The sequence below is a fragment of the Marmota marmota genome, unplaced genomic scaffold (genome assembly GCF_001458135.2).
Source record: "Marmota marmota marmota unplaced genomic scaffold, marMar, whole genome shotgun sequence".
NCBI classification, from domain to species: domain Eukaryota; kingdom Metazoa; phylum Chordata; class Mammalia; order Rodentia; family Sciuridae; genus Marmota; species Marmota marmota.
The window spans coordinates 45,609,631-45,678,363 of record NW_025999977.1 but is presented as its reverse complement, the minus strand read 5'-3'; the positions used below and the strand labels follow the sequence as shown (position 1 = coordinate 45,678,363).

The 68,733-nt window shown below is 50.9% G+C and overlaps 2 protein-coding genes across 2 annotated transcripts in view; one reads left to right on the top strand and one right to left on the bottom strand.

Moving 5' to 3' along the window:
• Window positions 1-14,254: 14,254 nt before the first annotated feature.
• Window positions 14,255-50,969, bottom strand: Hs1bp3 (HCLS1 binding protein 3). Its single transcript, XM_015479942.2, has 7 exons — window positions 50,845-50,969; window positions 45,415-45,580; window positions 42,004-42,211; window positions 39,711-39,933; window positions 27,467-27,624; window positions 25,855-25,990; window positions 14,255-21,262 (listed from the first exon to the last, which is right to left on the bottom strand). Exons 1-7 carry the CDS (start codon window positions 50,874-50,876, stop codon window positions 21,001-21,003), a joined length of 1,185 nt encoding a protein of 394 aa, XP_015335428.1. The 5' UTR covers window positions 50,877-50,969; the 3' UTR covers window positions 14,255-21,000.
• A 12,668-nt stretch (window positions 50,970-63,637) lies between these two features.
• The window catches only part of Gdf7 (growth differentiation factor 7), an 11,467-nt gene continuing 6,371 nt past the window's right edge, over window positions 63,638-68,733 (top strand). Inside the window, 6 exon segments of the mRNA XM_048804957.1 lie at window positions 63,638-63,670; window positions 64,822-64,872; window positions 65,311-65,539; window positions 68,230-68,598; window positions 68,601-68,665; window positions 68,668-68,733. The exon segment at window positions 68,668-68,733 is cut by the window's right edge and continues 6,371 nt beyond it. Coding sequence (XP_048660914.1) covers window positions 63,638-63,670; window positions 64,822-64,872; window positions 65,311-65,539; window positions 68,230-68,598; window positions 68,601-68,665; window positions 68,668-68,733 — 813 coding nt within the window.

Genomic DNA, 68,733 nt, shown 5'->3' with positions numbered 1-68,733 from the left:
AAAAAAAAAAACAAAGGAGAGAGAAACTAAACCACATTCTAGTCCATAAGGATAACATGTGGAGATATAGAGAGCTCCTAAAATAACTTTTCAATAAATCCACCAAAACCTTGCTAGAAAACAGATAAGAAAAGCAGATAATTGACCAAAACAAAGACCCTCAAGCCTGAGCATGGTTGCCAGTCCCCAGAGATTCACCCACTGCTCAGAATCTGGGAGCCCAGAGTCGGAAGCTGCCAATGGTACACAGCAGAAGTGACCACACAGGGCTGGAAGGGGTCAGAGGACAGCAGGGCATCAGGCACCTGTGCAGAGCCTTTGCAGCCCTGTGTGATCACTTCTGAGAGTTCTGGGCAGTCAGCACAGCCAGGGGCTCCTCTCCACCTGGATCATTAAACCTAAAGGCCTGGTCCCCAATGCCAGTGTCCCCCACCTACCTCCCTCACCCCTCCCAACTCCTTCCTTCTGCTCTCCAGGACTTTGGGGCTTGTCTTCTTGTTCCCACCAGCTCATTCCAGGTTCGTCATAGCAACTTCCTGGAACTGTATCTGCCTCCAGGCCCCCACTTCTCCAAACAGCAGGAAAAGGAGTCCTTTACCATGGAGTCTGTCCCTCCTCTGCTTAGTCCCGCCATAGGTCCACACCGGAATCAGCTTCCCAGGGTGGCCGATACAAATGACCACCAACCGTGTAACTGAAAACGACAGAAATGTCTTCCTCACAGTTCTGGAGTCTGAATCAGGGCACTGGCAGGACCATGCTCCCTGGGGGCTCTGAGTAGGGTGCTTCCTGCCATGTTGGAGGAGAGTGGCAGGCATGGGGTGAGCTGGGATGGAAACCAGAGGTAGGCCTGGGAGCCCACAGCCTCTGCTCTGTCCCCAGGGTCCCACAGCTTGCTGGAGAGATTGCTAAACCATGGCAATATCTCTATTTGTCTGTTCAGACTCCTGGCATCCAATCCAGGCCAGAAGCAGGGGGCTATTTGGATCCTGGAACAACAATTGGGGCAGGAAGACGGAGGAGCTGTCACAGCCCCAGGTTGAATGAGGACAGCACAGGAGTCAACAAGTCCTACTCACTTCAGGGAAGTATGTCCCTACGAGTGATCCTGCCAGCCGAGGGGCAGCCAAGAGTCACACTTGGCCCCAGTGAGCTGCCTGGGCTCACGCCTGGTTTGGGTACACAGGTCTGCATCACCCCAATTGCCCAGGCCACTCAAGTCAAGCAAATGAGATTTAGATGATTTAAAATCAGATATGGACGTGCACCATACCAGGAGTCCCTGTCTGTCTGGGGAGGTGCTGCTGGGATTGTGGACTGAGGCCAAAGGCATTTGAATCTCATCCATCCGCAATGCTCTGGTGTTTTTGTAGTTGCTGTTGTTGTTTCAAGGAAAACATACTCATGATTTGCTTGTGTAATTAAAACAAAACAAAACAAAAAGGTATGTGTGTGGTCTTTTTTTTTTTTTTTTTAACAGATCAGACTTAAAAAAAAAAAAACTTACTGCAAAAATACCAACTGTTTTTAAAGAGACTCCTTTTCAGAAGTGGGAGTTGGGGAGGAAAAGGGCCTGGTTTAGAATCTCAGGTGCTGAGTGCTCTGGAATCAGAGCCGGCTCTGGTGGGCCTCGGTTTCCCCACCTGCACCACAGGGAGCGGGCCTGAGAGTCTCTGGGGTCAGAGCTTGTTTCAGTGACAGCATTCTCTGAGAGGCCTGCAAGGGCTTGAGCTAAGCATTTGGGAGTGGCTCCAGAGCCTTGGGGCTATAGCAGTCTCACCCTGGGGGCTTTCTGGGCAGGTCAGCTAAGTTTTCTTTTGGGGAAAGTTACCAGGCTCCAGAAGGTTGTGGGGCACCCCAGCCTTAGTACACTCAGACCAAATGCTGGCCGTGTTGCTTGATTAATCACTTCTCTCTCCATCTTTGGGACTGAACAGCCATGATCTGTGGGTTTCATTAAGACAGAGATGGTTTGGTTAGGGTTATTGGCTCAGTGACCCTGCCCCTGGCACCAATCACTATGACAACAGTTCAAAAGGGTCCCAAGGGCCTAAGAATCCTGCTTCCACTGAGGGCGAGGTTCTCTGAGGTCAGACAAAGAGGGATTAATAGAGCCTGTTCTCATTAAGCCACAAGGCGCCATTATTACAAGTGGCAATGGCCCTACCAGGAGATACATCATGCTTTCAAGTCACAGAGAACCCAGCAAACTAAAAGAATGGCCGTAGCATGGTCCAAAAAGTCACCCTGGAGCCCAGAATCAGGAAAGGAGGAGAAAAAGTAGAAAGAACCCAAACGTCCAACCCAAATGCTTCCTCTTAAACTCAGTAAAACCGAGCAGTAACAGTTTCAGTCTTCAAATGATGATGTCAATTATGTTTATTAAATTAAAATCCTTATGGTACATGGCAGTCCGTGTCTGCATTTTTGTAAAAACAACAACAAAAAACCTCACATGTATGTATATACAGGGAAAATTTAGAAGAAAATATTTCAAAAGGTTAGCCATAATTATCTTCACAAAAGGAGATTGTGTAAATTTTTTCTTTTGGTTTATCTGTATTTTCTATAATGAACAAGTATTTCTCTTTAATTTTTTTTATTTTTATTTTTTGGTACCAGAGTTGAACTCAGGGGCACACGACCACTGAGCCACATCCCCAGCCCTATTTTGTGTTTTATTTACAGACAAAGTCTCACTGAGTTGCTTAGCCCCTTGCTATTGCTCAGGCTGGCTTTGAACTCGAGGTCCTCCTGCCTCAGCCTCTCAAGCTGCTGGGATTTCAGGCGTATGTCAGCACTCTCTTGTTATTTCTAAAAACCTTAATTTCTTTAAAAACTGGTGCAGAGCATTAGAGGTCCGACATTCTTTCCCTCTGGAATCAAATTTCGCTTAACAAAACCTATGAGAAGGCACGTAAACCAAGGAACCCCAGGTCTGAGCAAGGGCTTCGGAGCCAAGGCACTGGCAAGCTGAACTCCAGGATGGGGAGGGCTCAAACGCATGGCACCTGTGGGCTGGGGTTCATACTTGATGCTTCCTCCAAGTCACATTAAAGACACATCGATGATGTCGCATTTTATCCTGACAGCAACTGGGAGCCACTGAAGAGCTTCAAGAAAGGAAGTGAGATACTCATATTTGTGTTTTCAGAGCAATTCAATTAATTAATTTTTTAATATTTATTTATTATTATTATTTAATATTTATTTAGTTGTAGTGGGACTCAATAGCTTTATTGATTTATTTTTATGTGGTGCTGAGGATCGAACCCAGGGCCTCGCACGTGCTAGGCGAGTGCTCTACCACTGAGCCACAACCCCAGCCCTAATTAATTAATTTTATTTAAACTTTTGGTGTTGACGATTGAACCCAGGGCCTCACACAGGCTAAGCATGTGCTCTTCCACTGAGCTCCACCTCCACCCCCCTTTTATGTTTTTCAAATGATTATTACAACAAGAACAAGTTCATGTGTGACAAAAACTATTGGCTGGAAGAGAGTTGTGGATCCAGAAAAAAAAAAAAAAAGAGAGAGAGAGAGAAGAAAATTGGGCTGTGAAAAGATTGTGTATCAGGGACAAGATATGTGAGCTGTTTTAACTGATAAATCTAATGCATTTCCATTTAAGAGGAGCCAGGGGAGAAATTTATTTCTGGCCTCTGTGCCGGAGAAAGCCAAGCCTCCTCTAAATTACAGGGTGGTTTCCATGTCATGGTTCTGCGTATATCATAAATAACTGCATTCTCCTCTTTGCCTTGGCCCCTGGGAAACTCAATGTATGCAATTCTACAGATTAATTTACCCTTGGATTTGCCTTCAATGCATACTTCAATTTGTCCAGAATTCCTTACTTATAGTATTTTGCCTTATTTGAATTTTCAAAAGTGGCATCAAATTATTTTTGGAATGAAGTGAAATATAATGAAAGAAATTTTTTTTTTTTAAAGTCTGGGCTTGAAAACACAAAAACTCAACAGTTCTTGAGCAGTTTCTTAAATCCTTATGATTGCTCATTCAGTAGATTTTTAAAAAACCAAATGACTGTTTTGGTGTAGTCATAATTATCCATGTTAAATACTGATTGAAAAAACTGGGAAGTCTATGATACCAGAAGCACAAGCCACAAAAGAAAAACTAGATAAACTTCAGTTAAATTTAAAACTTTAGTGCTTAAATAGACACCATCAAGAATGTGGGAAAAAAAAATGGTCCACACAATGGAAGAAAATATTTGCAAATCATGTATCTGATAAGGGACTTATATCTAGAATACATAAGGAACTCTTACAACTCATTAGTAAAAAGACAACTTCATTTAAAAATGGGCAAAATATCTAAATAGACATTTCTCCAAAGAAGATATGCAAATATCTCATAAGCACAAGAAAAGATGCTGAAGAGTGTCATCAGGGAGATGTCACTCTGATAAACATGGCTCTGATTAAAAAGACAAAGATCTACAGGAGGGGAAGAGATGGCGAGCTCCAGATTCTTCTGATGGGAATGTTCAATGGTGGAAAATGGCCTAGCAGTTCCTCAGAAAGTTAAGCACTCCATTATCACATGACCCAGCGATACTACTAGGTGCACCTAAGAGAAATGAAAACCTATGTCCACACAAAAAATTATACACGAATGTTCATAATAAAAGAGGTGGAATCAACCCAATGTCCATCAACTAATGGATGGATAAACAAAAACATGGTGCGCTCATACAATGGAAAATTTTTTGGCCTCAGAAAGGAATGAAGTACTGAGACACGGTACAACACGGATGAAACCGGGAAGCATTAACAAGGTGAAATAGTCAGAATTGCCCAGAGGCCACTGGTTACATGTTGTGTTTATATGACATGCTCAGAGGGGAAGTAGAGACAGAAGGTCTCTATTTAGGACTGAGGGGTGGGGATGGGAGCGTGATAGCTAAGAAGTGTGGAGTTCCTTTCTGAGATGACGAAAAAGTTCTAACACTGGTTGTGGTGGCGGATGTGTAACAACTCTATGGATATAGTAAAACCCACTGAATCGTACACTTTAAATGGGTGAATTGCAGGGTATGTGGACTTGATCTCAATAAGGCTATTTAAGAAATCAACTGTAAGGTTACCCTGCTGACCTACCTGTAGACTGGGACGGGGACCCCAAGTCTTTGGGTTGTCACGAGGTGGTTCTAACTCCAGCTCAGTGACTTCTCAGTTCTCCTCAGACAAGTCACTGCAACTCCCAGTGAGGGAGACAGTGACACCTGATGCACAGTGGGCTCCATCAGCCTGGAAGGTGCCAGAACTCGGCAGGTACTGGATATGCCACTTCCCAGAGGACCTGCTATGGTTTGAATGTGTCCACAAAAATTCATCTGTTGGAAACTTAATTCCCAAAGTTACACATTAGTTATTTTTGGATGGAGAGCCTTTGGGAGCTAATTAGGATGGGATTAGGTCTTGAGGGTGAGGCCACCATGATCCCATTAGTGGCTTTATAAGAAGAGAAATGACACCCAAGCCAGCACACTTGCTCTGTCTCGTCATGTAAAGCCATGTAGGATGCAGTAAGAGGGCCAGATGACAAGCACATGATAGCACTTGCTCTTGGACTTCCCAGCCTCCAGAACTATGAGCCAAATGAATATCTATTCTTTTTAGATCACCCAGTCTCAGGTGTTTTGTTATAGCAACAGAAAATAGACTAAATGCTTCTAAGACCTTGCCCTCAGAATGTGTGAAACTTCCGAAATAAACAGGGCCTGCAGATTTCCTTTTATAGGGTCTAGTTAATGTTTAAATATTTAAATAAAAATTTGGGCTGGGGATGTGGCTCAAGCGGTAGCGCGCTCGTCTGGCATGCGTGCGGCCCAGGTTCGATCCTCAGCACCACATACAAACAAAGATGTTGTGTCCACTGAAAAAACTAAAAAAATAAATATTATAAAAAATAAAAATATATATAAAAAAATTCATCAGACTTTTCAGGACTGAGAGCTTCAGAAAAGTTTCCAGAAGGCAAGAGATGTAGCATAACTAAGGGCACTTCTGTACTTGTTCCATAGGGAGCCTTGGGGCTGGTCAGAGAGATGGCTGTCCTTGTGTCCATGGTCATTTGAGTCTCAACTGTAGACTCAGTAGCTTTTTTGTCCACACCTGAACCCTGTTTTAAGGACTTCCCAGGGACAGCTCTGTGACTGGAGTTTTGTCATAAAATATCAGCAAGTCAGTGGCAGGTCCCTGATGTTAGAGACAAGATATTTTCCCTTTTCACAGATGAGGCTGTGGAACATGCCCAAGGTCACTCAGAGAGGAAGCATGCTGGGACTCAGGCCTGGCCTATCTGAGTAGAAGCCCATATGTTCTTTCTCCCAGACCAGTTCCCCCAGTTTCCCCACAGCAGAAGCCAAGAAGGTCACAGAGGAGGACAGACGCTGCTCCCAAGTCGGGATTTCCGGGCTGTTCTTGGGCCTCCCCTGGTTGTGCTACCTGCCCGCCAGCGCCCAGCACCCCACATGGTCCTCTCCCCTGAGTGCTGGGTTCTCTGCAGCCCAGCCTCCTGCATGTGACTCTCTCTAAACTTGAGGCCGGAGCGTCTTGTGAAGTCCCACAGGAGAACAGGAGAAAGAAGTACGGATGTTCCCATTTCCAAGCTGCAGTCTCTCTCTCAGGAGGCCTCACGTTGCCAAGAAAGATGAAACAGATGTCTTGGCAGTAGCTTCACATGCTTCCTGCCAAGCCAGGGAGAACTTGTCTTCGGTTTAATGCAGCCAAGACAGACAAGTCCCAGCCCACATTAGTTACAGGAAATGCGCGCGCGCGCACACACACACACACACACACACACACACACACACACACGAGCCTCTTAAACCTGGGAGGCCTGCAGTTCCCAGCAGGCTCTCCACCAGGATTTTGACGTCAACTATAGAAACATGTTGCTTCTGCCTGCTTGCTTCATACCTCCAGGCTCTGTGACCCCCTAATTTCCCAGGTAGGTCACCCCCTGCTCCACATCATGTACCACTCCATGGCCTTCTGGCCTGGCAGCAAGGTCACCTCCCTTTCTGGGCTTATTCTTATCATACCCTGGGTACTCACTTCTTTTTAGGAGGAGGGGTGATAAAATACACAAAATACAAAATGTACCATTTTAAAGTGTACAATTCAGTGGTGCTTAGTACGTTCCCAATGTCGCACAACCGTCACCACTATCTTCTTCCAGAACAACTCGTCACCCCAAGAGGAAAGCTTACACCCACCAAGTGGTCACTTCCCATTCCTCCCTCCCCAGTCCCTGGCAACCACTCAGCTGCTCTCTTTGTCTTTGAATTTGCCTTTCTGGATATTTCATGAGCCTGGGTAATGTATAGTATGTGGTCTTTTGAAACTGACTTTGCTTCTTTTGCTCAATTTCATGTTTTCAAGGTTCATCTATGCATGTACTGATACTTCGTGGGCTGGAATTCAAATACTTTATGGCCGGATAACACTCCACTGTATTCCATTCCACATTTTGTTTGTTCATCCATCAGCTAATAGACATGCGGGTAGTTGCCACCTTTTAGCTATGGTGCATAGTGCCATTATGAACATTTCTGCACAAGTTTTGTTCAAATGCCTGTCTTTAATTATTTTGGTAATATATGCCTAAGAGTAGGATTCCTGGTCATGTGGTAATTCTGATTAACCTTTTGAAGAAATAAAGAAGTATTTGCCGTACTGACTGTATCATTTTACATGCCTACCAGCATTGTATGAGGGTTGTAATTTCTCTAAATCTTCACCAACATTTATTTTACTTTTAATTTTAGCCATCCTGGTAAAATGAGTGGCAGCTCATAAGGGTTTTGATCTGTATTTTCCTGAGACTAATGATATTCATTGAGCATACTTTCATGTTTGTGGTCTCTTTGTGTATCTTCTTTGGAAAAATGTCCAGGTAAGTCCTTTACTCACTTTGTAATTGGATTATTTGTCTTGTTGAATTGTAAGAGACTACTTTGTATACATTGAATGGTCTTGGCGCCCTTGTTCAAAATCAAGTGCCATAGTTGTACCAGTTTGTGTCTGGACTCTCACATCCATTCCACTGACCTATGTGTCTAGTCTTGTGCCAATACCACACTGTTTTCATTACTATAACTTTGTAGTAGTGTTTGAAATTGGGATGTGTGAGTCCCCCAACCCCCCAACTTTGTTCTTTTCAAAGGCTGCTTGGCTATTCAGGGTCTCTTGAAATTCTATATGGATTTTGGCATCAGTTTTTCTGTTTCTGTTTTTTAAAAAAGGTCATTGGGATTTTGATAGAGATGGCACTGATCTATGTATCCATTTGGGGATTATTACCATTATAATAATATGGAGTCTTTTAAAGCATGAACATGGGATGTCTTTTCATCTCCTTAGGTATTTTTTAGTTTCTTTCAATAGTGTTTTATAGTTATCAGTGTACAAGTCTTTTACTTCCTTGGGTAAATTAATTTCTAAGCATTTTAGATTTGGAGGCTATTATAAACGGAATGGCTTTCTTAATTTCCTTTTCCCAATGTGTATAAAAATGCAATTGATTTTTTTCTGTGACTATTGCACCCTTCAGTTTTCTTTTCTTTTCTTTTTTAATTCATGTATTAGCTAGAATAGTTGTGTGTGTGTGTGTGTGTGTGTGTGTTTCTCTAGGATTGTCTACATATGAGCTCTTGTCATCTGTAATTAGAGGGGGTTTTACTGATTCTCTTACTATCTCTCTGGATGCCTGTTTTCTCTTCTTTCTTACTTGCTCTGGCTAGGACTTCGAGTTAATGTCAAGTAGAACTAGGGAGCATAGATAGGCATTTGGATCTTTTGGTCCTAGTGTGGCAGTGCTCTCTTGCCTCTCATTGGCTCATCTCCCATGGTCCCCGAGAGTCCAGGTCTTACCCTTGCCCACTCTTCTGCTCTAGGGAAACTATTCTCCAGCCTTTGCCACACCCACACCCTATAGTCCCCACTTCTGCCTCCTACTTCCCAGTTGAGTTTCCTGTCTTTCTAGTTAAGAGTTTTTTAAGGAGCCCCTGAGTTAATACTAGACAGTCAGCCTGTCTACACCCCCTTAGCCTCCTCTTTCAGCCCTCAGCGCCAAGGGGGCAGGTGTGCCTCTCATAAATTCTAGGGTCCTGAAGTTCTGGGGTTTATGTTTGGAAGCCTAGAAGATCAGGCTTGCTAAGAATAACTATGTCTTGGCCTGCCTGGCACAGGAAAAACAAATCTCCATATATTGTCAGCTGATTGATTGGCAGGACCTCAGGAACACTGATGGCCATCCAAGAAACACAGGTGTCCAGGGCACCTGGCTCCGGGCAGGTGGAGCCTGCTGACAACCCATGGAAACTCTTATTTGTGGGCAGACTTTCCACTCCTCGCCCCACCCTGCTGCACGTGGCTCTGAGGCACCTCTGTGAAGGCAATGACTTGAGACACACAAACATGGGTTTGGAGCACAAGCCCAGAGTCAGAAGCCAGAATGAGCCCAGGAGGTGAGCAGCATCCCCCTGCTCCCTGCTAAGCCAGGCGTACAGTGAGGCTCAAGGCGAGGAGACTTCCCTGGGATCCTGCACCTCTCCGAGGCAAGGCCAGAGTCTGCCAGCACCCTCGGCCAAGACCAGCACCAAGTGACTCCCAGAAGAATTTGACAAAACCCTCCCCACAGCGGGACACTTTAACATCCTCAGAAATGATGTTAGGTGGACCCAAAGGAAGTAAGGAAAGAGAATTCTGAGACACATAATCAATGACTTCGAAACTATATATATTCTCCAAATAAGGTGTATGTATGTAAAATATCCATGGAACATTTCTAACTATTGGTGTGTGTGGGTATGTGTACGTGTGGTTGTAAAGAAAAATTTCAAATTATAGAAAGTAAAAGTTATACATTCCCATCCTCAAACCATATAATTCAGTGAAACTAGAAATGAATTACAAAAAGGTAGCAATAATAGTGGGAAAACTCTGGGAACAAAGATACAAACATACAAACATCAGTTGTACTCTAAACAGATTCTGTTTTGAACAAGAAGTAAAAACTTCAAATTCAGGCTTCTTCTTCTTCTTCTTTTTTTTTTTTTTTAAAGGAAGGAATTTTTTTTTAACACCTTTATTCTCTTTATCATTTGTATGTGGTGCTGAGGATTGAACCCAGGGCCTCACATGTGCTAGGCAAGCGCTCTACTGCTGAGCTATCACCCCAGCCCCAAATTTAAGCTTCTTGAAAATTAATAAACATGAGAACACTACATGATAAAATGTATGGGAGATGGCCCAACTGAGCTCAGGGGAAAATTTGTAGCCCAAAGTGTTTTCTAAAATTAAACAACAACAACAACAACAACAAAAATGGAAAGCAAATAAAAATTTGATATGAGTCTAAAAAAATGACTAAAAACAATTAAAAGGAGAAACAAATTTGATACAGTTCAAAAGAGTAACATATTAAATTAGAAAAAAATAGTAAAATAGATCCTTAAAAACCAAGCTAGCATAGAGAGAAAGGATGGGAGAGGAGGGGAGGAGTAGGAAGGATAGGAAGGGCTGCAGAATAGAATAGACAGTATAATTGATGTATGTACATTCCATGTATGTATTATATGTCAAAATACATTCTGCTGTCATGTATGACTAAATAAATAAATAAAAGTCTAAAACAAACAAACAATCAAACAAAAAAAAACCAAGCTAGCTTTTTACAAAGACCAGCAGCACACATTTCTCATAAATACGAGTAGTAATCAAGAGATGAACAAATAACAACCCTAGAAATGAAAACTGAACTGACACCACGGATATACACAATTTTCAAAGTTATAATAAGATAAATATTTGAAATCTGGATAGGGTGGACAATTTCCTTGAAAAATAAATGACCAAAATTAACTTGAAAAGAGTCAGAAAAACATGAATCTAATACCCATAGGAGAAACAGATAATTATTGATGAACTAGGAAGGGGTACGGCAGAGTGATGGACAGGTGAAGAAGAGGACCAGAGTGAGGCCAGGCCTGGGGAGCTGACAGGGGACCTTGTCCATAGCTTCCCATTTTTGCCAAGGTCCCTCTGTTGCCCTGATCTCCACATGAGCCCAGGTACCCCATTCTGGGATTGGGGCTCCCAGGTCTCCTTCTTAAACTTAGGACCCTGGAGCCTCAGGTCTAGGTCCTCCAAAGCTGAGCTCCAAACCATCAATGCCAGGAGAGGGGCGGGGGAATGATACCAGGAACAGGCGGAGGCAACAGCAGGTACGGAGTAGGGGGACAGGATATGACCTGTGCAAAGTTCCTAGCCTGTAGCTGGCAGCATAGTCACAGTCCTTATGTAACCATGGGACAAAACAAAACAAAGCCAAACAAAACACTTTCCCCTTCTTGGGCCACTGCCAGCAGCAAGAGGGTCACTGTCCTGCGAGACAGAGCCAGGGGACCTTTACACCAGGACCCTGCCCACTGCTCTAGCACCCTGTGAGAGTCCCAGGGCCTCAGGGACATGACCCTCACTCCCTCACTCTGCCTCCTGAGAGCCATGCAGCAGCACTTCTCCTGTCCCAACAAGCCAAGGACTGGCACTTTCTGATTCATGGGGGCCTGAGGGGAACCTCAGCAGGACTGTGACTTTAAAGCCCACTGCAGGGGCCCAGGTGGACCAGGGGGTCTCCTCCCTGGAAGGCCCTGGAGCTTCCTGAGGGCTTTGGGGAGCACCCTGGATGTGCTCAAGGACGCTCTCATCTTCATCCCAAATAGGGAGAGAAGGAGGGTGGCCTGCCAATGGCTGGCTTTGCTCAGCTGCATGTCACCCACCTCTGAGAGGCCCTACCACCCTGCCACGCGTCCTCCCCACCTGCCGCCCAGGACAACTTCAGGGAGATCACACGGGAATCACACGGAGGAGAGAGGTGCTTTCAAGGAAACAAGGCCTTGAAAGGAACCTCCCTTCTGGGGACCTCCTTTCCTTCAAGGGTGCCCCCAACTCCTTTCTCCATTTTGCCCATCTTCAGGTGAGGTTTAGCTTTCCAGGTGGGGAACACCATGGAAGGTGGCGCAGGGCCAACATCTCAGAGAGTCTTCCAGGTTAGGGAGCATCCTCCATGACTTATTTTAAGTAGATTTTTTAAGAGCGATTTTAGAGTGATTTCCTCAGGAAAATTTAACACAAAGTGGAGAGTTCCTGTATCCTCCTGTTCCCCACACAGGTCTAGCCTCCTGACCACTGACACCCTACACCAGAGAAGTACAGACATTACTGCCAATGAACCTACGTGGCACCTCACTATCATCCAGCCCAGTCCACACCAGAGTACACACCAGTGTACACTCTAGGGTTTGTACCAATGCAATGACACATATCCACAGAGAATTAAACAGGCAGTTTCTCTGACCTAAAAATCGCGTCCTCTGCCTGCTCATCCCTCCCTCCGTCTCACACTTGGCTACCATTCATCTTTCTACTGTCTCTGTGGTTTTACCTTTTCCATGGAGTCATACCATCCGGGGCCTTTCAGACTGGATCTTTTGCCGCAGTCTGGCTGGGCACAAAATCACGAGCCACTCAAGCAGGAACAAAGTTTATTTTTTGAAACTGCCACCAATGTCCGGTACGCGCCCGGGAAGATTTTTCCACCCACGCGGCCTCCTCTCGGACCGCGGAGAGAGCTCCTCCCCCGGAACTCCCTCCTACTGTACTTCCCCAACCAATGGGAACTCTCCAGGAGTCCCGTAGCCGGCCTAGGTGAACAGCAGGAGTCCAATATCCATATGAATGCAAATCTTAACATAATCATATCATCTCAATGGCTAGCTGGCGTCACCTTTCGACCAAAAATGCCATGCATCATATACTTGGCTCTTAGCAATCTTTCACTGACTAATGTGCACTCAAGGGCCCTCAATAACGTTTCATGACCTCATAGCTCATTTCTGTAAGGTGCTTCATAGTGTCCCACTGTCCAGCTGTGTGACAGCTCATCCAGCCATTCCCCTCCTGATGGATATCCTAGTTGCTTCCAAGTGTGGGCAATTATGAAGAGATCTGCTGTGAACATCCACGTGTGGAAGACTTACGTCCACAACTCCTTTGGGTAAACACCAAGGGGCATGATTTCTGGATCTTCTGATAAATGTTCAGTTTTGGACTGAGCTTCCTTTTTCAATGGCTTTATTGAGTTGTAATGTAAATGCAATAAAGTCCCCCATTTTCAGTGTCCAGGTGGTGAGTTTGGGTGAGTACCTGTGGTCACGTTCACGTCATGCTCTATGGGTCTAAAGGTTTCCTGCTGCTGTCAGTCCCCTCTGATTGTCCCCTTGAAGTGCCTGCTCTTTGTCACTACAGCTTTGCTTCTTCCCGAATTCCATATAAATGGGAGCCTACAGTCATGGCTTGGGGTCTGGCTTCTTTCACCCCACATGCTTTTCAGATCCGCTCATGCTGGAGCCACCGGAAGTCTCCCCTTTCCTTGCTGAAGAGCACAGCACCATACATGGAGACTCGGTCTGTCTGCTGACCCACTAAAGGCTGTTCGGGTGGCTTCCTCTGGACAGAGGGAATTGCTGTGGACATTGTGCGTAAGTCTTTGTGGGCGGTTCTCCTGGGAGGAAGGGGTGAGGGCTCACTCGGGCCCACAGAGAGTGAGGAGTGGATGGGGAGCTCCACAGAAGGGGCAGCTCCTGCCTTCTCAGCCAGCCGCCTCCCTCCCCGCCTCCCTCCCCGCCTGGCCAGTTGCTCTGAACAAAAGGTCAGGGGCCCTGAGAGGGAGGGCAGTGTGTTTATTTCCGCATCTCCATGGTGCAGGGAAAACTGCAGTGTGGGGTGTACTGGGGGAGCGCCTGCGCCACAGCCCGCTGCTGACTTACCAGGGACCCTCACCACAATGGCGGCTTCCAGCACGTTCCAGCTGCCTCCTCCCGGCCCTCCAGGGCCCACCCAGATCTGGCCCCTCTTCACTTCTCAGGCCCCCCGGGCTCCAGGCTCCTCATGCTGGGCCTCTTGTGGGTCTCAAATGGTTTTTTGGCATGTGCCATCTCCCATGTCCCCACCCCACCATGAGGCAGCAGAAGCAGGGCCTGTTACCCTCCCTGGCAGATGGACTCAGAGAAACTGAGTGACTGGCAGAAAATGACCTCTCATGGGGGGTGACCCTCCTCTCACCTACATCCGCCCTCCATGGCAACCCCCATTGGTTTCCCTCCCCACCCCAAAGTCCGGCCCTCCCTCCAGAATTTCTCAGGCACCACAGACAACGGAGTGACAACTAAACATTATTTTAATTATTCACATGTAATGTACACAATGCACCAGGTACTGATCAAAGAACTTTCCAAATATTAGCTTGCCTAATAGGCAAATACAATCATCATTCCCATTTTACAGGAATACCAAGGCACAGAGAGGTTAAGGAACTGGCCCAGGGTCACACTGCTAGGAGGCCAGAGAGACAAGAGTTGACTCACACTTTTAGCCACTGCATTCTACTGCCCATGAATTTGTTTGGTTGTTTCTTTTCTAGTCACTATTTTTTTTCTAATGGTTTTATTGAGGTATAATTTATATACCGTAAGATTAACTTTTTTAAGTGTACAATTAAATCATGTCAGTAAACTTACAGAATTGTTTAACTCTCACAACTATCCAATTTGAGAACATTTCCATCGCTCCAGGAAAGATCCTCTGTGGCCATCTGCAATCACTGTTGGTCCTGACCCTCAGTCTGAGGCATCCACTAATCTATGTTCTGCCTTGAGATTTGCCATGGACATTCGTGGACGTGGAAACAATAAGTGGTCTCCGAGTCCGGCTTATTTATTTAGCATGATGCTTTGCTGCTCATTCACGCTGTAGGAGGTGTCACCTCTTCAGTCCTTTTTAATGGCCAAATGACATTACGCTGTATGGACAGACTGCATGGTGTCCCCATTCCCCTGCTGACGGACCTTTTCCATTATTTCCACTTTGGGGCGTGGTAGGTAATGCTGCCGTGTGAACATCTCTGTACAAGCCTCGTGTGGGCACATACTTCCCTTTCTTTCTGGGCACATGCCTACGAGGGGAGTTGCTGGGTTGTATGATAAATTTTTATCCGGCTTTTATGATAAACTGCCCGACTTCTTTCCAAGGTGCTGCAGCGTTTTCTATTCCCACACTCAGGAGCTTTGCAGCCTGGGAGGTACAGATTCAAATTCAGAGGGGACCTCGTGAGAGTCCTAGAACCAGCCTGGGGAGTGTAGCACGGCTGTCATGGGGCGGGGTGGGGCAGTGCATCAAACTCAGATTCTGCTCATGGATGTCTGAGAAACAGGTGGACAAGGAATCTACTGTCTACTTTCTGACCTACAAAACTGCCCTCTGGGACCAGAGAATTCAGGGGAAGTCCACAAAGTGCCATTAAGGCAAAAGAAAAACAGAAGTGCACAGTGGAGATGTCAAGGGTCTGCTCTCCAGAGGCAGGAAACCAGCTGAGCATGCGGGGCATAGGAGTTGTCCGAGGCCCTCAGGCGCTGGAAGCTCTGGGTTCCTGCCTCAAGAAACTTCTCTGATCTCCTTGGAGGGCGGTGAGAGATGAGGAGATGCAGAGGGGAAGCCCCAGGAGCCAGCTGCCTGGAACAGCCATCAGGCCACGTGAGACCAAGTCTCTGGGTGGCAGATGCTACCTGCCAGGGAAGACCCTCCCTGAGCTGTGTTGCCCTCCAGAAAGGGAGGAACACTGCTGCCCACTGTTAGCATGACAGCCCCAAGTGAGTCACTGATGCCCCAGGGGGCGGGAGGTCTGAAGAACAGGGCCAGGACAAGGGGCTTCCTACAGGCACCAGCATGGAGGCCATGGCTTTGCAGGATAGAAGGGGCAGCTGCCTTCCTTGCCTTAATGCCAAGCACTCAGGGCAGGAGGTGAATGTCCACCTGGAACCTGTGAAGGTCTTGTACGGAAACAGGTCTCTCAGATGTGAATAAGGTAGAAAGCTCTGGATTAGGACGGGTCCTGATCCAATGAGGGGAATTTGGACACAGAGGCCATGGAGAGCTCTGTGTGAAGACAGAGACACACAGGGAGTCTGTCACACAAAGATGGAGGTAGAGACTGGAGTGATGTAGCTATAAGCCAAGGAATGCAAGGGTTGCCAGCAGCCACCAGAAGCCAGAAAGACACTCTGGAGACCGTGGCCCTGAGAACACCTTGATCTGAGAGGTCTAAACTCCACAACTGTGAAAGAACATTTCTGTTGTTTACAGCCACTCTGTTATGGCAGCCCTTGGACACTGGTGCAGGGACCAAAAGCTGGGCTCAGGCTGCTACAACAAACCATACCTGCTGCAGGCAGCAAAGAGGGAAGAACGGGGGCAGAGAGGGTGCATGGAGGACAAGGTGCCTCTTTTACTTGTCTCCGGGCAGGAGGCCTGAAGAACAGGACTGAGACAAGAGCTCTGCATGGCTCCTGGCAGGACCAGCTGTAACGGTGGAGCTTCTGTCTCTGTGTCCTCTGCCACACCAGGAACAGGCACTGCAGACAGCAGCTCCACGGCAGTGCCAGCTGTCTGCACAGGCCTAGTCCCTCTTTGGCCACAGCTGCAGCTGCCAGGCCCCTCACCACCCCCACCCTGCTTGTGCGGTATGGTTTGTACCCTCATCCTTCTTCTCCCAGCAGCTGATATGCACACCAACTGTGACTGCCACCATGATGAGGCACTTTTTGTTTTTTTTTTTTTGTACCAGGGATTGAACCCAGGGGCATTTACCTACTGAGCCACACCCCTAGCCCTTTTTATGTTTTATTTTAAGACAGAGTCTTGCTAAGTTGCTTGGGACCTCAGGACTTCACTAATTTGCTGAGGCTGGCTTTGAACTTGTGATCCTCCTGCCTTAGTTTCCTGAGTCACTGGGATTACAGATATGCACCACCACACCTGGCAACATGGTGCTTCTTGACCAGGAGGGCTGTCATGCTTTTCTCTGCCTTCCTAGGCCTCTTCCTTCCTGATTCCCTGCTTGATGGACACAGTTCCTGCACACAGTTGATGCCCACTGAATACGGTTTGAGAATGAGGAACCATAACACAACTGGCCAGCAAGGCTGGAGAGAGTTACCCCAGCTTTATTAACAATCTGTTCACAGGCCATTCTCTTTGCTGAGTCGGCAGAGATGCATCAGGCCTCTAAATTGCCTTTAGAGTCCGCTTACCAAGCCTCATGCCGAGCCCATAATCCCCAAGCCAGAAGCTGCAGCTTTATCCTGAGAATGATCTCAGTTCTCACCAGTGGCCAGAGCATGGACAACAGGAGCCAGAGGCCAGCACACTGGGCAGGTGGAGGTCTGCACACTCTGTTTTCACCATGTCATAGCACAACATCCAGCATAGAGATCAGGGGCACCCGGCTGGAGGTTGAGCTAAAGCTGACCTGTTTCTGGTCACCCACCCTGCAGCCAGCTTGTCCTGGGCAGAGGGTCCCTCTGTGAGGAGGGACCAGCCACTAAAACATTTTTTAGGCACGGATGGGATTTTACATTCACATAAGTCTGGGTAAAGGTCCTTGCTTGGCACTGGGGAGTGAGGGGACTTCACAGAGCCCAGCTGGGCTGGAACCCAGATAGCTCCATGGTGACTCAGCCTGACTGCTGCTTCACCAGGATGCTGTGGGCTCCAGGAGAACCAACAGCCACTTATGACCACTCATGTGCCCCTTGGGCAGCTTCCCCTAGCCACAACGGCACAAAGCAGAGGATGGTTTGAACCCGGGGAGTTTGCAGTGAACAGGACCATTTAAAGGGGTCTGTGCCTTAACTGTGCCTGCTCTGGGTGGCCAGCAGTCTACACACACACACCCCCACAGCACGGGAAAGTGACTGCTGTCCAGCCAAAGCCACTATTCAGGGACATATTGGTAGCTCTGTGGCCCTCTTTCTCAGGATGTGTTCGGCTGGGTAGCTGGTGAGCTAGAGAACTGACCATGACCTTCCATGCCAGTTAAGTCCACAAAACTCAGCTGTCAGCTGGGCATGGAGGAACAGGGTCCCCAAGAGTGACGTGGCTATCTTGCCTCACCTGGCATGAGGGCTCCAGCGGTAGGACAGCCCTCGGGGTACAATGGGTGAGCTGAGGTCTGGTCACATCAAATCGACATGGTCATGAGATTGGAGCTTAATGGGTGGGCATCTCCAGCAGAGCCCAGGACACTGGCCTGGCTAGGTCCAGCCTGAAGACTGGGACTTTCCAGAACTGGCCTGAACTCATGGCTTCCTGAGAGAAACAATGCAGGGGAAAGGGAGCAGCAGGCCCAGCCACAGATGGCACATCCTGTACACGGGCTTGCAATGGCCTTCCAAGTAAACAAATGACACTGTCCCCAGTTCAGCCTCTCAGTTTCTCTTCCACGGTGAATTCAGCTGCATGCTCTGGGGCTGAGCAGTCCTCCTCAGAATGGCCTGATGGTCTGTGGGAACCCAGACTCCCAACTCAATCTCGGCTGCAAGAGCCAAGCTCAAGGTGTGGGGGGAGGGAGGCGGCGATGTCAGCCCACAGACTGTCCTGTGTGTGGAGTCCCTGGCTCCCCGGGAACCTGTTCTCCGGTATCCAGTGGGTGTCACCCTGCAGCATCTGCTGTTGAACCTCTGGGTCTCAGGGATGAAGCAGCAGCCTAGAACCTGAGCTCTAGCAGGAGAGCAGAGGCCAGGAGGGCTGTGTGACATTAGATGGTCCCAGCTTAGAGCTCTGCAGTGTGGGGGTGGGAGGTGAGGCCTGGAGAAGGAAGGGCTCCTCTTTCTACACAGGTCTTGGATGATCAGTTACTGGCCTAATGTCCTCACTGGGCTTGCGCCTCTGGGTCCTTTGCCTCAGTTTACACAATGGGAAAGAACAGAATCTTCCTCTTCCTTTTGCCCTACCTTAATAAGAGGCAGCTGGGAGGATGAGGCAGAGCAACAGAAGATGTGGGGTCCCACGAGGGAAGCTCGTCTGGTTGTCTCTTGCTATGAGTAACCCCCTACATGCATCTCCTGCACCCTGACACCCCCCGCCACCTCCCATCAGTCCAGGGATGGAAAAGGACATCACTGGCACATTCCAGAATGAGGCACGCACACAGACTTTACTGGATGACTGGGTGTCACCCACTGGCTTTAGGTCTTAGATGTATGGTGAGAACAAGCCACAGCTGGAACAGCCATGTCTCAGGGACACAGACCTCTGTAGAAGATATCTAGAAAATTCCAGGCCACCGAGGAGGCAGGGCGTGCAGTGGGCAAACCCACACTAAAGTGTCTGGCCAGATTCTGTCAGAGGCCCAAGCCAGGGGACTGGTCCAATGGCCACTTTGCCAGCTACATCCTCTGCTCCTACATTACTAGTCACCCAGAAAAGGGGGGCGGGGAGGTGGGGAAGGATAAGGAGTTGATAGCCAGGATGCAGAGGAGAGGGCAGGGGTTGCGAAGAGCCCAAAGGAGGGCTGGGGCCAGTACTGACTGGGCAGACTCTCAGAGGAAGACCTGGCTACATGGTCTCAGGTCCTCAGAGGCCTTCCTTCACAGCCAGCAGAGACTGTGGGGTGCAGGGCTGGGCACGAACAGGTGAAGGGTGGAGGGTTTGAATGCCAGGGTGGAAGCTGTTCTACAGCCAGCTCCCAGTCCCTGAGGAGAGATGCCCCTCTGACCAGGCAAGGCAGAACTCTGCCCAGTACCACCTACATCTTCTCACTGGGTGTTGACCTGCTCAAGGGCAGGCAGCTGATGAGGGCTGTGGTAAGACAGATGACAGACCAGGCCCAGGGCTCCCAACCCAGCCCTGCGGTTCCTGCACAGGGCAGAAGCTGTGGATACTGGTCACACAGTGGCAAACAACTGGCCCACGTCACCTGGGGCTTCCCCTGGGCTGGCTCTTGGGCCTGATCAGGAAAGGGTCACAGGCCTAGGTCCTGACCCCTTCCAATGCCTCTGCCAGGCAGGACAGCACCAAGAAACAACAGTGGTTGCATTTTGTTAAAAACTATTTTGTTTCATTAAAAACTAGCTCTGAATATGGAGAATATACATCCAAGAAAGACAATCTAATATTATTTGCTCCATGAAGCAACATTCGCTGAGTCTCCTGGGTGCTGCATCTTACCCAGCACTGTGTGCCCCACTGTGGGTTCTGCGGGGCTGGGAGAACTCTGAGGCACTGGCCTGCCCTGGAACAAGGCTCCTCCCTAGGTTGGTGATTCTACTGGTGAAAGGCCACTGAACAAGTCCAGATCCTGAGGATAGGCAAGGCCTTGGAGCAGAAGCCTGAGAGCATCATGTTCCTTGGAGAGCAGGAGACGGCACTGGGAAGAAAGCCAACTCAAGTCCCAAGATCATGCAGAGGTCTAGGGGGTGCTGGCTCTGTGCCCAGAGGCCCAAGGAGGTCACTGCTGGCTAGACCCTTCCTGGGAAAGGAAGTAGAAGGAAAACTTGGGATCCAGCAGTCTTCTATATCCCAGAGAAGCAGGCTGGGCCCAGCTGCTCCCCTTAGGGCTGGTAACTATGAGGCTCATGAGAGACTCATCAGGGCACTCTGGACAGCAGGGCTCTTCTGCTCAGTGTCCCTCTCCAGGCCCTGGCATGCTAAGCAGAGACTCTTGGGTGGCCTGGCATGGGTGCTCCCTCATCTCAGCCTGGGCCCAGTCAGGCCAGGTCTTCCTTTTGAGGCTGGGCTGGCAGAGCCAGTGGGCACAGGTGGGTAGGAGGTTTCCCTGTCCCATGGAACACCTCCCGGGGTCCCCTCACCTCTCACCTTGTCCTTGGTGAGCCAAGCAGCTCCATGTTTAGTCTCCCCTCCACACCCAGCTAGACGGACACTGTGGGATTCAATTCCCATGGTCACTTCCAGCCTGTATTCTGCAGGGATTCCACATCAAGCCCACAGCCCAGGAGAAAAAAGAATTATGTGCTCCTGGGGCCCAGGCTTGCACCTGTCCCAAGGGTGTCCTGGCTCCACACACATACGCCTCCACAGAGGGTGTGCAGGGCCAGGCAGCATGGAGTGGGGTCAGAAGAGGCTGGGAGAGGTCTGGGAAGGTGTGTCATGGTCCCGAATGTACTGCAAGATGTCCATCTCATCCATGGCTTGGATCTGCTGCTGCTGCTGCTTCTGCTGCCCCGCCATGCTCTCAGTTGCACCTGCTCTGAGGGGCATAGGTGGCTTGCTGGGCAGTGCCGGTTTTGCTGCCACTGGTGGCTTGGGCTTAAGCTGGGGCTTGGGTTTGGGCTCAGCCCCCAGCTTCAGAATCTGGTCCAAGTCCTCTTCAACTCTAGGGAACCAAAGGAGCAGCCCTGAGCATAACGACCCCCTGTGAAGGCGCCAAGACCCCCAGGCAGCACCTCTCCACACAAGGGCACTGGGCAGCTGCCCAGACCAGCCCATGACAGGCCTGGCTCCCCATCCCACCCAACCCCAGGGAGAAGCCAAAGGGCAGTGCTCTTCCCTCCACCCCATGGCACAGGGAGCAGAGCCAGTCCCCCAGACACTCCTGAGAATGCTCTTCAGGTGACCTCTCTCTAAGCCTGCTGGCCTATTCAGGGGACTTTCCCTCCAGTCCTTTAGAAATAACCGTCCACTGGCAAGCCCTGCTCTGGGACAAGCACTTCAGACACATTATCCCTTTTGTCCTCAAAACACCACTCCAGGGAGGTGCACCCATGTGTCCACCTTGTAGAGGGGAAGCTGGAACCCAGGGGGCTGAAGGCCCAGCTAAGAGGATGTGTATCCTCACCCGGATTTGTGTAAGGATCAAACAAGACCTTAGAGACCAGCATGCAGCCAAACCAAGTTCACCCAGAGAAAGAGTAACTGAGGGGCCTGAAGTTGTGGTGATGTGGGGTCTGCCTGCCTCTCTCTGTGGGCCACACAGGTGCTGAACAGGCCCAGTGAGGGCCCACCAAGACTCACTCATGGCTCACACCTCTGACTGTCCACGGTAAAGTGACAGTCATGGAGGACCATCTCTAGGTATGAATGGCAGGGAAAAAGGCCATTGCCCACCTCTGCTCTGGGCCTGGTGCAGGCTCCTGCTGCTGGCTCTTGGGAAAGGAACTCGATTCCCAGAGGCCAGATATACACTGGAGGACTCACTCGACCTGCCACCCACCCAGCACCATGCTGGGTGCCTGTTATGGCCAGGCAATTCCACATGTATTCAATTGTTTAATAATGTCAAAACAGTGTCTGGTGGCAGATATTGGCCTTATTTTATAGACATGAAAACGTAGGTGCAGAGAAGTACAGGGCCCTGCCTTGGTCTGCACAGCTATCCTGAGGACAGAGAATACTTGGCCCACATGTGGCTGGCTCTCTTGGGGGCATTCACCTTCCTGGGGCACCTCTACATGGAAGCCCCTTCTCCAGTCCCAGAAAGAAGCTGCTCCTGTGCCCGACAGTTATCTCCATAGGCATCCTCGGCCATGTTGGCTTGGGTGAGGGGGACATAGGCACGGAAGAAAAAGGACCTGGGGAGCAGGTGCAACTGGCCTCTCCAAGCTTTGGTTCTCTATCTATAAAACTGGATCAGCAGCACCGCCCGGCAGGGTTGCCAGCACTATGCACAGAGGTGCTGGCTCTGCAGCGGCTGCTATTCTTTGTCCTGTGGCTCCTTTGGCTGGTAGCCTCAGGCCACTCCACCTTCCTGGTCTTTGGTGGCCCCATCTGTAAAGTAGGAATGCTCTCACTCTGCCAGCCTTGCCAGGATTTGTGTAAGGATCAAACAAAATCCAGATGGAAAGTGCTTTATAAATCTAAAAAATACTGCAGGTGCCAGTCGACATTCACTGGGCACTGAAGAGAGCAAGCACAAAGCACAAAGGAGCAATGCCTAGGTTCCTTCCCCAGGGCACCCTGAAAGCCAGTCCAACAGGATTCACCAATTGCAAACATCCTGATGTCACTGAAGGCTGGGAAGCGCATGGCCAGAGCAGGTGAGGAAAGCTTCCCAGGAAAGGGAGCAGGGCAGGCCCAGCATGAGGGGAGTTAGGGAGGGGAATCCTGGAGAAGGGCGTAGCAGAGAGCAAAGGTCTGGAGGTGGGAACGAACTGGCAGAGGAGCCAAGCAGGACGACAGCGGAGGTTTCTTGCCCTGAGCAGCATATCCCAACCGCAGAACCAAGAGTATCATCTGCTCAGACACCGGCTGGGTTGGGTAGGGGCAGAACAGAGCAGAGGTGCCTTGATCAGAACTCTCTGGCTCTGCATGGCCTGGCAGAGCCTGTGTGAGGGTGGAGGTGGCTGGCACAGCATCCCCAGAGGGGCTGCCGGCCAGGAACCTGCCATCCACAGAGCTTCTGGGGGAGAACTCCTGCAATGGGCAGAGACCCCTGGGAGGTAATTCTGAGCTTGCTCCAGATGAACAAAAAGTATCCTTCTGGTCCAAACCCAGATGGACCCACTAATGCCTCTCTATAGAGAGCAGCTGCACAGGGTTCAGGGAGATTTTGGGAGGTGTCACTGTCTGGCTGCTTCTGGAAGTTTAGCTCAGTTGTGCCCCAGCTCCCTCCAAGCCAAAGCACCTCCTCGGCTCCCCAGCATCAGCCACTGGTTCCTTTACATTCTCCAGTGGAGGCCAAGGGTAACCAGGGAAAGCTGAGAGTGACTGAATTATCTTAAAACAGGGGTCTTTAGGAAAACGAAGCAGCAGTTAAAAGCCCGTGTCACATTTCAGGCGAAGCAGCTGCTATAGAACTAGTCTGAAGCTGGATTTGCTATGCGGTGGGAGGCTGTGGGTGGGAGGCCATACAAAGGTACTGTAGTCATTCTTGGGATACAAGTGGCTGCTTAGGCTCCCTCTTTCCAAGCACCCTATTTCCATGGGGGCTCCCCGAGACACACTTAGGAACAGGTCTCACTAACACGAGGTTCAGTCCCACTCTCTTCGAGACCCAGCTTTGGTGGGGTCTTCTAGTGTGGGGTGAGGAAGTCCTAAAGTCCCTGTAGAGGACAGAACTTGGCTAAAGATCAAAACCAGAGGCCAGCCCTGATGTGTCTGCAGAACCGGAGGAACATAGGCTCCTCAGTGCCAAACCCTGCTCGTGTCCCACCCTGTGCTGCCTGGGGATGGCTGAAGCTCAGGCTGCTGACGAAATGAATGGAGGGGTAAGAGCATCAAAGAAGGGATGAAGTGGGGAGGGAATGGCTGCTGGAGAGCTTTGTTCTATAAGAAAGTCTAATTACTCCTGAGTAGGAACACAGCAGACACAAGAAGAATGAAATATGGCTCTTGCTCTCAAGAAGCGAATTCTTCATTACCAGATGTTGTTAGAGTGAAGGGAGGATGCAGGGCTCACATGCTGTGAGCAGGGATTCCCAAGGTGCTCTGCAGGCTGCTAAGAGACATGAAGGAAGGGTTCCAGGGACCAATGAGAAACATGACATGTCTGCCCAGATGACAGGCCTGCAGGAGTCCTGCCTAGCATTGACATTTCCCCAAATCACGTGGCCACAGAACCCTCTGAAGGTAGCCTAATAACACTCCACTCTACCATGCTTTGCCAAAATTAGACTGGTAAATATGGATTTATTTATTATTTATTTAGGTACAGGGGATTAAACTCAGGGGCACTCAACCACTGAGCCACATCCCCAGCCCCATTTTGTATTTTATTTAGAGACAGGGTCTTGCTGAGTTGCTTAGCACCTCACTTTTTGCTAAGGTTAGCTTTGAATTCATAATCCTCCTGTCTCAGCCTCCCGAGCTACTGGGATTACAGGTATGTGCCACCATACCTGGCTAATAATGGATTTAGAATAAATACACTGGAGAGGTCCCATAAGAACTGCCCCTCTAGGATATACTCAGCCTGGCCCTGCTGCTCCCTAGGATGATCCAGTATTGGCTTTCCTGCTGCCTCAGTTTCCTCCCTGATGAAATAACAGTTATCCTGGTTCCTTTCACCCTGCTGGAATGTTAGAAGCGAGGACACAGGATGAAAGTGAACAGATGTCAGGGGCCTTGGGGAAATGTAAACACAGAAGCCATCGCAGTGACTCAGGCTTGGTGGGCACTTACAGGGCTATCTAATAGCCTGGGGCTCCTAACAAGGGGTGCAGATGACAGCCTCCTGGGACTACATGCCTCGGTGCCACATAAACTGTTCCTAGAAAGAGGCATCTCAGCTTCCTGTAAATGGCCAAGCACACCCTATATTCTGGGGTGCAGATGAGGACACTCGCTCAAGTCTGAGCATGCTGAGAACATGGTTGCAGAGGCCCAGGGAGAACTCACAGCTCCTGCAGGGAGGTGAGCACCCAGCCTCCAAGTGCTCAGAGTTCCAGATGGAGTGCAGGCCAGGACAGAGGCAGGAGAAGCTGCAGCTTCAGACAAGTGACCTCTCCCATGCTTGATTTTGTGTAAAATGCAAAGAACAGTAGCTGCTTTGGGGGCTGTTGTGAAGATTAAATAAGTTGTAGAGTCTCCTACACTGCCGGACACACAACAAGTGCTCAGGAAACAGCAGCCATCATCCCTCTGATGGGACCCTCCCAGGGGATGGGCCATTGTAGGTACATCTGAGCTCTTCTCCCTCTGGGAGAGACACATGCTATGAATTATCAATTTTATTTGTTCCCAAACACATCTATGCCAGTTACACTTGCTCTTGAGTTATGTAATTTAATTATCATTCTTTACACATAATGGAATGTATGTGAGAAAGGAAACTGACTGGCTGAACACTGAAGTTCCCTCACCAGCTGAGCTGCCCTGGATGCAAATCCCATCCCTGCCTCTTGGTTATTCCCAGCCGAAGGCCTTGAGTAGGCCAGGATCCCTCCCCTTGGAGGCCAAGGCTGGTGAACTTTCCCATCCTGGGAGGGGTCGCTGGCTCAGAGCTGAGAAAACCCCCTGGGACAATGGTACCTGAACAGCTCTTCAGATGCAGATCTGAGGCCCCGGCCTGATGTGGGCCCTCCATTTTCACAGGCGGCTGGCAGCAGTAAGGGGTCACCCAGGGGGACGGCCCCACCAAGGTCAGGGTCATCAAACAGCTTCAGGGCTGTGGGGAAGGCAGCAGCAGAGTGGTCAGAGCAGCTCTGGCTCATCTTTAGCTGCTGGGGACAGAGCAGAGACACTGCTCCAGCCTCCTAGCCACCCAGGTGAGTGACAAAGGAAACTAGAGAAAAGGGAGCAGGTGCATGCAAAAGGGTGAGGACAGCAGCCCCTGTGGGCCTAGGACACCCATCTGTCTCTGCCCCACTCCAGTTTCTAGTCCTGACTGGCTTCCCGCTGCTCTAGGTGAAACTTCCTCTTGACTCACCAGTCACGGTCCCAGGTCCAATACAGCTAGACCCCTCAGCTCACCCCAAAGTCACAGTGTCTTCCAATGAGCTAGGACTGAGTGGCACTGCCAGCCAGGGGTGCTTGCTGCCATGGGGTCCCTGAAAGTCACTGTCCTGCTGAAGTCCCTGTCTACAGGAAGCCTGCCTCCCCGTCTGGGCTGCTCTCAGCTGCCCTTTGGGAGTGTCAACCGTGGCTTCTACTTGGAATGCCTTTCCTTGGCAGTCTGGCTAACTCCAGCCAACATTCACGACCCAGCCCGGCTACAGGCCAGGCTGGTTACACTGCCACCCAGGAAGTCTTGCCTGCTGTTCCATGGGAACCAGTGTTTCTGCTCAGCCCTGGTACAGGCTCATGCTACTCTGCAATAGTCAGGTAATGTCCTGTCTCCCTGTGGGACCCTGAGAATGCGGGGACCGGTCTTATTCCTCAGTGTGTTTGGGGTTTGGACATCAGTGGGTGCTCACCAAGTACTGTCTGAATCAATGGGTGACATCCACTCCCTCCCCCTGGAGGAGAATTTGGGGAATCAGAAGGAAAGGTCAGACAGGGACAGGCAAAGTCCCTAGGCTGCCAGCTCTGCATCGACCCTTCCAGTGGGGTCTATGCAGGTGACACAAAATGTTAAAATTAAAATCATGGGCTGGGGATGTGGCTCAAGCGGTAGCGCGCTCGCCTGGCATGCGTGCGGCCTGGGTTCGATCCTCAGCACCACATACAAACAAAGATGTTGTGTCCGCTGAGAACTAAAAAATAAATATTAAAAAAATTTCTCTCTCTCTCTCTCTCTCTCTCTCAAAAATAAAAAATAAAAAAATAAAATAAAATCATACAGCGTCGCACACACGTCCAAGGTGGGCCAGCAACCACCATCCATCCTAAGGGTGCCTAGAGGCCCAGTGCCCACATCTGTCTGCAGAGACAATGAAGGCACTTTTTCTCCAAGCAACAAAGAAACCTCTTCCTCTGTAGAATGTTTAGAATAATGTACAGCCCAAGAGTGTTCTGGATTGTAGGGACACCAGGTATGAGGGTGGATTTCTCAAGCAGAAAATCTCCATGAGCTGATCCTGTATTCCGTTGGAACAGGATAAAAGAGAGACTTACATCCCACTCACAAAGGATATTTGGGATAGAGGTCAGCCATCAAGCAGATACCGAGAGCAAAGGGAACTCATGCTAGGGTTTTACTTACAGTCCTGGGGTGTGTTCTTCAAGGGGCTCCGAGGGGACAGTTTCCTGCTTGGGCCAAAGAGTTCCTCATCAGGGTCCACCTCCTCGTCAAAGATGGTGAGCCGGGGTGAGGGCTTGGGCTTCACCGTCACCTGGGGGCCTTTCTTGGACTTCTTGGAGCTGGAGAATTGCAGACAATACACAAGGTAAGGACTAACTTGTGAGAGCCCCAGTGGCCTCCTAGTTGCACCTAGGCACTGGGCCCACAGTCTGAGACACACTGAGACACACCAGGCACTGGGCTTGCTGGAAGCTGAGGCCAGAAAAGACCAGGCCAAAAGGAAACCATGGGAATGCCAAAGCAGCCACGTCGAGCAATCCTGGCAGGCAGAGCAACTGAAGTGGCCCTTAAGTCAACAGACAGGTCCTCCTTCCCCAGGAGGGAGAAGTAGGCAGGCAGAGGGAGCTGGGAGGAGGCAGGTTTGCTTTACCATGATTGGACAACAAGTGGTGAGGCTCCTGCTACTGAAGCAGCCACACTCTGTGTTTGGTGTTGGGGACGGCAGGGAGAAACCAAGTGGCCATCTCAAGTAGATCCTGATGGTCAGATAGCTCCCAACTCTGAAGGCCCACTTGGGCCTCAGGCTGCTGCCTGCTCACAGGTCAGAGAACACGCTTTTGTTTCTGAGGTGGAGGCACCACTTGGGGACAGGCCTAGAGAGTCATCCTCTATAGCCACCTGGAGATGGGTAAACATAGTATGAGATAGGGACCTGGGAGAGCAAAAAGCACCCTTAGAAAGCCTTTGTACCCCCCGCCTCCATAAATGGGGTACCAGCCACTATTCTAATGAATGCTGTGGTCCCACTGGACAGTCTTCTTCAGGAAGCATCTGGGACTCAGGGTCCCACGTGGCTCTGCCCCACTCAGGTCTGATTAAGCCTGGTTACTGACTGGCTGAGAAGGTCCCTCTAGGCCAGCTTGTGGCAGGAGAGGCCCAGGATTTTCTGGGACATGGTAGTGGTTTATTTCTTGGTAAGAGGGATGGGCAGACATTCATGTGCTGCATGCTTACAACTTATGCACGTCACCCTAAGTGACACTAACAGTAAATAAACAAACTTGGTTCCATTTTAATGTTGACCCAAGCCCTTCGGCTGCTGCCCAACATAAGCCATTTTAAGATTTCGCAAACGAGAATGCACTTTTTACTGGAAACTGAAATCGTATGCGGCTATCTGCCTGGCGGGCAGTCCCACTGGACTGAGGTCACCCTCTGAGCTCAGGTTGGCAACACTATGTGGCAAAACTGTGCAGAGAGGCTGGCACTGCCCTAAACAGTGATGCAGACTAAACAGTGGCAGACAAAAATAACAGAATGCTACAGTGGCCAGGCACCGAGGTGACCATTCCCACGGTCGGTTAGATAGTGATGGAGTGCAGGGACTCAGCCCAGGGTCTGTTTCAGAAAACCCCATCCTAGTCCCTGACTTTCTCATCCAGTATACAGGCCACTGGGGCATGCCTCCACTCTGCGCCATCCCGAGGCCCTGTGGGGCTGGCACTGGGGGTGGGGTGAGGGACTCTCCATCCCAACAGCAAGTACTTTCCAGAAACTTGTGCTTTGGCTCCTCTTAAAACATGCAGCAGGAGGGCTCAGCTGCCCTTCATTCTCACCCATCAGGCACAGTCAGCGCAGTCTCATGACCCCTCAAAGTGGGTACCAATAGGGGCCAGGGACTCAAGGGAGATGGTCCCATCCCAGCCAAGACTCTGTGGGCAGAAATCCCAGGTGGAATCTGGAAATCGGGTTCAAATTTCCTGTGGAATGAAATGGCTCTGCCCTGTCACCTCTGTCCCTTGATCACTCATTGCAACCATCCTTTGCTTGGTCTCTGTCCCTGGATCTGGTAGGGACTGCAGCAGTGAAACCCCCAGCCCAGCACACCTGCACCTGGTCAGGCAGTTCCAGAAGTGCAGCCTGAGGCTGCGCTGTGGCTGCAGCAGCAGCAGCTTCATGTTCCATGTTCCCCATGGCCCCTTCCCTGCTTCCTGGGATCAAACCTGCATCCTATGCAGCTAATGGCCCCATGGGGCAGGAACAGTAGTTTCCATCAACCAGCAGTAGGAGAAAGCTCAGGGGTGTGTGTGTGTGTGTGTGTGTGTGTGTGTGTGTGTGTGCGCGCGCGCGCGCGCCTGTCAGCATGAATGAGACGGACTTTCCTTCTAGGGGGTTTCCCTCTCAAACTGTTCACACCTGCGTCTTTCTCCCTAGAGACGTTTGTGAACTTTTGTTAACTAAGATAAGGCAAACAAACGGCGTGGGGGGCTGCTCAGTCAGGCACTCTGCCCCACCCCACCCATTGGGCTTCCTGTCCCCCAATACTTCAGACCCCACCAAGGGGAGACAAAGGGTATCAGGAAACATGAAGCTTTGGAGCCTAAAAGCCTCATGGTTCTGATTGGCTCTGGGGATGTAGCAGTGGGCCTGGTCCAGAGAGATGCTTAATGAATACTAGATGGAAGGGTGGATAGGTGGAAGGGAAGAAAGAAGGGAGGGAGGAGGAGGCAGCTACTATCTGGGTGGTTGGACAGTTGATGGATGCAAGGAAGGAGGAGAGGAAAACAGGCAGGCAGACAGCACATCTCTAATTCAAACTTGTTTCTGCTTATTCCCCAGGGATGAGGGGAAAGCAAGTGAGGAGAGATGAGTTCCCAGCATCCATCTTAGCACTCATGTTTGGAAGGCGCCCCACTCCATTGCTCCCCTGAAGATCTCTTAGTCAACCAATGGGTCTCCCCGCCAGCCCGTCAGTCACCCTACCCATCAGCAACCTACCCCTTCCCTTGGAGAGCCTCCTATGACTAGCACTCATGCAGCACCTCCCTCATGCAGCCACCTGTGCTAGGTGATGTGGACAGACATGAATAAGACTTGCCACTGTGCCCAGAGGCACAGGGATGAGCACAGATACCCTGATCACTACCAAACAGGGGATACAGTATGTCACAGCCAGAGCAGAGGGAGGAGGGGTTCTTGGAGGAAGCGGTAGAGAGGTGGGCAGTGACCTCAGAGCCAACTGCAAGAAACCCTGTGTCTGCAGGAGCCCAACTTGGGCATGACCAGGAACCCAGGTCTCTAAGTGACAAGGAACCCCTCAGGTTTGCAGCACAGCGAGGGGAAGGGCAGCAAGCCTGGTTCTTCATGGAGCCTTTGCTCATGATCCTCAGAGAAAACAACCAGCCCCAGGTTGCAGAGCAGTGCGGGAGGCAGGCGAGGCCAGAGAGCTCCAGAGGCCAAACATGACCACAGAGCGGATGGTGAACGTGAGCCCTGTGCAGAGGGAGCTGTCTGTGCAGTTGCTGGGCCTTGCCCTCACTGACGGATGGCTGGGTCGGTAATTCCATCAGTCTCTGAGCCCTTCCTTCTCTCACTCCCTGGTGATCTTCCCCCCTCCTCTTCCTCCTCCTCCTCCACTCCTATATCAGTGTCCACCTAGCTGTTGGCAGACGCACCTCCCAGTGCTGCAACACCACCCGGCAGCCCACCTGGCACTGACGGGCGACAAATCCCTCACTGACGTGACAAAGGATGCCCTCTTCTCTTCCTCGACAGATTAGATTCTTGTCACCAGGGATGGGGCCCAGAGGCATCAAACAGAGAGGTCTTCAGAGAATGGGAGGGAAGCTCCTGGCATCCTGGTGAACATTCCCAGGTCACAGGGACCACTGGAAAGACAGTCTGGCTGCGTACAAGGCACACGAGGCAGGCAGGTCTAATGCCTAAGCACCCGCGTGTTGCACGCGCAGACGCCAGCTTTCCTGCTGCGTGCCTGACGGCAGACAGATGCACAGCCCAGGCCGCAACCTGCAGGCAGGCGTGCAGTGCAGTACCCAGGAGTGAGGGGCAGCAGCTGCTGTGGCTGACAGCTCCAAAGCTCTGACTGGCCAAGAAGCGTCCTACTCCCTGTGGCTCAGGCACTTCTGTGATAGTGATTGACACATAAGAATGTCCTCCCCTCCGGTTACCCAGGGGGCCAGTGGCGCCATTCCAGATTCAGCCTCCTTACTTTGATGGACCAGTGCTGGGTACCAGCTGCCCAGGCCCCTGTACCAGGGAGTGGTAGAGGATCTTCCAGACAAAGCCAGCGCAACTGGGTCCGAACAGAAGGAGGCGAGTCCCTTCCACCGCCAGACCCACCACAAGGCCCTTACCTTCAAAGCCAGGATGATGCCTAACCAAACAGGCAAATCAACCTCCTTTCCAATGATGCAAATTTTCTGCTTTAAAATAAAGAACTTCTCATATTTTCATCTTACACTCTGTTTTTGGCTTCATCGTGCTGGTGAAATGAGCTTCTGAAATTCATTCTAGCCCAGCGCTATCTGCTGTGGCACCAGCACAAGGCCTCCCTGGAGAGCAGTGTCAGGGAGCATCTCCCCGTCCCCCCCCCACACACACACCTGATGGCCAGGACACCTCCCTGGGCTTTCTCAGGACTGGATGGGAGGGTGAGCAGAGGTGAAAACATTGTGCCTCTGGCAGGGGACAGCTCTGTGCAAATGCCATGGTGGGCAGTGCCTGGCAGGGTGGCAGTGCCCAACAGCTGGGCAGCAGGTGCACAGGGAGAGGAGGGGCTGAGGGGAGTCGGCATATCCTGAGGGGCCTGGGGGTTTCTGGCCTTTGCTGTGGGAGAAGCAGCCGAAGGGCTTGCAGGAGAACCTGTGTGTGACCCAGACCGGCACATAATGTGCTTTTTCATTTGTTAATGGGAGCAACTGACACAGAAACACTTTGGAGTTCATGTGCAGGTGAGCAGAGGGCTAGGCCAGAGGCCCCAGATCGCAGTCTCTGCTTGATAATGTCCAGGTTCACTTACATTCTCCACCCAGCAGACTATGGCCTGGGCCATAACAGGGAAAAGGATCCACTGTGGGGAGCCACCCTGGACACTATCATTGCTATGGTACCCAGGGTCATCCTTTCAATAACTAAAGTCTGACTTTCCAGATCCCTCCAGGGCTAATCCCGACTCTGGGGTACAGGGCCCCAGCAACAAGTCCCCCTTCTTGGGTTGTGGGTGATACCATTTCACCTTCTCTGCATAAGGACCAGCACTGTCCCTCACCCATCATACACCACCAGAAAACCAGAGTGTTTCTGCTGTGGGGGCTCTGCAACCCTCTGCCCTAAGGCAAGCACTCAAATCATCCACAGAGATTGAGTTTACAAAGGGACAAAGGCCAAGCCACATGTAAAAGTAGAACTCAGATTCACAGCCTGCAGCAGCCAGCCCAGGATGCCAAACCACGGCTTCTGCAAGAGTCAAGTCTTGACCAATAATCGTCCACGTCCCTAACTGTCACCTCCATTTCTAGTTCAGTAGGACAAGCCAGAGAAAGCGAAACATGCTCCCCTAATTGATCAGGTAGGATGTAGGATATCCTGCTTCTACTTCCTTATGTCAATAACCCCCAGTGAGGGCACACAAAGCCTTCTTGTGTCCATGGTGAAGCTGGCCACTCCCCTGCCAGCTTAAAGAGTCTTTGGTAAATGCAGGTGATGGTGGCCAACTCCTCCCTGGCTACCATAAATTGAGCAAATACCCTGTGCTGGCTCTCATTTGGGGGGCTCTTCATTTCTATCTGATGATAACCCTCCCCCAGCACCCCAAATGTGACATAATGTGGGCAGGGAGCTGGCTGCCCTGCTGTGCAGGATACCAATCACCCACATCATCAAAGTGCAGAGTGAACAGATGAGGGCTGAGAACTCGGTACCTGGCACAGATGGGGGTCTCAGTAAGGGATGAAGGAAAAAGTCCTGGGCCCACAGTCAGGGGACCCCCATCCTGCTCTCAGCCTGCTCCTGTGTGATGTTGGGAACCTCAGGTTTAACGACTCTGCCATGCTAAGAATGTTTCAACTTGGGTAGAGCCTCAGACAGGAGGATGGCAGACATGAATTCCAAGATCCCATCCCGAAGGAGTAAAACACCAATAATGCCAGCAAGGCCCTTCCTCTCAGGCACAGAGGCTAGGATCCTGGCAAGGCTGCCACCTCCAGGTGTATGATGCACCTGGCAGTGGGCAAAGCCATGGTGAGTCACACAGTGCTGATAGGAAATGAGAAAGCTGCCTCCTGCACTGTACTGTTGTGAACACACACGCAGATCCCTTCAGAGTGAACCTGAGTAGTGATACCATTTTACAAAGAACTTCCCTTCCATCCTTTAACCCCTGGCTTGGACTTCAGCCCAACTTTATAAAGATGAACCTGCAGTTCTGAGAAGGTCAGCCACCTGCCCAGTGCCTCCATCCAGCTGGGATTTGAACTTAGGACTGTCTGCTTCTAACCTGGCTTGGGGTTCACACATCCTGGGTCCCAGTTTTCCCAGTGGCTTACAAACCATGCTCTAAGGAGCCCTGGCTTCTGCGAAGCTGTCTAGGGCCACCTCTGAATGTGGGGCTGAGGCCCAAAGATCCAGCCCCCACTCCTGTCTGAACTGAAGCAATCCTACTTTGGTCTGTTTTATACATCAGGAGATTTCAGTAGGAGGCTTTCCTTGAACCATAGATTTTGCTACTGAAGCAAAAAAGGCAGAAACCACTGTTCCATCTGTGGTCCCCATGAGTCCCTTCATGCAGGCCAGACTGGGAGCAGTACTTGGACGGGAAATACAGTTCTGCAGTGGGGTCAGGCCAAAGAGGGCTGCATCTCCTATCACCATCTATCCTAGCTGGCGACCTAATTCTGGGTTCACAAAATCTGACTATTCCAATAACTTAAGAAAATGGCAAAGAAAGCACACAAACACACAGAAGTAGCTTTTCGAAATACGGGGACTACTCTGTGACCTTAGGGGTCTGTGGAAATAGAACCACTGGAATTCTTTATTCTTATATAGGGACACACAAGAGAAGGTTCCATGGAACATTCTATCCCCAAAAGGGCAAAGGGGTAGGATTACAAAGAAACAGATGAGTGTAATCAACCCACCAGGTAACACCTACTCCTGGAGCCACGCCTCATTATCTGAGGGGAGGTAAAGCCCAAGTTATTTCGGGGAACAATAATTGTTCAGTATCTCTTGCTCAGGACTTAAGGGCGTGTATTTCCAGAGCGGCTCCCGACAATCTCTTGCCTCCTGCATTCCTCACCTGCATGGGGTCTGGCCAGGGTACTTCCAGGTGCCATGGGGGCACAGTGCAAGCTAAGGCCCCACCAGCCCTGGCTCATGCCTCCCCTGCCCTGATAATCAAGGAAGAGCACAGGCAGAAGGGAAAATCCAAGAGGAGCACAAGGAGGTGAGGAGCAGAGTCAAGGAGGGGCTGCCCTGAACGTGGAACCCCTCCTAGGTACCCTGGGGGCTGCAGGCACTCAATGGGGTTGATTTCTGGGCTTCTGTAACATGAGCTCACAGAGGACTCATCTCAAGGGCTGTTCTGCCCAGATCCCAGGGGGCTGAGAATCTGCATCTCTAAGCAGCTCTAGGTTGGACATAGTCCCCAGCTGGCTATCTCTAGAAGACCTGGATACCTGGGCTCAAGGCCCTAGTCCAGGAGAGATGGTAGCTATTTAGAAAGAGGCCCTCAAGGGAGACAGGTCCAGGGCCCCTCAGGGGGTAGGCTAAGGCCATGTTGTCCTTAAAGTGGGGACACGGGAATCATGGCTCACTTTGGGGGTCCGCTTAAGTTCTGAATGCAGGGTCAGGAAATCTGTGACACTTACAGTATGCCAGGGGCATTCTAAACCAAATAGTCTTCCCAGAGCAGTGATTTCATCCTAATACAAGAAGTAAAATATTATTTTTATATTGAAACACCTGTAGTTATTTTATGAAAAATAAAACAAAATCTCTATAAAAATTATGATGGAAAAGCACTCCAAAGAAACACGCAGCTTCACCACTGGAGGCCTTAGCACGGGACCCGCACCTTGAGAGTCTTGGATGGACTGGGGTTAGCTTGGTGGTATAGTGCTTGCCTAGCTAGCAAGCTCAAGCACCTGGGTTCCAGCCTTGCACCATAAAAAAAAAAAAAAAAGTCTGGGAGGATATTTGCCTCTCAGGGTGTACAGAGGCAGCCTGACCCAAGAGCACCTGAATCCTCAGGGACCTAGGACCTGTAGCAGGCTCCCTGTGACTGGGCACTGGGCTAGGAGAGATGGGAGGAAGCAGTCTTGCAGTGGGAGGGGTTTGTAAAAGCAGAGCCCCCCCACCAACCACAGAGGGAACTTAACTGTCAAAGAGCCCTTTGCTGCAGCCTCTTTGCTACAGCTTTGGGGACCTTGCGCCGGACTCTGGACCTAGGGGAAATGCTTGAGCAGACATAGCTCTGTACATGCAAAACTTCCTCAAGCTACTACCTATCACAGCAAAAGCCCAGGAAGAGACCACAGCTTCTACCTGCAGGGTCTGGCAGTGTTCTACAGCACATGGCCTGAGGGACAAGCAGTGCACAACTGGAAATGTGGATTCACTGACCTGGAAAGATCTATACACACTGAAAAACCAAACTATGGAACAGCACAGGTACCACCCCTCTGCTGGGTAACAAGATGTGAATGCTCAGAAGTGTACACCTCCACAGGGAAGGACTTCTTCCTGTGTTCTCCATTTTTCTCTACTAGTTGCATCTTATTTGAGTCACAGTGAAAAATGTCCCTAGCAAGTTTTTCTAGTAGAATGCAGACCATAATGGCATAACTTCATTTTTCCTAGAACCATGAAGAAGCTAAACAGAGTGTTAAATATGAAAACTATGTTCGACATGGAGAAGCAATCAAAACAGACACCGAGTGCAAAAACAGAGTATAAAACGGCACGTGCTCCCTGTCTGTGGTTATGTGGATGCACAGGGTCAGGGACAGAGAACTGTCCCAGCAAGAAAGGGCAGTGGTAGCGTCAGATGGGCCAGGGTGAGGGCTTTTTCTGTCCTACTGTCTCTCTAAAGGCACAATAACGCCCTTCTTCCTAATCAGAGGCAGGCTGAAAAGACAAAGAAAAGCGTCAGACCCCAGCTTTGTGCTGGCAACTCCCACCCTCCCAGGCGGCTCTAGGTGGAGCCACAGCGCCCCACCGCGGCCTTGGCAGGGAAGGACCGAGGCCGGTGCATGGAAACGTGGCTGCTTCAGGAAGGCAGAGCCAGGCCCAGATGGGAGCTTGGTTTGGGGTGTGGGCACAGCCTGGAGGCCAGGGCTGCTATGTGTGCAAAGGAACTGAGGGCACAGCATAGAGAAAGATGCTGTAGAACATAAGTTGCCTGCAAAGGACAGATTGTTCTCCACCAAAGGTGAGACTGGTAGCTCTCTAAGACCACCCACAGGAACCCCTGGGTGTCCACAAGAGGCACAGTGGGAAACCTGATCTTAAGGCTCAGTTCTGCCACATACCAGGCTCTTGTCAAATCCCTGATTAGCTCTGACCTCAATTTCCCTATTTGTGAAAGGGGACAATCCTAGGGCCCTACCTTCTAAGCACACCAACTAAAGACAAGAAAGACTATAGGTGGCCTCTTGTCCTGGCTCTACCATTTGCAGGCCTTATGAGTGTGGATGAGCAACTTGACTTTGAATTTCAGTTTCCTAATATGCAAAATGAAGTCAATGCCAGTATCAGCCTCCCAGAGCTCCACTTCCTGCACTGTGCCCAAGGCAGATCCTGACAGCAGTTTGATGCATCATGACCTTTTCAAAAACTGAAACAGAATAGGAACCATCAGAGCACAATACCCTTAGTAAGGTTTCATATGAATTCTTCAAACTTTTGTTTCCATTTTATAAGAAATATGTATGTCCTGAGTTATGACATACAACATCATTTTTTACTGGGGGCAAAAAGATTCAGAAAAGCTGACTCTAAGACAGGATGAGCTAATGCAAGCAAATGCTAACTAGCTCAGCTCTCAGCATTTAATAAGCTCCAAAAAATGTTACTTATTCTTGACAGAGGTGATAACACCAATTAGTGTCACATGGTTCTTAAAGGAAAAACTGGCAGGAGAGGGGATTCCTCTTAGGTGCTAAGCTTTCCTAGGGTTTCAGAGCCAGGACCCTGGAATGCAGAGCTGGGTACAGGGGATTCTAGGCCTGCTGACCCATCCCCATCGTGAGCTGTTAATGGAGCAAGTAGGAAGTTCAAGGCAGCATTTACTAATCCCAAAGAGCATTTTCCTACCCAAAAAAGGAGCCTCTTTTCTAAGTGTGTCCTCCAGCCAAAGGCTGGCACAAACCACAGAAGTCTATCTCAGTTTGGCACTACATGTAGTTACTCAGAACAACAGAGAGTGAGTTCAAACAACGCCTTATCCATACCAAAATAGAGCCTAAGAAGGGCTTCTGGCTGGGCCAGGCTGATAAGCAGTGGCTATTATAGACTTCTGGCATCATCCACACTGCCCTGAACTTCCAGGACAAGGCTGGCTGGAGGGTCGCTAAGGAGAGAGACCCCTGCTTCTGCTGTGGCTTCCTGAGCACAGGGCGCTTTTCTAAGTGTGCATCCTCATGCTCCAGCAGCCCACTGCTCACACATCCCACTGGGGCAGAGGGGCAGAGCTATTAGGGCCTCATTCTCCATGCTGAGGTTGGATTTGCCTCTGTCTGATTTCTCCCTGGCTCTAGTTCCTTTCTGGAGCAGGTCCTAGAAGACAGGGCTCCCTCCTCTCCAGACTGAGGTCTTAGTAAATCCCTAAGACATGCTCATCATGGAAGGCAGAAGGGCACCCTGGTCTTGGATCTGATTCCACAGAAAGCGGGCGATGATGACAGCGAAGGCTAACGTCTACATGACTCATTTAATCTTCTTGAGAGCCCTGAGAGGTAGGGACTATCATGAGCCCATTTTCACTGGGGAGAACTGAAGAGAAGAGGTAAATGGTCAGGGGCACATGTCTGGTAAGTGGCAAAGGCAGGATTTCAAGCCCTCCAGAGACCAGGACTTCAAACTCGGCTCCAACTCTGGTACCAGTCTTTGCCAGCTGTCTGACCTCAGGCAGGGCACTTGGCCAATGCAGGCTCAGTTTCTTTAATCTCTATAATAGGATACTGCCAGCTGCTCGCAAGGCAGGGAGACAATGAGACAAAGTACGTGAAGTACAAAGTACAATGTCCAGCACATAGTAGGTCCTCAGAAAATGTGAATTTCACTTTGCTTGGACCAAAGAGAAAAAGCAAGAGCCATGGGGTAGCTGAGTGTCCTAGCTCCCAAGCCCCAGGAAGCCACTGCCCTCTGGTTGGGATGACCTGTGTCACCAGACAGGGCCTGGGAGCAGATATCTGAACAGTGTTCCCTGCCCCCACTCCCAGCATAGGACGATACATGTACTAGGGGCTCAGGAGCAGCTCGCTGATTGGCTGAAGGTAGTCAGAGGGCCAGGAAAGAAAAAGGGTCGCCTGGCTGGCCTGCCTCTTCATCTCCAGCCAGAGTGTGTGCACATGTGTGCGTGTGTATGCTGGGGAAAAGGACACTGTCCACTGGCTGAGGCACCCATGTGCGCTCTACCTCCCGCATCACATACAGCATTTGTGGTCACAAGTCCCCTCCAACCACATGATTCATAGGAACCTCCAACTAACCACGGGAGCAGAGCCAAGGGCAATCCTCTGACTTCACAGATGGTGAGGAAGGCCCAGGGAGGTACAGTCACAGCACCAGGCACTTGGCTAGAAGGAGAGCCCAGGCCCTGGTGGCAGGAGGCTGGGTCCAGCAGCCTGGGCTACCAAGCTGTCCTGGGGGCAGCTCGCCAGGCCTTGGTATAAAGGCAGGGGTAGGGGGCACCCAGTGACAAGTGGGGTAGGGAAGGGTACCTGAGCCTAGCCCCAAAGATGTGGGTGCATGAAGAGTGAGCAGAGAGTTCAGTGGACTAAACAAAGGGGAATGAAAGGAATGGAAGGGGACAGGAACAGCAAACAGTGGAATGAACCTGACATGACTTCCCTGTGTTCATATATGAATCCACCACAGTGAATGACCATCATGTACACCCACAAGACTGGGGCCCTAATTAGAATAAGATATACTCCATGTTTGTATAAATATGTCAAAGTTGACTCAACTGCCATGTATAAATAAAAAGAAAGAAAAAAGGTGAACAGGGAGCCAGATCCCTTGAACATATTGGGCTAAGGCCCTGTGGCTCCCCATGCCTGTGAGTGAGTGACCTGGGAAGCTCAGGGTCTTCTCAGACTCCAGAAAAGAGGGAGGGAAGGGCTGTCTCCACCAAGCCTAGAACGAGCCAAGGGGGTCCCTCTGACAAAAGGAGACTTACCGCATAATGCCCAACGGATCCAATGCCTCCTCCTCTTCCTCCTCCTCTTCCAAGGACTTTTCTGCATCCTTATGGGCCAGGATGGGTGGGCCCTCACCTGCCACTAGGTCCTGCTGCTTGAAGAAATCAAAAGCTTCCTCATCGTCCCCTGGCTGACTGGCTGTGTCATCTAGAACAGAGGAATCTCTGCTGGCGAGACCTCCAGTCCCTGGGGATCTGGTGCCTGTGGGAGAAAGCAGAACAGGAGCTTGAAGCCCACCCCAGAGCTAGAGATCACTGCACTCCCTCATGCCAGGATCTGAGGCCTGGGGCATCCCACAGCTCCCTGGGACCAAGTTCCTTCTGAACAGAATGACAGGTCTATGTGGATGGGAGGCAGCAATCATCCGGGGGGCAATCAGGGGCCTGCTGCAGCTCTCCAGGGATGCCTGGCATGGTACAGTCACAGGGGGAGCTTCAGAGCAAGACCAAGGTGGTGGTTCCTGAATAGCCCAAAGCCTGTCGGCAGGGCAGGACTGGCTGAGTCCACATCCCCTGGGCTGGGGTGCGTTCCACCAACCAGTGTACAGCATAGTTCTAGAACCATCTTGCAGTGTGGGACATGGCAAGGGACTCTGCCAATCCAACCAGAGAGGCTTCACAGAGCTGGAGCAATCAGACTACGACCTCGATGAGCACAAAGAGTGAGCATGTAGAAGATTCCAGAACAAACAATATCACTCCATTACAATCTGATTTAGATCTCAAAGTGTGGCCCACAGACAGGTGTCCAGGATGACGGACATTCAGAAAGGGAGAGCAAACATCCTGAAACATCCACAGCAGCTTGGCACCCCGCAGCATCTGTGGGTGGCATTTGTGAAAGTACACGTCTGCGAAGGCTGGGAATAAAAAAGCTAGTCCTCCCCTGCGGAGAGTCTGAGAAGCGTGGGTCCGACTACTTGTTTATCTCTATCTAAATAGTGACTGAGTAGTTTATCTTTCAGAGCCTTCACTTTTTAAAATATCTCCCTGTAGGTTAAAAAAAAAACAAAACTTAAAGAGTATTTTTTAATGCCTATACAGGATGTACTTAGCAAGTGGTGATGATCATATTGTATATTCTGCTCTTTTCTTTTAGACATCCAAAAGCCCATGTCCCTTCAATTTCATGTAACAAGCATCTGACATGTGAATACACAAACCCCGTGAGACATTATTTTACAGAAGAGGAACCAGGCACGGCAGCAAGGGAAGTTGGACCACCTATCTCTCCATAAGAGAGGGGTGGGGACACCTGAACCTCTCCTCCAGCTGCAGTCACCCCTCATCACAGGCCAGGCGAGAAGAAAGGATTTTGGCTTTGGAGCAAATGGAGCAGGCAAAACCCCAGACCCTTGCACAGGGCACAGAAATAGAGTAGAAACCTGGGTTCTGCGACCCTGTCTTATCTGAGTCCTTCTGTGCACTTGCTGGTTTTGCTTCTGTCCCTGACCCTTATTTTTTTTAAATTGGTTTATCTGCTGTCAACCTTTTTTTTGAAAAATTCCCTTGTGTCCTATGGAATTAAGAGATGCACAGTGGTTAAGTCACTGACCTGAAGAGGGATAGTCAGGTAAGAGGCCAGCCCTCCCAGTGGGCCTGCCCTGTCCTCAGGGCTCAGGGAACAATTCCTGCCTTCAGGCCATGGGGCAGGAGCTGACAAGAGTGTGCTGGGGTGGGGTATCATCTTAGCTACCACTTCCTGTGTGGTAGGTAGGCTCTGTTCTAAGTGCTTAACACATGACCACTTGTCAGCTGGTCACCTCCCCACCTTACAGATGAGAAAACTAAAGGGAGAGCAAAGGGCTGGGGCGCAGACTGACAGTGCTCAAGGTCTCCTTGCTGAAGGCAGGGGTGCTGGGTCACAAGCCTCTCTGTGGGGACAGAGGCAGAGAGGTAGTGTCCCAAGGGTCCTGCTCACCAGCCTAGCTGTGGAAGCAGAGTTTACCCTCTATGTCACAGTCCCTAGGCCTGGCTGGCAGGAGGTGGAGGGTGTATGTATAGGGGTGTTCAGGGAGGAGCTGGCCAGGAAGCCTTGGGGGGCGCACTAGGGAGAACACACAGTGTGAGCCCATCCGGCACCCTGGCAGTCAGTCCTTCAAGAGCTCACCATTCAGCTCAAGATGTCAGTGAGGTCTACCCGCCTCAACAGCCTGGTCAAAGCTTCCAGGCTGGGGAGGGCAGCTGGGGACTGGTTCCTGCTCCGCCCTGGCAGCAAGGCCAGGTTCTGGGCCAGGGGGACTTCAGGAATGTTGGACAGAGCCTTAGGTACCTAAGAACTCTAGCAGCTCTGGGCTGCCTGCCAGCTGGGCATCCTTCGAGACGCAGCGCAGAATGTCATTGAACATGGCTGTCCTTTCCCGGATGTCAGATTCCCCAACAAAGAGCACCTTTCTGGGCAGTGGTGGCAGGTTAGCCGCTGGATAACAACTGCTCAGTTTCTGGTAAAACTCCTCGATCTCGCTGTACTTTTTGGAGACCTGGAATGAGAAGAGCACGAGGTTTCGTGAGTGAAGAGCAGGAGGGGAGAGGTCTTCTTGCCCCCAAACCAGAATCCCAACAGGAGTGCGCCTGGAGCAGGCCTGCCTATTGCTCTTCCACAGCTTCCCCACCTCAGGCTCTGGTCCCTTAGGAAAATCCTAGAGGCCCAAAGGAAAGCTGCAGCCATGGTGGGATTCCAGGTACTGCTGCAGGTCCAGGTGAAGACAATTGATACAGGGACCCTTCCCCGGCCTGCAAGAGACCACTGCCTCCGCCTCATCCTGGGCTTTCTGTTGCATCAGCTGGTGATCTCAGTAGCTGGAAGACTGTCCGGTAATCTTCCAGCAACGCCATGAGTCACCTTTTCTCAGCACAGAAATCTTGTTGGCTGTCTCATGTACGTCAGCAGCAGCCTTCCCTTCCAGCAGGGCCAATCCTAAGCCACAGTGGAATCAGGCACTGCTGAAACAGGTTCTCGGCACTGCCATCAGGACCTCTCAGCTTGCCAGGACCTGAGTGAAACTCCTGCTGAAGGTGGTCCCAAGTGCCATCTGAGTCCCTGAGGGTGGTGTTCAGCGTCCTGCTGGGCTCCAGGTTGACCACCTCTTCTTCCTCCTCAGCCTCTCCCTATTACTCCCAGGCAGCTTAATCATCTACTCATTCAATTATCAAGCTCTTGCTGTGTGTTTGCTCCACATGGAATATTCCAGCTGGCTCAGGTCTCATACGGGTGAGCGGGTGAAGCACAGAGGGTGTGGTGCCATTGTTGTAGTCTGTACAATCAGGTGTGGGCTACGAGAAAAGTCACCTGTCCTATGCCACAGCCTCTACCAACAGCCCCCACATTGCTGGATTCCTCAGTGCTTCCCCAGAGGCTGGGGCTGTCTCCCTGATGAGCCTGTAGCAGTGTGGAGGGGAAAGGCACGGGTGACTAACACGTGCACCCTTAGCCTTGGCCTGTCCCCTTAGCACTCTCTAGAACACGCTGGCAAGCAGGAGACAGGGACAATCCCATTCACTTGGGCTCAGGAGGTCTGGTGGTCCCCTGTACTGGATATGTCTGGGTCACTCAGCACCCCAGTTTTAAGGTTCTAAATACCAGAGATGGCTGGGGGTTTCAGAACCTCCCAAGTGGGGAGTCACCTGGGATAGGTGTCAGCAGCTGTCAGTACAAAAATCTGGTTCTCGAGCTTTCCTAAGAATATCCCTTCAGGAAAGGCAGGGGGATCCTCTCAAAGAGTGACTGGTAACACTGGCCCTGACCCACATTGTTTGGAGGACTGGTGACTCCAGCCAAGAAGGCAGAGCAGGCAGCAGTGGGGGCCGAGCGCCCCCTGCTGGCCTGAGTCCTCCATGTGGGCTGGGCCCACAGACCCACCAATCTAGAGAGCATGAGAGGACAGGAGTTCTAAGGCTGAGCTCCCAGACCATCAAAGGCCCATAGCCATCAGTGACCTGCCCCAACCACAAAAGGAGAACAAGGGAGAGGAACTGAGGGCAGAGGGAGCTGAGACGAGAACTCATGTACGTGATGCACCCCGTGCACAGGCCATCACTGGGCAGACGGTAACAGAGCCCACGGCCCCCGAACCTGTGCACATGCCTGCACCATGCTTACACACAGGGGTTTGCCAAGCCTTGAACATACTACCAGTCCTGAAGGCTAGTTTTACTTCATGGTTAGCAATTAAACATATCTATACTTTTTTTTAAAAATGTGTCTTTTTAGGGAGTAGATGCTGAATGCTCATTAATTCTTTTATCTAAATCATGTAGCTCCAGAGAGATTTCAGGTTTGGGGCATGCAATTTTGGGCTACACCCCACCCCAGATCATCCCACAGGGAGGAAAGGAGTTCTGCTTTGCTTCTGCAGGTACTTCAAAATGTCTGAGAAGTACCTTCCAGTGTGCTCTGGGACCACACAGGGTATGAGCATCACTGGTGAGGACAAAGTAGCACTGGTGTGGCATGTGGAATTGTTACAGACATCTTCACATACGCCCTGCATGTGAGGTGGGCCCGCAGCACAGGACAGAGCACAATGACCTGGTGCCTCTCAAGGGTTCCCACAGTGCAGCTGCTCCCTCCTGTCCAGCAACACAATCTCAAAATGTTCTCTCTTTCTGCTTTTGTCCCTGAAGATATGGGTGTGTTGAACCCCATCTTGAATAAAGCGTGATTACCAGGAGCTGAAAACAGCCCTCCAGAGCAGAGTCACTCTTGGAACAATGCAGACATAACCAGCAGTTCACATTCTACCTGGGTTCTCACCAAGAGTGGGTCTAAGCAGCAGTCACACGAAAAACAGCACTGCTATTTTAGGCTCTTCTCATGATGTTACTGAATGTCCCTTGAAGAAAGATTGTGCCATATATTTCTCTTAGAATTTGGTCTTTATAAATAGGTCTTCAAAGCTATAAAATTCATTGTTTCCCTTTTTTCCTTGGCTGCCAGAAGATTCAGAACCAACTTGTGAGCAAGTCTGCAGCAGGTTGCTTCCCTCTGGACTGCAGGGCTCTAGCTCATTTTACCCTGTCCTAAAATCCTGTAGCCTATCTTTCCTGGTTGCCAGGTCCAGACCCTTTTTATAAGAGACCAAAGGGTAAAGAATAAATAAATGAACATGTGAATTCACCCCTTCTTGAAACTTTCTTCCCTTAGCTCTGATGACCCCACCAGAGTCTTTCAGTTTTGACTGCAGACTTTTCCCTCTCCTTGACTCTCCCTGACCTGTGGGGGTCCCCAGGATCCCTTCCTCAGCCTTTCTCTGCACCTTCCACTTCTCCTGTTCTCCATGCAACTTCATCTACTCCCAGACTTTTAACCTCACCTCCCAGTGGATGAATCTAAAACCTGCATCTTAGGCCCAACGATGGCCCAAGCTTGCGCTTCCTGTACCATCCAGGGAAGGAGCCTGGGTCTATGCAGACAAAGCAGGACTGAAACCCTCCCCACCCCACTCCCCACTCTCACAGCCCCCCATGTCTCCCACCACTCTGTCCTCACAGTGATGCCCACACACGTGCAAGTTTGTCTCCCTAGACTGTGCACTTTTGATTCACCCTTGTGCCCACCTGTGACATAGCCTGGCACTCCAGCCCCTGAGCAAGAACTGGATGGAGAAGTGCCCACACCCTGGTGTTTCTGCCCATCTTGACTCTAGGTACCCTTGGAACATTCTGGCTATGGTCCCCTGCTTACCAAGAACTGGACAACATCCTCAGGCCTGTGCTTGGCTGATTTGAATGCAGCCAGACGAGTCACCACCAAGATCTGGTACTCCACATGGCCGGACATCATCTTGCCCCGCACCTCCTGGTGCTGGGGCACGGTCAGGTCAAGGCCCGTGTGGACATTCTGAACTTGCCTACCAAAGGAAAAGAAGGCAAGCCAAGTTCAGTTTAAGTTAGCCACTTCTTCACCAGTGAAATGCAGGCAGACCTGGCAATGCCCGGGGGGCCTGGGGGCCCAGCTGCTCCGCTGGCCACCCTCTGCAGTCACTGCTCCAGGCCACCTGCCATGCCACATACCAACTCCTCACAAAGCCTGCTTCCCAGGACCAGGCCTGGTCCTGCCTCTGGTATAGACATCTGTTCCTAGCAGGAAACGGGGAAGGATTAGGCCCACATAAAATCATGAAGAGTTAAGCATCTGACACACTCAGCATGTGCTGAACCTGAACAGACGGCATCCTGGAGCTCTGTGCAGGCCAGGGAAGGAGCCTGGGTCTGTGAACCCGGACAGACTCACACCTCTTCCATCAGTGAGAAGGCAGGGGGGGTGGCTATCGTGCCTGCCCAGCTGGGGAATGAGAGTGATGCTGAAGGTGGCCAGTGAGGCACTGACCAGGCCAACCTCCACAGCTGGACAGCCAGGATCTCCCAATGGAGGCTGAGAAGGTACTAGCTAAACTATAGCTCTTGGAGAGTTTTTAATGGTATTGAGACACCAGGGTCTGTTTGGGAGCAAAGAAACCACGAGGGGTTCTCTCAAAGGGAGAACAGACATGAGGACATTCCTCATCCTGCAGACCTGTGTCACAGACCTGTGTAGACAAACGCACCCCACACGAACACCTCTGGCAGGTACACTCTTGCTGTGCACCAGGCAGGCCCTTCAGAATGCAGGCTGCGGCTCCAGGCCTGGACGGGCTTCTGGAGCTTAAACTGCTTGGTCTTGCCCTTCACTTCTGGAATTACTCCCCAGTCCATCAAACATCCATCCCCTGGGACTTGCTCCAAATGGATTCCTTGCGTCCCCACAGGGTAAACATGTTGGCCCTGTCACCAACACCAGGCAGCCGTCAAAAACTGGGAGACCAACTGTGATATGCTGCTCATGGTGTGTGCATACCCAGTGACCATACCGATGGGCACACATGAAGAACACGCTCGTGTGCTGTGCACACGGATAAGCACAAGTCCCTCCTGAAGGCCCAGCTGACCTGACTCCTGGGAGGTGTCAAAGTGCAGTGAAGGCAGAGGGATGCTCTGAGAAAAACTGGCCACCGATCAGCCCTCTCCTTCTTTTGCCAGTGGTCAAATCACAGTGTCCTCTGCCTGACTCTGAGCAGACTATGTGTGCTCGGCATCTCTCTGCTGTCACAGGACAGGAGGGAAAGGAGACTGGCGGCTAAGGTGAGTGGGACAACAACAGCGAGACCCCCAGCAGGTGGACTGTGCTAAGTCACTTCCACCTCCCATGGCCCCACAGTAGTGTGACTGCTCAAATACACCTTCAAGACAGGGAAACGGGCACCAAGGGAGGGGCGTGTGAACTCTCGATGGGTCCAGGCAGGGCCAGGGTTCAATCCTGAGAGTCGTACTAGAGCCTCCGTGGCCCCTTGGGGCATGATGAAGAAATGAGGCACCATTTCTTTAGGATCATGATGAATAGGAAGCACAGATGAATGGGAGGGACAAAGGGGAGGGTCTCACGGCTAGAAAGAAGACTGGAGGGGACCTCAGGACAAATCTCATCTCCCCTCCCGGCCCTCTAGTCCCTCAAATGCCAGAATCTCCAGTGGGCTGGGCACCCTGGAAGTGTCCCAGGTCTGAGAGCACCAGGATGCCTGTGCCTCACTGGCTGAGCTTCGCACTCCACTGCTGGAATCCCTTCGCCCCAGGCCTCGGCTCCCCTGCCTTCTCACCTAGGGCTGACCTGGCCTAGAAAAAGACCATGTTTCCAGTTTTCTAGTTGTCTGACTCCTTTGCCCCTGTGCCCTGGAAGCTCAACATACATAGGCACAAACATACTGCCTAGTCCTGCCTGAAACTCATGGCCACTAACTTCAAGCTGCAGCAGTGGCTCTGGTAATCCTACCTCTCCTTATATGTAAGTTCTCAAAGTGTGGTTCCTGGACCAGCATCGGCATCATCTGAGAACTCGCGACATAGGCATGTGCAGGTTGCTGACTCAGGAGCCTGGGATGGGCTGGAGATCTTCTCTTGTTGAGAGCCTGATACACCTGGGCCTAATTCACTCACTCTCCATTCCTATGCCCCAAGGAAAACTTTCTTTATATAGACCAGGCAGGAAATATTTCAGGCTTTTTAGGCCCTTTGATCTCAGCTGTAGTTGTTCAACTCTGCCTTTGGAGCATGAAAGTAGCTATAGACCACACCTTCACAAAGAGGATGTGTTCTCATAGAACCCTAAGTCATAAAAGCAAGTGGTGGGCAGGACATGGCCCACAGACATAATGTACTCCCCTGCGTCCTAGACCAAGCTGCTCAAATTGGAATGTGCCTACAAGGCCTCTGGTGATGATCTTAACATGCCAATTCTGCGTCCAAGCCCCGAGGGTGAACTCCAGCTGATGCTAAGGCTGCTCTGTGCGCTGCTCCAGGGACCAGCCCTTGAATAGCAAGACATTACAACTAAATCCACCCACTATCCCCTGATAATGCTGTTTCCTACTACATTGAGAAAATGAAGCAATCAGAAGACCCACCACTGGGCTTGCTCCCTCTTGGGGCAGTGGCCAAACTGGCAGCTCCTCCTATGACAGGCCTCTCCACGGGCCGTGGACCTGGCATACATTCTCAGGAATGCAGCTTCTGCACTTAGCCCTCTTTTCTGCACCACAATGCTCTCTCCTTATGGGATCATCTGCTTGGCAGGCAGCCATCCTCTTGCTTCCCCTTTAACAAAAGTTGTCCTTTGACCCCGCTTTATTCTCCCTCCAGCTCTCTCTCCCCTTTCCAGCCAAACTCAAGAGAGTGACCTATATTCCCTCTCCTGTTTACCTTGAACCAATTCCAACAGAAAAGTTGTCCTCATGATGTCCACCTGAACTGCCCTTGCCCACATCACTTGTGACCTCTGTGCTGTTATATTTGAAGGTGAATTCTCACTTCAACTGGATGGTCCACAGTGCCCTCCTTAGACCTCCTTCTTTCCGAAGTACCCTCCCAAGGCGATCTGACTAGGTTCAAGGCTTTAAATACCATTCAGAACCAATGACACCCAATTCCTTTCTGCAATCCAAACTCTCCTTTCAAGGCCATCCTCCTTCCTACCACCTTCCTGACATCTTCACTTGACTGTCAACAAGCTCCTCAAAATTAACCTGCCAGGCAAGTGCTGATTCCCTCTACCCCTAAACCTGCCCCTGAGGTCTTCCCATCCAGTAAACAGCAACCTCATTCTCTCGGCATCTGAGGACAAAAGGTTTGCAGCTGGTCTTTCCTCCTCATTCTTGTCCTCACACCCCACACTGAATCATCAGCAAACCTGAAACAATCTCCTCAACACATCCAGAATCTACACGTCTCCACCCCAACATGCTGGACCAACCCAGCACCTGCTCTCCATTGCATTCTTGGGGAAACTGCAGCGGATGCTAATGGCTGTTCTGCAGCTGCCCACTGAAGGCTCTGCTCAGATGCAGACCACATCAGCACAGCAGCCATGGGATCCCTGTGAACCAGGTCAGCTCACACTGGCATCCTATCAAGCTCAGAGTGAAGTCCCTGGCCTTTCCACCCACCTCTTCATCACATCACCTGACATTTTCCCCTGCTCCCTGCACTCCAGCCACACTGGCCTCACAAGACTGGCTCCTCCGTCCTCTCTGCGTGAGTACCCACTTTGTCAAGATTTCTTTCCCATAGCTCTTTCCCTCAGAGAGCCTAGCTGAGACCTACCCAGCTGTCAGTCTATCAGAAAGATGGCATTTGACCACACCAAATAAAACAGCATTCATTCCTATCGCTGTCTACCCCATCATTTAATTTCCCTTCCCAGGCACGTCTCATCGCTGCCATATTCTGTATCTGCCTGTGGTTCACCTGCCCCCACTAAAGAACCATGGGCAGGACCTTGTTCTGTTCACCACTGTATCCTAGAATCTGGACAGATCCCTGGCACAGGGCAGGCCCTCAGCACCTACTGGCTGAATTAATGCAGGTATGCACGTGAAGATGGGTGGTGGGGGGGAAGCTGGGCTGGGAACATGAGCTGCCCCCAAGGGAAAGGCCACCTTCACTGCTGGACTAAGGCATTTGAACATATTCTGCAGGCAAGTTCTTTGGGTCTGCCGGTACCTGCTGGAAGGAGGGAATGAGCAGGATTCCCCATCAGCAGCACCTCATGCCTGTTAACACACCATGTATGTGGGGAGTGGGGGGTAGGCAGTGAGGAAAGCTCCCTTCCCAAGTACCCAGCCCCAAAGTCACACTCTATAAGTCTACACAGTGCAACTCAAGGAATCTGCTGATGTGCTCTTACCTGTTTCTCCAATTTGCAGAAAAGGAAACTGAGACTTAGAAAGAGGAGACTTTCTAGGCAATAGGGTAACCTCTTCTGCCAACCTAGATGCAACCTGCAGCCTCACTACCAAGCAGAGACCAACAGGTTCCAACCCCAAGGCTCACAGAAAGAATTCTATTCTTTTTAGACTTGAAGTCACAGGTAGCTTAGGTTACAGCTGGAATGTTAACGTTTGGATTGGGCCACACATTCATGTACATGACAAACTGCTCTCCTAGCCCAAGATTTTGTGTTACAGCACAGGTGAGGCATATATGAAAATACCCCAAGTGCATCACTGCGGCCGTTTAAAAGGGGGAAAGAGTAAAACCACGTTCCTCCCAGTCTTTCCAGGATCTATCCTGGCGGGTCCTCTAGGTCTGACCCACGGTGGACTCATCAGGGGCCTCTGCTGCAACTTCACCCTGAGCTCCCTCCTTGGCAGCTGCCCCTAGTCTCTTCCACCGGGTTAGAGCGTCCCAGCACCTGCCACCTGGTGCGGGTCTGTCCAGTAGGGCCCGGTGTCCACGCCCAACCTGGCCCACAGTGAGCGCCGGAAAGGTGGGGAACTCGATCTTCAGGCCCCAAAGAAAAGAACCCAAGTGGGAAGAAAAGGGGAGCAGTGGCTCCTCTGGGGCGCCTGCACGGACCGGCCGGGCGCCGGCCTTCCTCTGGGTCTTGGGTGAATTCTTTACCCTCTGGGTGCCTCAGTTTCCTCATCTGCAAAAAGGAGAAACTCGATCGCACGCCACCTCTCACGCGGGGCGGCTGGGCCTGCAGGAACCGCCCGGGGGCGCCGCGGTGGCGGCCTGCGCCTGCCCCTCCACCCCGCGCACCCGGCTCGGCTCTGCGGGAGGCGCGGGACGGAGTCTGGCTCACCTGGAGGTGACGAGCACCGCCGGGGACTGCATGACTGCGGCGGCTGCGGGCGGGCGGACGGGCGCGCGATCACGCGATCCGGCGGCGCCGACGTCGCTGCGTCCCCGCTCCGCGCTCCTGGAGCCGCGCCGCCTCTCCGCTGCCCCCTGGCGGCCGTAGCCGAGTTCAGTGGAGCCTCCGTGGCCCGGGGCCCGCAGCGACCTACGCTGCGACTCCCGGGTCCTGCAACCACCTAGAAAACACTTATCCCAGGGCCTGGCGTGGTGACATTTGATCGGTGCATTGTGTGGCGCTAATGCTTAGCCCCTGAAGAGACAGGACTGCTGTTTCTACTGCTGGTCCCTCTCTTTCCCTCCTGGTGTTAGGTAGCATTGAACCTGTCAGTCAACAGAAGTCTACTGGGCTGGGACGTCCCGCTGTGGAGACTGGGGACTGCAGAGCCAACACCACGGTGTGTCACAGGCCTGCTGCCTCTTCCCTTTCCCGCCCTGTCCTGGAGGCGCTCTTCCTCCTACTGCTGGCTCACACTCTGTCGCACTGAGGAGCTTCAGAGAGCCACTGACTGGGGGTTAGCAGAGCCGGGGAACCCCTGGCCTGCCTCTGATGGCTGCCTTTAGGTCCCCAGCTGGGGGCCAGGGCAATGGGGTCCCAGGAACAGTTTTCCTCAGAAGGTGGCTTTGGTGGCCTGCAGAAGGGAACAGACATGCTCGGGGTAGATTCACCTCTCCTGAGAAGCAGAAGTCTGTTACCTGCCAAAGTGGCCCAGGAAGAGAATGGCTAATTCTGGAAGCAGGGTCAGGGGACGGGTGCAAACTGTGGCCCTTATCCTGTTGTAGGTACAAAAGCCACAGAAGCTGGGGTTTAGCCATCCCAGAAGGCAACATTGGGTGTCCTTGACTTCGCTGACAAACCACTACCATCATCCTCAACATCATTGTTACCTTGTACTTTAGTGAAGAAATCCCACAGTAAAAAATTTTGAAAAAAATGACTTTTCCCGCTGTGTCTTTTGAATAAGGTTTCATATGCCTTACTGTTTTTTTTTTTTTTTTCCTTTTTCTTTTTTCCAGATTTGTTAACAGACAAGATAGCAATAATGGAGAGAAGGGTGGCCAAGTAAATGAGAGTTCTGAGGGGGACCCATGAGGCTGCAGGGGAGAGGCTAGAGGCTGGGGAGCCACAGCCTGCTGTCTGCTCATTGGCTTGTCTGTAAGGTAGGCTTGTGGCAGCGAATTGTCTCCGTGTCTTATTTAAAATGACACACCCTTTTTTAGAGGAAGGGAGCTTGGGGCTTGGTAGAAAACAGCCTGGGCTTAGCATTCTGGGAATCTGGGTGTGGTGCCCACAGTGCAGCAATCACCACTGCATGTTTACCCAAGACACATGATGTGCTGGGGACTGAGAATCTGCAGTGAATAAGACACATTTTCTGGCTTCACAGGGCTTCTTTGCCTTCTTTCCTTGGGAAGGAAAAGGATCAGAAAAGGCTTTCTAAAGGAGCAAAATCCAAGGTAAACCCTGAAGAAATAAAAATGGCAGGGCTTGTGTAGGGTTATCTACAAAGCCCTAGAGATAAGAAAGAATGTGTTAGGGAATAAGCAGAGGCAGCAAGAAGAGGCTGGGGCCTGGAGAGCCTGGTGCATCAGGTTTGAAGCTCTGCATGGATCCCGAGGCCAACACAAGGCCATCTGAGGGTTGCAGACATAGGAGTAGTCTGGCCAGCTAAGCTAAGGGCGGTGACTTGGAGCATGTTATGCTCAAGGTGAGAAGATAAGAAGAGTTGTGGAACAATTCAGACTGAAGATAGTGATGGCATGAGCTAGGGTGAGGGCTATCCAGGAGGAGAAGAGGGGACAGGTTCCGGAGAAACCTAGAAGATGGAGTTGGTCAAGGCCGGAAAATTAAGTGGATAGGAGCCAGAGGAGCAGAGATGCACTATGGTTTGCTTCCTGGGAATGGCTGGACAGTGGTGTTATTCTCTGGGCAGGGCACTTGCCCAAGGAACATAATTATGGTAGATGATGAGTCTGTTTTGGACAAGTGGTGCTTGAGGGTCTGGCGATATGGAAGTGATTGAGTTTATGGGTATAGGCCTCAGGAGGCAGAGCAGGGCTGGAGGTACTGATGTGGGGGTCCTGGGTAGAAAGGAGGCTGGGGTTGGGATGAGCCCACCTGGTGAGAATCCATAAAGAGACAGTTCAGAAGGGTCTAGGAAAGCAGAGGTAGAGGCTGCAAAGGAGGGGACTCCCCATGGATGTGCAGCTGGTAGCATGTCTATCATCAATGCCTTGTGAATAAAGGAGGAGACTCACCCCTGGTCTGGTCTGGGTTTGCCAAGTGTGCAGGACAGGGGGCCTACGCACACCTGGTGCCTGCTAAGAATGCAAGTCTTCCCATGAAAGTGACCCCATCCCTGATAGCAATCCCATTTTCTGCCTCCGTGGGTCCTGCCTGTCCCTGAGTGGCTCCAGTCCATAATTGTCTACAATGCATGGAATGTGGGCTCTAAATCTGATATTTTCTGCTTCCTGCTTGACTCGAGGAGGCCCTTCCATGGCTGCAGTTGTGATAACACAAACCACATTGCAAAAGATTTCCTCTTCCTCTCTTTCCCACTGCCCTGGGAGGAATGCTCCCCGCTTGTCTCCACCAGGGGAAGTCCCTGGCCTCAGGGGCAGTGTGGTCAGAGGAGATATCCACGGTAGTGGTGATCTGAACTCTGGCCATGCCAAGCACTGAGATTGTCCTGTTTCTCGTGTGGTGGGTCTTCTTGGAATCTGCTGATTTATTTCTGTCCCCTAATGTGATGCTTGAGAGGTTCTAGGGGTATGAGCACCTCCACATGGAGCAGGGCCACCACCTTGCCTGTCACTCAGCCATTACTCATGCCAGGCCTGGGGGCTGCAGAAAGAGTTAGAGGCTTGTCTAGGGGCGCTCTTAGATGACTCAGGGACAGTTGGAGATTTCAACAGGGAAGCTGACCCAGGGGACTGTGGGTGCCCTATGGAGATGGAGGGCACATAGTAGCCTAGGTTTGGAGTACACGTGGAATTCTTCCAGCAGGAGGTAGTGTTAAATGCCAGTCATGAAAAGTGGGTGTTCTCTCTTTGAACCTTGGTTTTCTCCTTAAAGATATGGGTACAACAGAAACTTTTAATTCATATCATTGCTGCAAATTAAGTGAGATCCAATGTGATTGAAATGAGGTGAAGTACGTGGCAGGCAGTGTCGATCAGATATGCAAAAGCTACCTATAGTTGGCCTCCTTCCTCTTGCTTTTATAGCCGTACAGGCTGGAAAGATAAAACACTCACTACGTTCCCTTTGTGATTAGAAAAGGCCATCTGATACATCTCCGGTATGTACGTAGAAGTCCCTGTGGAAGGTTTATCTTGCTAGGAGAAAACTCTTCGTCCCTTCCCTCTCTTCTCCCTGGAAAGAGGATTAAAGCTGGATACAAAGCAGCCATCTTGGGAGCATGAGGCACAAACATGAGTTTGGAGTTTACACATTGAGGATAGAAGAGCCTAGGACCTGATGGCATATGAACTAGCATATCAGACCTGGACTCTTTCTCTAGACTTCTTACATGAGTATCTAAACACTCCAAGCGGGATTTCCTGTAGTGGATTCCTTGTTGATACAGTTGTGGAGTACTTACATAACACCTGGCATAAAAACTGCCTCCTGTGGGGTAGGGATGATTGAGGAGGAGGAAGAGAAGAGATAAAGTGTGTTCTGGGCAGTGGTACAAAACCAGGTGTCTTGAGAGAGACAGAACATTTTGGGGAGCTGGGGAGGAGGGCTACAGGGGGTCACTGGGAGAGCAAGTGGCAGAGGCCATCAGAAGCCTGTGATGGAAGGGCCTTCTGTGCTATGCAGAAATTTAATGGGCTCACAGAACAAAGGGAAAAGCATGTTTCAGGAGGCGGACCGGGGCGTGATTAGCAACGGCAAATGCTCAGTCCATCAAGGAAGGTAAGAAGGTACCAAAGGAAATGCAGTTGGGTCGTAGTTAGAGTGGTCAGACAGACTTTATTCTGGACTATTGCATGAGAGAAGGGGACCATAATACAGAACTGAACTCAACTCCTCATACAGCATGGGGGAAGAGTTATAGCCAAGTAACAGGGTGGGAGCAGTGGACGGAAAATACCAAGAAACATCAGAAGTTCAGGGGATCCTGATTAAACCAAATTGACAGGATTCTTGCTGAAGACCAGCTGGGTGACGAGGCATGACTTAGCAGGAACCTGGTCAGATGTGGAAAGTAGAGGTTCTTGCTAAACTCTCTTAACAGGGATCTTGCTAAAACTGGGTGTTATGGTTTGGACGGGAGGTGCTCCCCCCACCCCCAATCTCCTGTGCTAATGCAGGAATGTTCAGGGTGAAATGACTAGATCATGAGAGCTGTGACCTAATCAGTGGACTATCCATTGGTGGATTAATAATTTGAAAAGACTGCTGTAGAGGAGGGAAAGGGTCGGCAGATGGGCTGTGCCTAGAGGATGTGGGTCACTGGAGCCATGTCCCCTCCCTTCCCCTCTACTTCCTGGCCATCTTGAGCAGAGCAGCTTCCCTCTGCCAGGGCCTTCCACCATGATATCTGCCTCAGATCGGCTCCAGAGCCATGGAGTCAGCAGACCATGGAACAAAACTCTGAAATTGTGAGCCCAAATAAACTCTCCTCTACGTTGTTCTTGTCAGGTATTTTGGTCAAAGTGACAAAAACCTAACACGCACATTAGGTTTTACAAAGGAGTAAACAGATGGGCATAGGAGGTGGTTCTGGGTGCTAACTAAAGGCTGGTTAAGCTAAGAACCTTTATCAGAGAGAAGAGTCTTCTCTGGCCTGGAGGAGGTTGGAGTCCCTGTGGGTCAGGAGGAGACTGGAAAGGAGAGGGGAACACGGGAGCGAGGCACCCACTTCCACAAGCTGCACTTGGAGCCCAGGAGATAAACAGAGGCTTTAAAATGATAGAGGAAGAATCCATGCTCATGGTCGAAAAACTAGAAACTAGTTAGAGAGATAGATCACCTCTCAATGGCCGTTAACATTCTGTCGTTACTTCTATCCTGACAGTTTTTCTCTGCCTGTACGTATGATATATCTCTTCTTATAAAGAATAATAAATCTTAGTGGATATGCTATTTTATAACTTCTTTTTAAATTTATTAACCTGTGAATGTCTTTCCATGTTCAATTACCTCCCAGACCATAACTTTATGGGTACGGATACCATGATGGATTTACGTAGTCCTTAAACAACATGTACACGAGGAGAAGGCTGCACGTGTGTTCAGGGAGGAGCAGGGTGACCTCTGAAATGCTGGGAGGAAGGCTTGGGATACAAGTGCCGTTTGGAAGCCCGTTTTGTCAATCTTTGCACATCGTTAATGTTGAGTAGCACAGGGTCTGGGGAGAGGGAGACAAGAGACACGGGACACAGAGCTCCATTTCTTTGCATAGTAAAGTCCTAAATTTGGGGAGAGTTGACTGCTGCTAACTGCAGAGCTCAGGGAGAGGGGTGTGGCGGGAAGACAGACACCAGGGGCCGGAAGACTAAGGATCTCAATTCTGCCACCCTGAGTCCTATTCTGCTCTGTAGTGCTCTCTCCCCCAGGGTGCTGGCTGGCCCCTCAGGCCTGCAATGAACAGCCTTTGACACAAAGAAGGAAATGGTGACCAGTGTGGGGTGCAGCATGCCCAGAGCCCCACAGTCCCCGGAAGTGACAAAGTCAGCAGGGATCAGCACAGGCTCAGGGACTTCTCAGGAATCATGTGTGGGCAGAGCCCTCAGCCCTGTAGTTTGGCGGCTGTGGAAGCTGCTCGGCTGTGTTCCACATACTTCCCCCCATGCTTGAGCATCCTGGGTTCATTTCTAGAATCCTGTGAAAGGTGGTCAGTGAAAAATGATCTGTTATTTTACAAGTACATTTATACCTTCACAAATGAGGCTGAACAGATTTCCACCTGTTTGGTGGTCTTGTATTCTTTCTTTGTGATTCTCCTGATTTCCTTTGTATAGTTAAAAAAAAAAAAAAAATCACCCATTTGCCTTTTTCTTGTTGATTTGTAAGAATGCTTTATCTATGAAAGGTACTACCCTTTTGGGATAGATGCTATTTCATTTGTCTTTTCCCTCCCTTCAGTTTTTATCTTGAAAAGGTTCCAAACTCACAGAAAGCCTAAAGAGTTATCAGGAGACATCATTTTATCTCACAGGTGGGGTCTCTGCTGAGAGTGGTCACAGGAAGTAGGTTAGGCAGCCCCTGGGGGTTGGGGACAAAGCAGCACTGGGCAGAACAATCACAGCAGAGGCAGCAGCCCACCACAGGGGGGAGCTCTTGGGCTGGGGTGACCCTTCTAGCTGGGTCTGAATTGGAACAAGGGTCAGCCTCTTAGCCCCCACATCACCAGTCACCACATGGGCTACTCTCGGAGGGCCTGCCTGGGGTTAGACAGCTAACCTCTGCTTTCGGAGGACTGAGTAGAACTGCAGGCCATAAGTCCCTGGAGGTGGGGGCATCAGCACTTTGGTCCTGGAGCATCTCTTCCCTGGAGCCAGGAGCTGGGTTGCATACCACACACACCCTGCATAGTCCTGCCCTGTCTGCTTTACCCCCATCCATCCAGTTTCTGCATTTTTTTTTTCCTGAAACATTGAAGAGTTAGTTGTAGACATGACACTTTGTTCTGAACACTTCAGCATGTACCTCCTTGGGAAAAGAGCATCTGCCTGCATAATCAACAAAAATGCCCATACTCTGAAAGGTGACATGGATACACTCTAATGCTCACTAATACTGCACTTTCCCCAGCTGTCCCAACAATGTCTTTTATTTGTAACGCCATCCCCTCCCTTTTCACCCCTAATCAAAAATTTAATTGAAAGTTCTGCTTTTTACTTAATTATCATGTCCCTTTAGTCCTCTTTATTTTAATACTGTTCCCCAGGCATTTTCATCTTTGATCACACTGACATCTCTGAAGAGTCCAAGTCTTCCAAGTGTGGACATTACCCTTGGTAGTTTTGATAACGAAATTATACTTAGAAAAGTATTCCTTACCCAGTCTCAATAAATATTCACATATTTCCTTCAAATCTGCTCATCATAGTTTCATTTTCTGGGGTCATTTGATTCACTAGAAATTAAGTTTTGCTTAAAGTCATAAGGGTAAATGTTTTCCCTAAATATTTAATCAAGTACACAGTATCATTCATCACTAACTTTTATTGAACAATTTGTTCTTTTCCTTCATGATGCTGTCACCAGTATTTTATTCTAAATACTTTCAACCATTTTTATGTGCTTCTGGATTTTCTATTCTTTTCTAGAATCTGTCATTTCTGTTTCATTTGTGTTGGGAAGAATGAGTTTATTCTTAATTTTTTCCTGAAAATGAAGACCTCCAAGAAGCATTTATTGTCTTACCATGTAAAACATGAGTCAAAGAACAAGGAAGAGAGGGATTCCTGAGGACATTTATGCACAACAGACACAGTGACCGGTGGACAGACAAGCCCCTTAGAGTGGCTTACCTTTGGTACGGATGACTGAGAATCTGTCTCTTCCCCACCTTCTATTCTGCCCGGGCTGTGTTGGGCATCCTGCATCAGGGTATCTTTCCTCACCAGGCATGAAAATTTAAATCAATCTTACAGCAGGAAACGGTCATCCACTATGAGGTTGTATCATAGTTTATTTTGTCCTTAGTGTATTAAATGCCATTTTGGTCATTTTCCATTTTTACTATTACCCCCAGTTTTTGAAAATCCTTATATATTTAAAATTCTTGACTTACTCAAGTAGATCTATAAATTGAATTAAATTTCTATAAGTGAAATGTCCGTGGCCATCAAGAGAGACATTTCGATTAGAGGACTATAGCTCTTTATCCTAGACAGCAATGGAGTCTGGGGGGACAGAACCCTTAGGGTTGGGTCTGCTGACTAAGAAATTGCCAGAATTGTCATGTCCTGGGGTGAAGTCACAAGTCAGCGCCCCCATCCTCTGCAAGGCAGCCTCAGAGACCGCCTTCTATAGACAAACTGTATGGATGACTTTGCCATGTGGGCCCAAAGACTTGAGATCGCCCGCCCAACTCGACTAGATCCAATAAGCCCTATGATGCTCCTCTTCATACTCTGTTGCAGAACCCAAGAGACCTTTTGGTCCCAGTTGGTTGTGAGGTCTCATCCTGGATCTTCTGGTCCCTCCAACCATGCTCCTAGCCTTGGCCTGTCAGACCCTATTTCCCCAGGCTGAAGATAGGTTGTCCCCTTAATCATTGTGCATCTAGAATAGAAACCCTGATATCTTTCCCTGACCAAGGTCAATGGACTGGACATTCCAAATTATTGCATACTCTGCTTTTATTCTTAAATTTTAAAAAAATCACGTGTGTCCATAAAGGTCTCCAAGAGACTCTAATGAAAACACAACTCCAGACTATTGAAAATATTGGTATTCATGATGGGCAAGTCCACAGAGGGGAGATGCCATAAAGACAGTGGCCATCAGAGGAGACCAGATGAGCAGATTATTAGCTAGTCTTCTAATTGTTAAACCAGGATATACCCAGATAACAATAAAAGTTACCATTAAATGAGCTATTACATGGTTAGAGACTGAATTTCCTGTATTCTTTGGCACACTCAATAAGCAGGCATTCCTGTTCTCACTCACAGATGTGAAGATGGGAGACACAGGTTAATTAGCTCCATCAAGATCACAAGCTAGTGCACAGCAAGGTGGTGCAGAAGCCCAGACTTCACCATGACCCCATGCAGTAGTCTTTTTCCTGACTTCGACACAGACATGTGGTTACCTCACTTCCCAGGATGCCTTGCAGCACCAGGTAGGCTTGATCACTGCAGAGTCCAGAGTGGGAGGCACTTGTAGAAACCAATCCAAGATCAGGGTTAGTAATCTCAGAGGCAGGGGGTTCGGCCACACAGTGATGCTGTTATGATCTGTGACCAGCAGGTGGCAATGTCTGCCAGCCTGCTGCCATTTGTCCCTAAACCAAAGGCTCTGAGATGTCCAGTGAAAGGCTCATGGGAAAGAATCTACCCTTCTCTTTTCTCTGTTGCCCTCCGTCCCCTTTACCCCCTTCCCATACCCAGTGGCCTGGGGAACAGGGCAGGCCACGCCCAGTGGCCTGGGGCCAGGGCTACACTGACCCCGGTGTGGATGCCAGAGCTGTTGCTGGGGGTAACCTGAGCAGTAGTAGCTATGAGTTGAGCATGAGAAATTCTTGGATCTTTTGGAAGCCCGGCCCTAGGGGCTGAGGCCCAGGCTGCTGGAATCTCATCTCTGAGCCACAGGTCTTTCTGGGGGAGATGTTTACAGCTCATCTCAGGACTGAGGACACTCTCATCTCAGCACTAAGGGGAGGCCAGCATCTCCAGATGCAGAGAAGGCAGGAAGATGCCTCTGTGGGTGATTGTTACCATTTTCCCTCTATTACCCTCCCAGGAGACCTAGCCCAGGGCCCTGGGTCCTCCCCTGCAACCCTCTCTCCAGCTCTGAGTCAGAAAGTTCAGAGGCCATGATGGGTCCAGACAGAGGACACAATCCTGGTCCCATCCTCACACTCTCTCCATCTTTCACTGGCAGGTTCTCAGTGAACATCTGATTGTTAGCCTCACTGTCCACATGGGGTCTAAAGCCAGGAAGGGTGAGGGACATGCCTTTAGACAGAGTTTGAATTCAGATCTCTTGACTTTCCAGAGCATCAATTTTTATGTTCCAAGTTAGTGCATGGCTACAAGGACACAGCACCCCCAAGAGTGGACAGGGCAGAGGCTTCATCTGTTGGAAACCCTGCACAGAGACTCTCTGGGGAGCAAGAAAGCCAAGGCCCAGCTCACAGCAGGGACCCTGATCCTAGATGATTGTGATGCCAGATGACAGGTTGTTGGTCACTTTTCTTCATCAGGAACTAAGCATCTTCATGTGGACAATGTGAGCTGCAGAGTAGGTCAACTCTGAGGGACCCCTGCCTTTCTTGTCATCATACATAAGTGCCAGGTGAATGGGTGAGGCAGGACACCCTGTGTAAAGCAGAGTAGGCTGCAGCTTGGGCTGCTCCCATACCCAAAGGTCACAGCGGATGGGGGCTCTAACCGGCAGGATCCAAGACTAATCTCCCAAGTGGCATCAACTGTCGAGACATATGACTAAACTAGTCAGGGTCACACTAGGTGAACTGGGTTGGCAGATCACACGCACAGAGAAATACCTTTTTTTGGAGGGGTTCTGTGATGGCCCTTCTGACCCAGCTCCCACAAAGGAGGCAAGGCAGATAAGAAAGATAGGGAGCATGCCTCGAACCCGGGTTTTATTAACAGAGGAGCTAATCCAGGGAACATTCTATCCAAAAAGGGCAAAAGGGTAGGATTACAACAAACAAGTGGGTGTAATTCAACCCCATGGGGTGACGCCCACTCCCAGAGCTGCACCTTTCTGATCCCAGTGGAGGTAGAGTCCACTTGCGTTGCAGCATGCAATAGCAGTCTTGGACCTCTTTACTCAGGACTTAAAGGTGTGTGCATAGCCCCTGTTCAGGGCACCTCCGACAATCAATCCAGATGCTGTGTAACTCTCCAGAGCAAAGATGCCTCTGAGAGATGTGACTCTCGAAGGTGCAGCCTAAGAACGGCCTCACACTCAGTGCTGGTCTTTCGATAAGCAAAACAGCCTGCGTGGATATTTGTTATGATTCAGACACTTTGTGGAAAGTTGATCTAAACAACCCAAAAGATTCTTTCCCATCCTGGGATTCACACTGAACCAGGGACTTGGTGTTCAAAGAAAACCAACAGCTCCTGCAGGGAAAGGATGAGCAGTGAAGTGCTCCGAGGGAAGGACATGGGGACCAGAGTGTAGGACCCGCTCTCTGCACCTCAGTTAAGAAACCACATGCCAATCAGGCTGCTTTCCCTGCTCTGTTCGAGAGCCAATCTCACCTCTCCTCTCTGAGGGAGACCACTGGAGGCTGAGGTCTGTGGTTGGGACTGGCTAAGGCAGATGAAGATCAACAGAACTTTCAGTCCCCGTTGGCTCCCCATCTTCTATGAACTCTGCCCCTGCCATCGGCCTTTGGGCCACATTAACTCCTCTCCAGCAACTGCTGGGACAACCCAGAAAATGAGTATTTTCCCTTCCTAGAGTGTTTAGCATCAAGGAAACAACAAAAATACAACCAGACTGTTTTCCATGGCAGGTGTCATGAGCTCCCAGCTGATAGCAGTGGCAGAAAGGAGTCCCTTGGGGATACTTTCATAATCTTACCTGAACCAGAGAGTTCCTTTCTCTGCTAAGAATCTTCCAGAGAGCCAGACATGGAAGGCAGGAACACTCGGTCCACGGAGCTTGAGGGAAATGGTCAGCAGACCAAAGTTCTTCACAATCCTTTCCCATCAAAACAAAGAAAGTCCAGGGTTGGGCAGACTCCAGGCTCTGCCACTCACCAGATGACTATGGACAAGGTGTTGAGCTTCTTGGTGACTCTTTTTCTATAAGATGGAAATGAGAATGCCTACCACACAGGATAGAGCAGCTGTGACAATGAAATAACCGGAGGTATATAAAACAATGGGCAGATAACAAAGGGCTAGTATCATTACTTAAGCAGGAGAAAAGGAAGCCAGGTATGGCCCAAATCTATGTCTCCCTCCTCTCGGGGCGCAGCTCCAGTGTGCTGCTCTCTGTTGATCAAAACCTCCCCGGCCCTGGTTTCCCATCAAGTTACTTGGAACCACTTGACAGGATCTTCTACATTGGTGTGCTGCTCTCAGTCTCCTTGTCACCCTAAACTCCCATGAATTTGTCCTGTGCATTGATGAATTCACAACACATGGAGTACCTGGTAATAAGAAGGAATGAATGGAGGGAGGGATGGATGAATGAATGGTTGATTTCCCTCAAGGTATGGCTCAAGAAACACAGGTGGGAGAGATTAAGTCTTGCTCCACACACAGCTGGTGGACTGGTTCCAGCAGCATCCACCGCCCATCTGTAGTCTGCTCCAAAGGTTTCCAGTGCATGGAACATGCTTCTTTCTCAGCCAGTCTCCCCTGGCTCTCAGAACAGCCTGGGGGTGGGGAACAAGGCTACTGAGCCTCTTCTGTGGCAGCCTGTTATCCCTAACCACACAAACTTCAAATTTTACAGATAAGGAAATTCAGCCTGAAAGAAGCTAAGTGGCCTGCTTCTACAGAGTACAGAAAGAGATGCCAACCCACCCCTATTTCCTCAGTACCAAAGTGAGCTCAGGGTAGGGTATCTAGTAATCAACAAGCATTTGTCACCCACTATGCCAAGATTGTGCCAGGACCCCCCAATTTTCTCCTTTCTACAGCTGAGGAAATTGAAGCCAAGAACAAGACGAGGGTCTTGCTGTTTAGAGAACAAAGCCAGATTTGGAACCAGGATTCACTGACCCCAGCTCAGAGCTTTGAGGATGTTTGCTCAAATAATAGTGGGGTTGATTTGTATGACACTCAAAACCTCAATAGTAGCAGAAAGCAAGTGGAGAAAGACAACAGGACCCAGCATTGGCCTTAGCAGCAAGACCCCCTGCAGGTGTGTGTGTGTGTGTGTGTGTGTGTGTGTGAGAGAGAGAGAGAGAGAGAGAGAGAGAGAGAGAGAGAGAGACAAAGACAAAGAATGGATTCTGCCAAAGAGTCTATGTGGGTTCCTGCACTGCTTACATTCTACTTGCACTAAGAAAGGGACACCCATAAATACCTGTTGCCTACTCTCCAAGCTCAGTCCCAAGGGCATGGTGAACCTGGTGATCCCCACACCCACACCCGTATCCTTAGATATTTGCATTTCAGCAGCAGGAAAACCTTCAAGTCCATTATGCTGATCTTGGCCGGAGGTCCTCCCTTCCCTGGGACCCTTTCACGCTAATATCAGGCATTTCTCTTCCTCCCACCAGATCAGCCTTGGGGTCTGCAACTATTGACTCTCCAAGTCCCCAAACGTCACTGAGTGCTGAGTAGTTCAGAGGCCCAGGTTGAGCGGGTGGTACTGCGTCTCTGGCATGGTCTGGATGGCAGTGCCTGAAGAATTCCCTATAGATGCAAAGGAACTCTGGAGTCTGGACAGCAGTTGGCCCAGGAGATCCCCTGGCTGGGCCTCTTCCATGGGGCAGAGTGGGTAGCAGCCAGGCAAGCGTGGGATCCACGCTGCTTTTGCTGAGAAAGAGTCTTGATTACCCAGAGTGATTATGACGCACCACCCTGATCTAATTTCAAGTTCAGTAGCAATAACAATTTTTTATTTTATTTATTTATTTTTATGTGGTGCTGAGGATCGAACCCAGTGCCTTGCACGTGCTAGGCCAGCGCTCTACCACTGTAGCAATAGTAATTTTAAAGGAAAAGGACCTTTTTTGGGGGGATCTGTTCCGCCCAGGCCCTCTAGTCCACAATTCATCCAGCTGGACATCCCTGAACTGAGTATACACCGCCGGTGATCTCCCTTCTCTGCGCCTCCCCTCTTCAGGATCCAAGTGTCCTGCCACTCACACGAGTGAGCACTGGGTTTGGCCGACACTAGGCACCCTCTCCACCCACCCCGGCTGCATGCCATAGCAGCAGCAGGGAAATGAAGGTTCGGAGCACCACCCCAGTCCTCTGCACTGCCTGCCCTCCCGGCTTCTGGCCGCGAGAGAACATACCCTTACAGAGTCTCCATTCCGGTCAGACCCTGAAGAAATGTGGCCGCCGGCTCCCCAGAAGGCGGGAGGAAGGTTGCCACTTGCAAGACTCCTTGCATAAGTCCCCGCATCACCGCCCCCCGCCCCGATGCCCCCGTAATTCCCGAAATCCTGTAAGAGCTTGGCTCCTGCGTTATCGCAAATTCAGTTCCCAAGATTTTCCTTTCCGACGGTGCATGCCCATCTCATCTGTCTTTCTGGACTGTCCTAGTCACTCGCCTTCTCTTCCTCTCCTATAGGTCCCTTCCCTTGCCCTGGCCTCCGGCTCCGATTGTTGGGGCTATGGCAGGGTAGGGGGAGCTGAACCGGGGATCCAAAAGGAGTCTTTGCGGCTGCCCTGGGCGCCCTTGTGGCCTTTTTGTGAGCCTTGGCCACAGGGTTCGGCGCAAACTGGACCGGAGGGGCCGAACCCTTCCGCGGCCCCACCTCTGGCGTCCCGGGCACTCTCGGCTCACGGAATAGGAGTGGGGAGGGGGCGGGTGTTTCTCCGCAGAGAAGTGGGGAAGAATCTAGGACAGTTCGCACCACGTCGGTAGCCTGGAACCTAGGAGCGCGCGTTTGTCCCGGGCGCAGCACCCGCCGGGCAGAGTGGGGTCGTCTTGCAGTGGGGAGGAGAGGCGGGGCCCTGGGTAGTGGCGGGAGCCTCGGGCCGGTAACACTCATTTGGCGAGGGTGGTAGAGAAGCGCTGCGGTTGCGGGAGGAGGCTCCTGCCCTGGATCCACAATAGGCCCGAGTTGGGGGCGCAGCGCTGCCAGTAGAGTGTTCAGCAGGGGGCGCTGCTCCGGGCNCGCGGCGCGGCGCGGGCTCCAGCTTCAGGAACGGCTCAGTGGTGCCGCACCACTTCATGATGTCGCTTTACAGGAGTCTGGCCGGGAGGGCTCCCGCCGGGGCAGCCTCCACCTGGGGCCACGACCATGCGGACACAATCACCGGCTTCGTAGACCAGGCGACCCAAGGTACTTACGCCTCTTCTGCGTCAGCCCATCCAGTGCGATCCTGGGCTGAGATCAACCCCGGAGCCATACTCCTGCTCCATTCCATTTGGGGCTGAGGTCCCGCAAGTCCCAGCTTCAGGTGTTAGAGAAAAACTTCGCTGCTGTGGTCAACGCACCCAAACCCGCTGCGTCTGGACTGTGGCGCGAGTCGCTGCAGCTGGTCAGGGCGGCCCCAGAGGGCTGAGCGGGTCCTTCTACTGAGCTGCTCTGGCCTTGCCGGCTGGTAGGTCCCCTCGAAGAAAGCAGGCAGAGTCCAAGATCTGCTTCTTGGGGAAGGGTCTAGAGTGGCCTTGGCCAGGACACTTCGGAGAAGAAAGGGAAGGATTGGGACTTTGAGGCTACTGCCAAGAGGGACTGCGCAGCGATGACAGGGGTGGCTGCTTCCCTGGAGCAATCTGCAGCTCCCAATATCATTGGGGGTGCACAAATTCGAGGGTTCCATGGGCAGAGGCAGGTATCAAACTGGAGAGACTGGTGGCATATCCAGGTATGAGGAGGGCCTTTCAGCAGGCTGCATCTGGTGGTAGTGGTTCCAGTGTGGGAAGTGAGTATCTATAGGTGCCTGTGTTCTGTGCTGGGTCCTTGTGAGAGCCAGAGGTCCAGGACTCTGGTTGTGTTGGGAGGGAAGTCGTGCAGGAATGCAGGCCTCCCTGTCCAAGTGCCCCACCTTACCCTCTGCTGGGCCCTCCAAAGGTAAGTGGGTGAGATCGTGTGGTGGTTGCTGTTTGTCATCTGGATTTTATTAATCTCCATTGAAGTCATTAAAGTAGACAGATAGGGAAAATTTAACTAATTTCAGGCGGAAATGCAAGTAATTTTGGCTTTAATTCTGTCCAGCCAGAGACTTAGCAAGGAAGGCAGGAGGGAAAGGCAGGCAAATAGGACTGGATAAGGGCTGCTGTTCTGAGACTTGGGAGCCACTGACAGTCTGCACACATTAGGTACAGATTGCTTTATTTTGGGTACCTGGAAATCCTGGGACAGAATGACCCTATAGGACCATTTGAACTGAAAAGCATTGGCTGAGAGCCTGACATAGCCTCTGCACTGGGTACTAGGATTGTAGGATAGAAAACCCCAGTCCTGGGGTACCAGGCGAGGAAGGCAATCACTCCCTCCTGAGGGAGTGCCCAGGCTGCCGAAGAGGAGGCATTTTTAGGCCCTGAATGAGCAGAAGCACCAGACTTTCTGAAGTCAGGCTAGGTCTACTCTGAAGTAGAGGGAGACAAATCCTTTCCTGGGGAGCTCTGCTTGGCTAGCAAGACCTGAGACCACCTCTTCTCTGCTTCAGGGGGAAATGCAGTGGCAGGGCTGGAAAAGTAGGGTGAGGCCAAGGGCTGCAGAGGAAACTCAGATCAATTATTCCGAAAGCCCTAGGGAGGAAGCAGGGGCTGGAGCTCCTGCCAGTGCCTTTTCTGCCCCTCTTTTTGTCTCCTGAACCTTAACTTGGAGCAAACTGCTTGAGGTCCCCAGAGGCCAGGGACAACACACCAGAGTTTGGATTTAAGGCATCAGAGCCTGGTGGTGCCCATGTTGATGGGCAAATCCCCAATAGTGGAGGGAGTCTGCAGTCTCTCCTAGTTTGGGGCAAAATGAAACCATATGATCCCCTTCAAAGAGAGCTCCTTATCCACTGCTTGGTGGAATTTAACCCCCACCCGAACCCAAAAAGAAAAAAAGTGCCCATGACCAGAAATAAAATCCCAAGCCTAAGTCACAACACAGATTAAACCTACTAAGGGTTCTCTTTGTGAAGATGGAACTTACGGGGGCCAGTGCCCTAACTAAGCAAGGCTGTTCAGCTGCCCCCCCAAATTTTGGAGAAGTTCCCTCTGCTTATTCCTTTGCTGCCTTTTGCCCTCCTTCAGAAGCTGCAGGAGCACTAGGAGGAACCAAGCCTAGGGTCCAGATGGTGATCAGCCGTGCGAGACCCTGGGAGAGCCTTTCTCTGGGCTTCGGTTAGTTCCCCTTCGACCCAGTGAGGAATTTGGACTAGAGGGTCTCTACCGCGGAGCTGCGTGTTCCCCTGTTGGACCACTCGCAGAGCCTAGCCTGCGTGGGAGACCGTGGTCGGCCGAGGTGTCCAGGCAGGGTTAGGGGAGGGAAGTAGCAGAAGAGGAAAGTGTTTTCAGGGGACATGGAACTTTCTGTTTTCGCAGAGCCGGGATTTGCGGCTGTCCTGCGAGCTCAGCAGGGCTGTAAGGAGCAATTACCACACAGCGCAGGACCTCAGTAAGGAAAGCATGACTTCTAAGGAGCCCACCTTGCCTCCCGTTCCCTACTGCCCAGAAGTCTGGCCTCCAACTCTATTACTGCAAATCTATGACTTCAAGGCATGCCGCGTAGCTGCTGTGGCCTTAAATCTTGGTTCCGGGTGCGGTGGCACGCTTCTGCCCACAAGGCTCAGTGATTATAAGGGTGTCCGTGGTTGTCCCAGCGGCCCTACGAACCAAAGCCTCAGGACCAAGGCTCGCAGCTCTGGGCCAGGCTGGCCGCATTCCCGCTGGGGCCCCAGTGCGGGGGCGGGCTCCGACTCCAAAGGGCCTTAATCCTGCTTCAAGGGCGGCGGCGCCAGGTGCAGTTCGGAGCCCCTGGGGCGGGGAGTAGGCTTCCTTCTCAATTCCGCTCTGTTTCTGTCGGTACCCCTGCAGACGATTCGGCAGCCGAGACTGGTCAGAGCTTCCTTTTCGATGTGTCCAGCCTTCCAGATGCCGACGAGGTGGTGCGTGCCGAGCTCCGCGTGCTGCGCCGCGAATCTTCAGAGCCAGGCCTTGGCAGCGGGACTTCGCCTCCGCTGCTGCTTTTATCCACGTGTCCGGGAGCATCCCGCTCACCACGCCAGCTGCACTCCCGTGCAGCTGAGCCCCTGGACGGCCGGCGGTGGGAGGTGTTCGACGTGGCTGACGCCGTGCGGCACCACCGCCAGGAGCCCCGCGCCACCCGCGCGCTCTGCCTCTTGCTCCACGCAGTGGTCGGTCCCGCCCGGAGTCCACTGGCACTGCGGCTGCTGGGCTTCGGCTGGCGGGCGGAGGCGGCGCTGCGGCTGAGGAGCGCGCGCTGCTAGTCGTCTCCTCCCGCACGCACAGGGAAGGAGAGCCCTGTTCCGAGAGATACACGGCCCAGGGCCCCGCGCACTCGGGGGCCGCTCTGGTCGG

What these genes read in the sequence shown, in the direction of transcription:
- Hs1bp3 (XM_015479942.2), bottom strand. Translation starts at nt 50,876, where the DNA reads ATGCAGTCCCCGGCGGTGCTCGTCACCTCCAG. An exon ending in AGGATGTTGTCCAGTTCTTG is followed by an intron (nt 42,212 to 45,414) that starts GTAAGCAGGGGA and finishes TTCTCATTCCAG; the next exon opens with GTCTCCAAAAAGTACAGCGA. An exon ending in AGAGCTGCTAGAGTTCTTAG is followed by an intron (nt 39,934 to 42,003) that starts GTACCTAAGGCT and finishes TTTCTCCCACAG; the next exon opens with GCACCAGATCCCCAGGGACT.